This window comes from Cricetulus griseus (genome assembly GCF_003668045.3).
Source record: "Cricetulus griseus strain 17A/GY chromosome 1 unlocalized genomic scaffold, alternate assembly CriGri-PICRH-1.0 chr1_0, whole genome shotgun sequence".
Lineage (NCBI taxonomy): Eukaryota > Metazoa > Chordata > Mammalia > Rodentia > Cricetidae > Cricetulus > Cricetulus griseus.
The window spans coordinates 68,553,554-68,625,642 of NW_023276806.1; the positions used below are offsets into that span (position 1 = coordinate 68,553,554).

A 72,089-nucleotide genomic window follows, 5' to 3' on the forward strand; every position below is an offset into this window, starting at 1 on the left:
TCTCAATATCAAAAACAGTTGTTCTTTCTCTAGGCCAACTGGTTTATTTTTACCCTGTGGACACTGAATATTAGAGCAGATCACATTTGTGTTTGTGTGTAGACTGCAACAAAGCCCAGAGTTCCTCTCTTTTGTAATTCATTCCTTCAGCAGTCCCTCCTCCTGCCCTTTGTGGCTGCAGGTAGTGGTGGACATACCTTACCCTCTTACCCTCCGTTTTTAAAATCTGCTTGAAGACAGTGCTACTGCTATTTATATTCTTTGAAGCACTTTGCACATATTTGACACCATGACAATGGCTGAATGAGTGATGGTAAAGCTGTTTGGCTGGGGATTTAGCACACTGCCTCAAAAGGTCCTACCAGTGAAGCTTTTGAAGTATGCTGAGGGCCATAGGATTTATGTTGGTGAGAATATGGTATGGGGCTGGGGATAAAGCCCAGTTGGTAGAGTGCTCATGGAGCATGCATGAAGCCTTGGGGTTGAACCGAGCTCTGCAGAAGATCTGCAGCCAGGTGTGTGGCTCACACTTGTGGTCTCATTATGTGGGTGATAGAAGCAGGAGGATCAGAAGTTCATTGTCATCTTCAGTTACATTAGGAGTTAGAAGCTAGCCTGGGCTAGAGACCTTGGTTCACAATCTGCTTGCTCCTCCAAATAGACACCCCTAAAACACAAAAACAAAGCAAGCAATGAAACTATTAAAAGTGTTGACAATGAGAGCTAAGTTCAAGCACTGACAATGGAGTTGGCCCTCTTGGGGGGTGTGATTGTGGGGATGATTTGGGCAGGCACATGGTTCTAGATACAGACACAATTGCTAGGACTTTCTTATACAAGACAGAGCAGTCTACAATAGAGCTGTACAAGATGGAGCTGTTTTCTCAAACAGAACCTCAAGAGCTATAAGAAGAGGCTGCTGGAATCTGCTTCAAATGACCAGAATTTACTAATAAATTCCTAGCTTCTGCTAGTTTTTTCTGATATGCTTCCTATGTCATAGCAATTCCACTGGAGACTCCTTGTGGCTTCCACAGTCCAAGCTCCACAGCTGGTGTTTATTTAGTGGAACTTCCAGAGCTTTTCAGTTGGGTCTCATGCTAGCATCCTTTGCTAGTCTCCTAGCAAAGTGCCTCCGGAAGGGTTCTTTATCCTGCTTTTTGCTGTTTCCCTGTGCTGTTGTTCTGTCCTCCATTTTCAGACCCATCCTTCTTACGCAACGAAACAAAATTTTCATGCCTCACTTGCCTAACGCCTTCAGATCATGCCTGTGTGCTCCCAAACACTCCATTATTCTTAAGTATCTCATTTATTATTTATAATATTATTATATCATAATATTTATTGCTTTCCCAACTTAGGATTGCCTTTTGAGGGACAATGGAATAATGGGGATCAGTAAATGAGTCATAAATCATAGCTGAGATGAAACCAAATAAATTGTGCTACAAAACTGACCTGATGCAAGTGCCTTTCTGTCATGTCAAAAAAATTCAAGGGGTTTAGAAAATTCTGAGGTCAAGTCTTTCCTACTTTTGGGAGGTATTAAAATATCTTTTAAAACGTAATTGTTAAAATATCTAATAATAGTTTGGAAAAATAGGGATTGGCAATTCAGCTGATCAAGTATATGTGTACCTTTCACCTGCCCCAGTCTCCCACACTGGCATCATCAACTTTAGTTATCAGCTTGGCACACTTGGGAAGAGCGAACCTCAACTGAAGAATTGCCTCCATCAGATTAGCCTCTTGGGCCTATCTGTGAGGTGTTTTCTTAATTTCTAATTGGTGTAGGAGGGCCCAGCCCACTGTGGGCAGTTCCATTCCTGGGCAGGTGGCCCAACGTGTATAAGAAAGGTAGCTGAGAAGGCAAGCCAATAATCAGGCTTCTTCCTCTGGTTTTTGTTTCAAGCTCCTGCCTTGAGTTCCTGTCTTGGCTTCCTTCCATGATGAAACCTGTAAGTCACAGGAACCCTTTCCTCTCCCAGGCTGTTCTTGTTTTATCACAGCAGCAGGGAAGCAGACTAGAACACCCCTCACTTTCATACTTAAAAGTCATTCTCTGTTCTGTGAGATCAGAGACTGAGAGTCCTGGTGGCAGTCAGTCCCAGAAGCATACACCTCCATGTCTTCACTCTGCTCCGTCATCTTTCAGGGTCTGTTAGACATTGGCTCAAGATTCTTGGGCTATGGTTTGACTGTGCTTATCCAGCAGGAGATGAATGAATGTAACCTTTTCCATATGCAAAAGAGTCACCTTCCCTATATGCAAAAGAGTTCTTTTCCTTTTGTGAGCTTCAAAGAATATATTTTTTTTCTTGTTCAGTGCAGATTAATTCAGACAGTGGCATCCTGTGCCCTTTATAAGTAAATCAGATTTATGCAGGTCACCAGGAAAGAAATTTGTACAGCTTTCTAACTTCTCAGCTGATTAAAGAACTCCAGGGATACAGAAGACACTAATTTACTTCTTTTCTTTCTAAAGCTCAAACTATTTGTTCTCCTGTTCCCTTTTGTAAGGCAAGTTAACATTCTCCTTTTCCTAATTGTTCCACAATTTCACGTTTTCACTGAACATCTCATCAAATTCACTGTATATTTACTGTTGGATTTTGACATGCTAATTATTAGGAGTGTTTGATCACATAATTCTAATGATGTTCAACACTATCACACAGCTCATGTTTGTACAAAATGCTGTCAGAGTGACAGGCAGCAGGAGCCAAGATGGTGTGCTCACTGCACTGCTGCTTAGTGGAGGCTTTACAGGAGCTGTGTGTTGGTTGCGTGTTGTAGGATTCAGCCCTCAGACTCACTGGCACTAGTAGTCCCCACTAGGAACATGCAGAGGCTAGCAAGGCAGGAGTCCTCTTTCCTGCCATCTGGCTCATTCTTCATTGCTTCTTTGTTGGCTTCTTTCCCCATAGTCTTTTGGTTTCAGGCACTTATTAGAGCTTATGTTTTTCATATGTCAAATTCTTAAAACACAATTTGATGGATCCATTTCCTGGGTGGGGTAGCCTCCTTGGGTTCAGGGATTTTTTGGGGCTGGGACAGGGAAAGCTTTACAGAGTAGAAATTAGGCAGCTTTCAGTTGGATATTGTGGCTCCTGCCTGGGATCTTTTTTATTTTTATTTCTTAAATTTTTAAAATTTTATGTTTTTTGATGTTTTGCCTGCATGCATATCTGTGTGAGGGTGTCAGATAGTTGTGAGCTGCCATGTAGGTGCTGGGAATTGAACTCTGGTCCTCTGTAAGAACAGTCAGTTTTCTTAACTGCTGAGTCATCTTTCCAGCCCCCTGCCTGGGGGCTTTGTTATTAATCTGTTCTTTCATATGTCCTGTACTTTTTATGTTTTGGTTTCACATTTTGAGATCTTTCTTTACTATTATAGTACTATTTGCCCCAAGGATAAAGAAGGATTTATTCTGAGTTCCAAAATTCACATCAGAATCTATCTTCCAATCCCTGCTGCACAATTGTTTCAGTTTTTTTTTTTTTTTTTTTTTTTTAGATATGAATGCTGACATGTTTGGTCCTTTACAGCCCTGTGTCAGGCTGCTTGAAGGCTTTGTTTGGGAGAGAAGGGGGAGGGTGGTAGGAGTGTTAGTATGCATCACTTTAACCCTCTCTTCTATTCCATATCTTCTATTCCATATGGTTCTCCCTTCTTTAACTGCCTGCCTTAGTTAGGGCTTTTTATTGCTATGAAGAGATATCACAACCACAGCAACTCTTATAAAGAGAACATTAAATTGAGGGTGGCTCGATTGCAGTTTCAGAGGTTCAGTCCCTTATCATCATGACAGGGAGCGTGGTGGCACACAGGCAGATGTGGTGCTGGAGCATCTGAGAGTCCTACATTTTTCAGGTAATAGGAACTCAACTGACTCACTGGGAGGTATCCTGAGCACAGGAAACCTCAAAGCCCGCCCCCATAGTGACACACTTCCTCCAACAAGGGCATACCCACTCCAATAATAGTTCCTAATAGTTCCACTCCCTATGAGATTATGGGGGCCAATTACATTCAAATACCACACCATATAAACCTGTTAGTTGGCCTACAGCTCTCTGGGATCCTGCCAAGCCAGTTACTTCACCATGGCCTCTGGCAGTAGCTCTCTCCTGTTTCACCCTCAGCACATTCCCATCCTATCTTTTGTTTTTCAGAAATCTGCCGAAAACTTTTGTCCACTTACAATTCTTTTCTGGGCCAATGAGATGACTTAGTGGGTAAAGCTTTCTGCTGCCAAGCCTGACAACCTGAGTTCGATCACTAGGACCTACATGGTGGAAGGAAAGGGCATCTCCCTCAAGTTATTGTCTGACCTTCAGACATGAGCTTTGGCACAGGCTTCCCTGCATAAATAAATAAATAAATAAATAAATAAATAAATGTACTTAAAAACTTAAAATTCTCTTGCAATAACTTCAAACCTATGAGATTCTTCTGTTGTGATGATGCTTTTATTTCATTAGGAACTAGGGACAAGAAGCAGGCCACCAGGCGTACTTACTAGGTAGTTCCTTTGAAAAGTAGCACTTGATTTTGGATTTTAAGGTGTTTTACACTTAATTTGTGTGAATGTGAGTGTGTGTACACATGTGCCCGATGGTGTACTTGTGGAGGTCAGAGGACACCTTTTAGAAGCTGTTTCTCTCTTTCTACTGTGTAGGTTACAGGGATTGAACTCAGCCTCAGTAGCAAGTACCTTTACCTACTCAGCCACCTTGCCAACCCCATTTTGGTTTTGTAAACTGAGAAACATGCATATACATACACATAAATAAATGTAGAGGCTGGGTATGCTAGTGCATGCCTATTATCCTGGCACCTGGGAGGCAGAGGCAGAAGGATTGCTGTGAGTTAGAGGACAGCAGGGATATAGAGTGACCCTGCTGCAAAAGAGCTCCAAGCCGAACCAAAGCACCACCAAAACCCACAGATAAAGGTGCACATATAACTTATAGAAAATTAGTAAAGTGAACATCAGTCCTTACCCACTTAGCTTCGGAAATGGAGTTTTCTATTATCATACCCAGGTGCTCTTACATTTCCTCTTTTGGTTATCAGACACTTATCTATGTGCCTCCTGTGGTTACCATTACCCTTTTTAGCCATTCTAAAGTCATGCTCTGGACTTCTTTTTTCTTTCAGAAAATGGATTTGCCTCTTGTGTGTTTGCTTCCAAACAATATAATGTTTAATTTTAGCTGCTTTTTTCTATCTTTACAAATGGACTCATGTAAAACACATCTACTTCTCTATTTCACTGATTAGCTTAAGGTTATATTTTTTAAGTTCATCCATTTATTCATGAAGCTGTGTTTTTTCTACTTTTGCTACTATTTACTGTTGCACTGTAAGCATTTACCTATGCCGTTAAGTTTTTAAAATTTATTTTTTTGAGAATTTCATGTACGAGTACTATATATAAATCATTCTCCACTTCCATTCCTCCCTCATCCCTCCCATTCCTTCTCAAATTCATGGCTTCTTATTCTTTAATTATAATCAGATACGTATATAAGTTTATAAATGAACCTGCACAGATCATTTAGTTATGGTCTTCTGTATTTAGGGCTGACCTCTAGAGATTGCCTAACCTATCTGGGAGCTCATCCCTTGAGAAGACCGATTTCTTCCTCTCCAGCAACCAATTAGAGACTTTGACAGATATGATTGTATGTTTTTATGGGCTAAGGAGATGGCTCATTTGGTAAGATACTTGCCCTACGAGTGAGGACCCGAGTTTGATTCCTAGAACCCATATAAAAAATGCTGGATATTGTGGCAAGTATACCTATATAATTCCAGCTCTGGGAAGACAGGGACAGGCAGATACTTGGAGCTCCTTAGGCGGCCAGAGGCTCTGTCCCCCACAAAAAGGTAAAGTGTGGTAGAAACAGTGTCTGAGGAATGATTCCTGAGGCTGTCTCTGGACCCCACAGACATGCACACCTATGCATACACATGCACATGCATGAACATATAATGTGTGAAAACTCTTATGTATTTATATGTACAGCATGATATTTTGAAGTTTATGCATAGTATAGGATGACCAAATCTTTTTCATTTTCATATGCATTGCTCACATATATTTTTGTGAGAATGTACTCTGTTGGTATATTCCTTTTCAGTTTTCCTTTTGCAGTACTGGGGATGGGACCAAGGCCTCATGAATTCTAGGTAATCCCTCTTCACTGAGCTATCCCCTCAGTCCAGCATTTCTCAAGAACACGGTACTATACAGTAGATTTCTTGAACCTACATCCTAATTGAAAACTTATTCTTTGACCAAAATCTCCCTAATTATTTTTTAAAAGAGGATACATTTCCTCCCATAGTTAGTTCTGGGTACATGCCCAATAGTTTAACTCAGTTCCTAGACTAAGTGTCTGTTTTGCTCTCTCTTCAAATGCCAGTCGCAAGTAGTAGACCCCCGGGTTACTAACAACTTCTGTCCAACCTGGCTACAATCAGGGTTCTGTGAATACCTCCTCAGGTTCCCAGGGAAAGCTGACAGTTGCTGACTGTCTGTGAAGTGTGCAAACCAATATCCAGATGACACAGGTGAAGTCTGGAAGGGGCTGAGCTTGGGAGCAACTCTCTGTGATGTGGGAGTTGGGGCATTTGGACATGTTTTTGTTTACTTATAAGGAAACTCCTCAAAACTCTTACTGTTTAATGTTTTTATTATGTGTGCTTGATTAGCTCATTGATCATTGGTGATTTTTTTGTTATTATTTTTTTGCAGATTTTTTTTATTTGAATTAGAAACAAGATTGTTTTACAAGTCAATCCCATTTCCTTCTCCCTCCTCTTCTCCCCTACCCCCCCTCCCAACTAAAACCCTACCTATCACATATCCTTTCTGCTCCCCTGGGAGGGTGAGGCCTTCCATAGGGGGTATTGGTGATTTTTTTTTTTTTGAGACACAGTTTTGCTCTGTACATAGCCCAGATTGTCTTTGAACTCAAGATCCTGTTTCCCCAGCCTCTTGAGTACTGCCATGCCAACATGAAGTATGTCTCCAGCCTCTCTCCCCTCCTAAGAGGTTATGGGTTGGAGTATGGGAGGGTCAGGGTGGAGGAATGGGGAACAATTCTAACCTAGTAATCAGTCACATGGTAGCCATCCTCCATCTCCCAAGAGTCCCTCAGCTCATTACAAACTTATGAAAGATAACTCTGTCACCCCATCATTTAGAAAATTCCAAAGGATTTAGGAAATCTGTGCAAGGGAATCATGGAAGAAATCCTGCTTTATAAGATCAAAGCTGTGTACTATGGATGGCTATTGTGTTGGGGTGGCTTTTTGTTCTCATGAGGTAGATTGGTATGGGCACCTTTTCTGTTGCATATGGACCCCAGTTTCTTTAGTGTATCAACCTTGGAGTGTAAGTGTCAGGGCAAGGAGTCCATGCATATTTATTTTTATTACGTGATGGTAGCCATCTGATACTGTGATTATACCAGCTTATATGAAATTGTCTGCAGCTCCTCCTCATCTCATACAGCATGTGCTGTGATGAGACGTTACAAAGTTTACTAGCATTTCTAGTTTTCTTAATTTGCTGCGATAAACACCACAACTAAAAAAACAACTCGGGAGGAGAGGAAAGAGTTTATTTGGTTTGCAGGTTTTACTCCATCATTGAAGGAAGCCAAAGCAGGAAGTCAAAGCAGGAACCTGGAGGGAGGAACCAAACAGGGTCATGGAGAAATACTGCTTACTGCTCACTCTCAGGTTCACATTCAGCCACTTTTCTGATGTAGCCCAGGCCCACCTGCCTAGGAATGGTACCGCTTTCCTACATCAGTTAGCAACCAAGAAAATGAGGTAGGAAAGGTGGCTCAGAGGTTAAGAGCACTGGCTGCTCTTCCAGAGGACAAAATTTCAATTTCCAGCAACCACATGGCAGCTCACAACTGCAAATAATTGTAGTTATAGAGAATCCAATGTTCCCTTCTGTGCACACAAGTCACACATGTGGTGAACTGACATACATTTAGTCATAGCACCCATCTGTATATTCATATATATGAAAAAATTCCCTACAGATATGCCCACAGGCTGATAGTGGAAATTCTTCAACTGATAGTCTCTCTCCCTGGATGTATCAAGGAGATTGCAATACTAACCAGGATACCTATGGGTATAAAATAATTCTTTAGTGCACGTTTTTAAATTTAAGATGCAGTTTTTCTGTAGTAAAAAACCTACCCTTTTGGCACTTTAATTTTCATTTACCTGCTTGTTAATGAAGTTAAGAATATGCTTTCACGTGTCTCTTTTAACTTTTCTCCTTTCTCTTCCTTGAAATTTTGCCATGTATTCCCATTTAGCTTTCCATACATATTCTTAGTGCTATAGATTTTTAGTTTCAGTAGGCAGGATCTATTGCACCAGGGGAAAAAGTAGTGCTTATATCTCAGTTGGCTTTCTGCAAATGTGAACATGGCAACCTTCTGTTTCTTTTTCTGGTGGTTAATCTTAGACTCAATTAGGAAGTAACTTTTGGCAATGTTAAAACTGCAATCTTTTTTCTTTGACTCCTCCCACCTCCAGTCTTCTATCCTCTGTGTGAAGTAATTCTAGATGAGAAAGTGTCTTTGATATTTAGTAACTCAGAATGTCTTCTTCCTTGGCGTACATACTATTGGAAGTGTGATGAGGTTTTATTTTTACTAGTGTGTGTGTGTGTGTAGTCCAAAGGTGTCAGATCTCCTAGAACTGGAGTTGCAAATGGCTGTGAGCCACCTTACATGGGGGCAGGAAATTGAACTTGGGTCCCCAGGAGGAGTAGTATGTACTCTTATCTCCAAGCCACTCTCATGACTATATTTTAAAGAAGGTTCCTCAGGTATAGGCATGAGTTTGGACAGATGAATCCACTTGCTCAGGTTTAAATAAGTTAGTAAACGTTGGTGGTGACAGGTTAAAAACGTGTGTGTGCGTGCGATCACGCACATACCGACATGCACAGGTGTGGCATCACCTGGAGCTGGGAGCTGGGGCTGAAGGTGGTTGTAAGCCACAGAACATGGGTCCTGGGAACTGCACTTAGGTTCTCTCTCACAGGGCAGTGTCTATAAACTGCTGTGCCATCTGTCCAGCCTCTTGTGCTATCTCTCCAACCTCTGGAGGTGGCATCTTAGTATTCATTTATGTTCCCAAAGTTTGCACTTAAACACTTAGTGTTAGCTGTGGGCATGCTGTGTTCTTAGAGTGCATTGGCATGGTAAGTACTATGTTGCACACTTATTTTTGCTTCTGATGAAGTTACTGTCTATAAAAGTTGCTAATATTTTTTTTTTTTGAGACAAGATCTTGCTATTTAGCTTAGTTTGGTTTCAAATTCACTGGGCAGCTCAAGTTAGCCTCAGAGTCTCAACAGCCTCTGAAGAGCTAGGATTATAAGTGTGCACCACCATGCTTGCCCTATGATATATTTTTAAAATGTGTTTTTCTGTGATGATTTTTAAATATAGTTAGTCTTCGGTATTTGTGAATTTCACATCCTTGGGGTCAACCAGCCTCAGGCTGAATACACTGGAAGAAAAACAATTGTGTCTGTTCTGGGCATGTAGGGAACTTCTCTCCATTTCTCTAAACACTACACCATGAGAAGCACTCCTGAAGTATTCCATTGTGTTAGGTATTTATTGCCTGTAGTCTAGAGAGACTTACAGTGCACCAGAGGATGCATGTCACCTGTCACCTCACAGTGTCACACAAGGGGCCAGAGAGCATCAGCTGATTTGTATCTTCAGGGGGTTCTGGAACCACACCTTTTACTTAAAAATCCTTACAAATTTGGAGTTTTCTAAATTGGAAGTACTTTCATTGTGTTACTGGAATTACTACAAGCAGACATTTCATAAAAAGGTTTAAGTATGTTTGTTGACTGGTGATATAAAATCTATGAGTAGCCTTCTGAGATGTGTATGTGCATTTATTTTGTATGTAGCCCAGCCTAACCTGGGGACTTGCCATGTCGCCCAGGCTGCTTTAAACTTGTAATCCTTTTACTCCAGTCTCTTAGGTTCTGGGATAAAGGCATGAAACACTATGACTATAATTTAACAGCAATACCTGTACATTGTAAGAAGTCAAAACATATGGCTAAGTATAAAATGAAAATGAAACCTCATATCATACTTGTATTTAATAGTTTATATATATTATTTTATGTATATTTTTCATTTTACTCAGACAAGATTATATATGCTATTTTCTTTTTAGTGATGATTTTTCCCTATTTCTCCTAACTAGCACTCATAGGTCTAAGTATATTTGTGTGTGTGTGTGTGTGTGTGTGTGTGTGTGTGTGTGTGTGTGTGTGTAAGCACATGTATTAGTTATTTTCATGTATTTATTGGTTAATTGGATTTTGTACCATTTGCTCACTTTCCTTTATTCTTTCTTATCTTTTTCTTACTGATTTATAAGTGCTGGATTCCAGCTCAGTTTAGTGTTTAGCTGTGGGTGTCTGCTTCTACTTCTATCAGCTGCTAGATGAAGGCTCTAGGATGACATATAAGGTAGTTATCAATCTCATTATCAGGGGAGGGCATTTAAGGTAGCCTCTCCACTGTTGCTTAGATTGTTAGTTGGTGTCATCCTTGTAGATCTCCAGATTTTCCCTAGTGCCTGATTTCTCTTTAAATCTATAAGGCTCGCTGGGCGTTGGTGGCGCAAGCCTTTAATCCCAGCACTCGGGAGGCAGAGGTAGGTGGATCTCTGTGAGTTCGAGACCAGCCTGGTCTACAAGAGCTAGTTCCAGGACAGCCTCCAAAGCCACAGAGAAACCCTGTCTTGAAAAACAAAAAAAAAAAAACAAAAAACAAAAAAAAAACAAAAAAAAATCTAAGGCTCCCTCTATTATGGTATCTCTTTCCTTGCTCTCCTCTATTATTCCCCAAACTCAATGTTCCTGCCAAGCAGCTATCTTCTTCCTACTCACGTGTTGACCATCCTATAACTGGGTGGTTTTTTTCTTCTTCTGATGTTAGCAAGGCAGCTTTAATTTCAATAAAATTCAAGTGCATTAGATGACATTTTTATAAATTGAGTCATTTTCTTTCCAGTTAGATGTATTTTCAAGTTGAACCTCACAGGGATTCTTTTATTAGTGAGCTTCGTGGTAACCAGTGTACGGATCTGGTTAGCAGGGTTCTTAAGGGAGAGTTTATTAAACGTGAAACTTGAAGATGTTGCCTTATGTCAACACTCACTTGAAAAATGCCTTGGTTTTCAGTGTGGATGCTGCCAGACCATCGTGTATGAGCCTGGAAAGCATGAGCATATTAATGAGAGGAAATGTGGACTCATAGCCTGCGGGCCTTAAGCAAGCTTTTCAGTTTTTAAACACATTTTTTTTTCTGGTTATAAAAGTCATATATACATTCTAGAACATCTTGAATATTTAGAAAGTATAAAAAAAATCACCGTACTCTCATCAACTAGAGAAATTTCTGTGAATTTCTTTGTAGTGTTTATTTTTCTTTTGTGCCTGAAGGCATACACTGAAACACGTATATGCACACAAGCATGCATTGCTCTTTTATACAATCAGAGTGTAATTGAAGTTTTTCATCTGCGGTTATGGCATAAGTGTCTTTCCATGCCACTAAATATTCTTCCACACAAATCTGAAACATCACTGTGCAACTTCTGAGAGTCTCTTAACCTCTCTGTGTCTTATTGTAGCCATTTGTAACCAGGATAGTAATACTAATGACACCTACCTTGCAAGTTTGTAACCATGAAATTAATGTAATGCTTACAATGTATCTGTTAATGTATTTAAAGCATTCAGAACAGATTTGCCATATTTTCAGTGCTGGGGATTCCCCCTCCATTCCTTTCTTTTGTCTGAGGTAAGACCTTGTTGTGCAGCCCAAGTTGGTCTGAAATAACAATCCTCCTGGGGTTACAGGTGCATGTCACCATGCCCAGCAGGTTAGCGTTATCCTTATTTAATAACATGTGCTTAATTGTTCTGTAGTATTTCATCACGTGAATATACAGTAATATATTTAGCACCATATTTATTGGACACCTTTTAAAACTAACTATGTATTCGTTGTTACATCTAGAGCTGTGGTGAGACACTTTGTAGATAATTTTTTTTTTCTAGGACTGTATTTCTAGGGAATGATATAGAACTGGGGATCCACACTTTTGTAGTTCCCTTTTGATTTTGTTGTGGGTGGGTGATAAAATTTGGGCTTTGAATTGTTACCAGTCAAGCCAGTTGCTTCCCAGAGGGTTTACTGTGGCATTAGGTTGCCTCTTGATTCAGGCATTCGACCTTGAGGCATGTCAGGAGCCACTGGAGTTATGGATGGAGAAGATTGCCATCTCCTGCTTCCTCTCTGGGCTCAGGACTTTGTTCTAGAAGGTGACAGTGGGCCTGCAGGTGTCCAATAGGAGCCAGTAGGTGGGAATGTAGTGTTCTGCAGACTGCAGAGGCTTCTCTGAGACAAAGGAAGCTGGCTGACTGGCTGATTGCCTTTCCTCTCCTGTGTCACACTGCTGTGTTTGTGACTGTGTTTGTTTTAAACATTCATGAAGTTGAAAATTACAATCTAGGGAAGAAAACAGGACAAGGTTTAGGCAAATCAGACCTTAGGAATTTGAAGCAGAGTTTATAGTCAAACTCAAAGAAACCTGTAAGGCTCACGGTGTTTCCCTGAGAGCATTTATGAAATCACAGAGATCGACCTTGATGTTGCATTACAACTGTTTGAAGTTGAATTCGGAGTATGTCCTTCAACTTTTAGCCTGTGTGTGAACATGCAAAAGACTACATGGGTTTTTATTCTTTCTTTCTTTCTTTCTTTCTTTCTTTCTTTCTTTCTTTCTTTCTTTCTTCTTTCCTCCTCCTCCTCCTCCTCCTCCTCCTCCTCCTCCCCCTCCTCCTTCTCCTCCTCCTCCTCCTTCAAGACAGGGTTTCTCTGTACTGCTTTGGAGCCTGTCCTGGAACTAGCTCTTGTAGACCAGGCTGGCCTTGAACTCACAGAGATCTGCCTGCCCTTGCCTCCTGAGTGCTGGGATTAAAGACATGCACAACCAACACTCAGCTGGGTTTTTATTTCTTTTTTATTCACTTGTATGATTTACCCTCACCCCAACAGTAATTCTTCAGGATAAGACTGACAAACCACAAATCTTCCCTTTTCTATGGTTTAGAACAGAAAAAGCTGCTGAGTACCATTGGGAGGTCAAATCCCAGTCACCATGACTCCTCCCACCAGCCACTCAAAACTCCAGTTTGTACAGATGACAATTTGACCTTTAAGCCATTCAGTTTTCTAATTAGAAGTTCACTGTGTTAAGAAAACAACAGCGGTAGCATCACAGGATCTAGTAAAATTAATTTAACACACACAACTCATATTTTTCTTTATGTAATTTGTATGCCAACTGGTTTGAGGTTTTACAGAAATATAATTAGAGCTATTGAAGCCAAAGATGTTTCCCCTGTTATTAGGCAGTCTTCAGCATCATTGTGATAATAACATCTTGTCTAAGAAGATTGGAAGCCCTGCCAGTGCTTCATGGGTGCTGTAAACTGAGACAACCACCACTGTCATTAAAGGAGGGCAGGTCATCTCCTGGAAGGGTTAGCTACTCCTGCCTTGCAGTGTTTGCTGGCTGAATTCTTTTTGGAATAGTAAAACTGGGTGTTCCAGTTTCATTTCTTTTGCTATGATAAAGTACCCTGACAAAAACAACCAAGGGAAGAAAGGGTTTATTTTATTTAGCTCACAATTTCTGTTTATGGTCCACCATTGTGGGGAAGTCACCCAGAAGGAGCCTGAGACAGCTGCTTACATTGTGTCCACAGTCAGAAGCAAAGAGGTTGTGCATGCAACCTCTTGGCTTGCTTACTTGTGCTAAGTTGACTTTTCTACTCTGAAAACTTCAGAAACCCCCCCCCCCCCACTGATGCTACCTCGTAGGGAATGTCACGACATGATCTGCAGTGGGCTGGTTCTTTCTATGTCAGTTAATTAGGACAGTCCTTCAGAGACATACCCATAGTACAATCCAACTTAGACAATCCTTCACCAAGTCTCTCTTCTCCCTTGGGTGATTCTAGGTTGTGTCAATTTGAAGATCAAAGCTCACCATCACATAAACATTGCATACCAGACAATGGAGGGAGCAGGCATAAATTATATCATAGCCACAAAATGCCATGCTCTCAGATCCATGTGTCTTCACAGATGTAGTAAAAAAGAAAGTGCATTCTATTCCCATGCTATAGTGTGTTGGCTATATTGTATAAAATGTAGTGTTGCTTTTAACAGCAGAGAAACAGAGGACTGAACTGACTGTACTGTTCATTAATTGACTGGTGAGTTGTTTTGTTTATGTTTAACAAATGGATATCACAGTTCTACTGTGTGTTGAAAGCTAAGTTCTGTGGAGACAGGTAAAACAAACAGAAAACACAATTCCTGTTGAAAGCAACCTGGAAGTCTAGACAGAAGTGTTGAACGCCCACCTGGCAGCACAAAGGGCCACTGATACAGAGCTTAGTTTTTGGGAATGTGGGAACTGCCTTGGTCATGAAACTCCTCAGATGAGGAAGCAAGGCAAGCAGAGGACGATTACCAGGTAGAGGGCTACTTTCAGCTTACATGCTCTCAACTCCTTAATGCCCCCCACCCCTGGAAATGTACCCTAGTTCTGTACATTATTGTTTATAATGTATACATAAACATTTTCTATCTCATGAGGAAGTTACTACTTTCATGGAGCAGAGGACACAAAAGAAAGCAGGCCTGTAATCCAACAACAGGGAAGCTGAGGCTGGAGGATCCTAAGACTAAACCCTTTCTCTGACTGTAGGGTAACATAATGACACCTGTCTCAACATTAAAAGATAAAAATTAAAAAAAAAGAGGCTGAGGGTGGAGCTCAGAGGTAGAGTGTTTGAGAACTTAGGTCAAATCCCAGTACTGCCCAAATCAATAGATTAATAAGTAAACCATTTATAGTATGGCTACCTGGAAATAACCACCTTGCTCTTACTGATTTTTAGTATTTGGAAGTAAATGGCATTATTTATGTATTTTTATTTGTGACACTAGAGTTGGAAGCCAGGTGCTTGTCGAGGCTGGGCTGGCACCTCATCACTGAGTTTCACGTCCAGCGCTAGGTAATTCCACTTTAAAGAAAATGAGTTCAGGACTGAGGCAAAGGTTCATGCTGCACAAACTTAAGTTTGGATCACAGGATTGTTGGTCCTAGTAGTGTTGGTTTCCATATCCTCAGAATCCCTAGAAGATGCCATGTAGAGAAGGGAAAATGGGAGGCAGAGATAGAAAGGAAGGACAAATACTTAAGGTTGTCCTCTGATCTCCACACAGGTGCCTACACAGACACACACACAGACACACACACACACACACACACACACACACACACAGACACAGACACACACACACACACACACACACACACACACGGGGGGGGGGCGCGGCGGCGAGGGCAGCGGGGAGAATGCTTGTAATGGATAGATTTTTGAGAAACGATAGAAGAGATAGAGAAAATTTTTCTCCCTTTTTGGTTTTCTTCGTGATTATCTCATTATCTATATTCCAAGCTGCCTCCATCTCCCAAGATCTGGATTTACAGGTATACACCACCACCTCTGATACAAAATAGAGATTTTTTTCTAGTAAAGAAAGTTAATTTATGATGTGGATAAATGTCTGTAATAGGTAAGTATCTCAATAAGCTTGCTGATGTAACTTTTGGGTGCTTTCTGCATTTCTTTTTCAAGAAATGATAAATGTTAAATGGCATTTATGTGTTCCTTTTCTTCTGTTTGTTTCTTTTTTTTCTGTGTCAAACCAAAAGAAGAACTTTAGTAAGCTTTTACACCACTGAATACAGGAAAATTAATCTATAACATGCAATGCAAGTGATTTTTGTCTTTCCAACGTATTTAACAGATAAACTTGACATCAACAAGGAAAGAGCAACATAGTCTATAGAACAAATATGATTGTTTCAACTTTCAGATTAGAAAATTTATGTTCTTGCTGCAATCTCAAGTAGCATTTAGAAAGTTTAGTTTCCCCTTTCTACCTTCTCGAAGAAGGGATGTTTTTTAAATGTAATTGGACACAACCATTTTCACATTGGAAATAATCACAAGGAATCAACAAGTTTAGTTTAATTGACTGACTGATTTCATTGCCATTGTTAATTTTGAAAAGGGCTTCTGTAGTATTGTGGGTTTCAGATAGGGAAAATAACCAGGCTAAGAGTAAAGAGCCTTGGCCTTTAGAGTGGGGGAGGGAACATGAAGCAGCACACTGGGCAGGTGCCGGACTTCTGAAGCCACATGGACACACATGGCTTATGGAAATAGTGTTGGCACGGGAGCTCAGTTGCCACCTCCCCCTGCACATATTAACCGTAGCAGATGGGACAGCACATTTCCCAGCCCACTACACCATGATCTTCAGTGACCAGGATCTCAGGAAGTGCATCAATGCTCTCCTTGCTTGCTGGTGGGTTAGCCACCTTGACAGACTCCAGGTGCGCAAGAGCAGTCTCCATCGCCTGGGCCAGGCGCTCTTCGAGACCATGTAGGTGAGGAACTGAGGATCCACATAGGAGATGGCTTCTGCCACTCCCAACCCATCTGCAAAGCCATCAAATAGGCTCCAGTCCACTTCTAGGTCTTCGCTCACACTGGAGTCATCTTCCAGGTTGTTGTTTCCATCCAGCATGAACATCCCAGGCTGCATCATCTCATGGCCGGACTTGTTATCCCCTTCACTGCTGCTTTCGTTATCATTGTACCGGAGCCAAGGAATTTTTCCTTCTTGGGAGGCCTGCTCTTCTTCCTGAAGAGACGGATCTTGCACTTCTTCAGGATAACCACTGCCATTGCTGCCAACACTGGTACTGGCAAGGCTCCCAGCTCCGCTGGCGTTCACACTCTTGCGAGCTTGCTGAGGTTCCGGTTCTTCCTTTACTGGCAGAGGCTCCCAGCTTTCCCCACTGGAAGACTGGAGTTGTTCCCGTCTTCGATACTTCTGGCTCAGAGCAGCCATCCATTCTTTGTCACTGTCAGAGACTTCTTCATAGTATCTGTAGTAGTCATCAGTGTATGACCAGAAGTCAGAGTCAGCCATGGTGCATCGCCATCTTGACACTTTCTCTGGTTTCACCTGCCCATTCCTGTTATCCTTCTTGTCTTCAGAATACTTTGACTCAGAGGAGCTGCCTGCACACTCACCTTGGGCTCTTCTTGGTAGGCCCTCTGCATGGGCTTTGTCAGCATCAGCATCGGCAGCATCTCTCCACCTGGAAATACTCTGTGGTACATCATCATCATCAATATCAAAAAGTATTTTTGGTTTCATGCAGTTTGTAGTTGCCACATTCCGGACTTTTGGTCTTACCGCTGGTTCCTCTGCACTCTTTGGGGAGTTTTCCACACCCCCACACATACTCACAGGAGCCCTGCTAGGACGGGCTGATACATTCTGCCTCTCCCTCTCCAAGCTGTTGTTACCCTTTGCCACTGCCCTGCCTTCGGCAGAAGACATTTGAGAGGCCATACCACTTTGCTTCAAGAACTCAGCTCTGCTAGCAGAGCACCTTGCAGCAGGAGGGGGTTCTACCTTGCCAAGCTCCTCTTTCACATCATGGTTAACACTAGAGAAGCTGGGAGATCCTGCCCCTTTCTCTGGATCATCCTTAAACTTGCCGGTTTTCCCTCTTATTGGCAGTCTGTCAACAGGCCCAGCTCCCTTCTCCTCGCTATCCCATGCCCCCAGAGTGTCAATATGCCCATAAGCCAATCCTCTTCGGCTCCCGGAGGCCCTGTACTCTCTTGGAGGATACCTGGATAATCCTCATTCTCAACATTCAGGCTGGTTCCAGAGCTCTCTCTGTTATCCCAACGACCACGTGTGCTGGCAAATGGTGACCGGCTCCTCTTGGTTTGACTGGGGGCCAATCTGTGCATTGGGACTTTGGATGTTGTCCTTCTATGGCTGGCAATCCTTTTCTGGTGGCTCGTGGATGGCCTGAAACTTCCCAGCCAGTCGCGTGCTCGGAGCTGCAGCGCCGAGGGACCTTTGGTCGCCACCACTACCACCTCTGGTGCTGCGGGTCTCTGCTCCTCCCTGTTTGTTTGTTTCTTGAGATAGTGTTTTTCTGTGTAGCCCTAGCTGTCCTGGAAACTTTCTCTATAGACCAGGCTGGCCTGGAACTCACAGAGATCCTCCTGCCTCTGCCTCCCGAGTGCTGGGAGTGCACCACCTCTGACTGGATTTTTTTGTTGTTGTTTCATCTTATTATATTTTATTATTATTCCTTAGAAGCCTGTTTGTTTTTTAATGAGAGACAGGAGGGAGGTTGGGGGGATCTGAGAAGAGTAGAGGAGCAGAAATTGTAAAAACTATTTTCAATAAAAGAAAGAAATGTGAACATGGTATAAACAAACATTTGAAGAAATAAAAAAAAATTTAAAAGGTGCCAAAATGCCTGGCTTATGTGTGTTTCTTATTTTGTCTTTTCATCATTAATGGAAATCTGTATAGGCTAAATTAGTAAGAATAGACATATATTAAGGGCCAGGCAACTTAGTTTCCTGACATGGCCAAAGCTAGTGAGTTTAACACCTTGACTTTCTACAGGTGTCCTGGAACAGGACGCTCCCTGTGCAGTGGCTGGAAAATGAGAGGCAAAGACAGGAAAATTGTAGGGCAGCCATAGCAATGAATATAAATCGCAATGAATCATCTCAACATCTGTTTTGGGAAAGAAACAGAATCATGACCAGGTCTGATGTGGGGAGGTCAAGTTCTAGACAATTCATCACCAGTTGCTTTGGGAGGCAATACCCTTGGTAGGTAGGGGGTAAAGAAATCAATAGTTCCTGTGTGGTGTGGAAGAGGTGTGTGGGGTGTGAACAGCACATAGGAGGTGGAAAAGCAGACCAAAGCAAAGTTTTGAAGTAGCTTGTAATGTAGCTTCTGGCAGGTGTGAACATGGTTTATATGAATATTTTGGTTCCTTAACTGAGTATAAGGGACTATCTAGAGCTAGAGAATAAGAATCTAAAATGTATGGGGGTCTGAGATTTAATACAGGGCTTCCTGTTACAGTAAACTTTAAAACTAAATGAAGCTTTAGTCTGATGCAGGGACTGGCTTTTGTCTGGTCTGTCTCCTTGGCACCCACTCCACGCAGCAGAGTCACTTTTCTGGGGCATAGTGGATCTCTATCAGGAGCTGGCATTTCCCATGCAATTGAGGAGAAAGAACCCCAGGAAGAGCGTCTCTTCTCAAACCTTCAGATGTAGGACTCAGCAATGCCTCTGAAGCATTCTGCCATCAGTGTCGCGCCTTTAACAAATAGATGGCTGACTCGGGTATCGAAGTTCTCAAAGCCTCTCTGTCCCAGACTTCAACATGAGGAAATGGAAGGAAAAGTCAGACTGCTGCCAGCAGCTGGATGTGAACAAACCCCCTCAGAAATAGCTGCCTCTGTGACAGCCTTCTTCACAAACCTTACAGAGTTTTAAAAGAATCCAAAGGAAAAAAATGTATGTATGTACAGAGACACATATACACTCATCTATCTTGACTTTAAAAAAAAGTGATTTTACTCCAAAAGTATATGAGAAAGTAAAACTGCTGGTATTTACTTTCTGTTCTCTAAATGCTTTCACATAAGCAAGGAGGAGAGAGGAGGCAAATTTGGTTGCAAGAAACCTAATACTGTTAGAAGTAGCTGGTGAGGGTGGTGACAAAAATAGAAAGTGAGTGGCTTTAGGGAAGCCCTTCTGTTGATTGTTTCATTGGTTCGAATGATCACTTTCTCAGAAGCCACAAGACAAACTGGTCCAGTTTGTTTCAGAGCTGGAAGTAAATGCTTCTGTAACCAGCTCCCGGCTCTGCAGCATTTCCACCTGGAATATCATTTAAGAAGTTGGCTAGATCTCAGTGATTTATGTTTAGCAAATAAGATTATCTTCAGCTTCCTATTGTGAAAGAGCAAATGGTTTGGGGTTTAGTTGCTGCTTTTCTCCCTTTTTTAATTGCTTCTTCAAGGTAACACTGTGTTAATCTCTCTGATTTATCTCCAGTGTCGACTTGCAGCAATGGTTTCTAAAGCACAAAGTAGAACAGCATTGTAGCAGGGTGGCTTACAGTATTAATACCTTTGTTGTGGAGCGACCCCAAGCTACAGTCGTTCACTAATGCTGCTGGGGAGGGAGTAGGAAGAACTTTTTCATACACTTGGAATTAGTATCTTGTATCTTTTTGCATATTAAGACAGATTGTTATTTATTTTATGGATACCATGAAATAAAGGACTCTTTTTTTGTTGTTGTTTTTCTGTTTTTTCGAGACAGGGTTTCTCTGTGTAGCTTTGGAGCCCATCCTGGCACTCGCTCTGGAGACCAGGCTGACCTCAAACTCACAGAGATCCACCTGCCTCTGCCTCCTGAGTTCTGGGATTAAAGGCGTGTGCCACACTAATAAAGGGACTCTTAAGGTAGCTATTTTTAACTCAAATTTTTATATTTTAAGAGTTTAATTTTTTACCAATATAGGAGACTATTTATTTTTGAAATTGTATATTGTGAAAACTTACATTTCTTTTAAAAGTTGAGGATATATTTTATGACAGTATGATTGCTGACATTATTGAAATGTAGATACATTTAAAAATATATTCTACACTTGAATAGTTTGTAGAGGTCCTAGGTAAAGGTCTAAATTTGTGAGAGATAAACATTTTAGCAAAGAAATGATTATTCTCCTAGTTGAAAACAATTCTTTCAGAGCATACAATGCAGGAATACTATATATCTGGGCAGGTAAAATAGTTCCATCTAGTTAGTAAATCTTTGTTCCACTAGCAGCCCTGACCCCATTTTACTAAATGTTGAGTTGACAGTCTCTTTCTAAACTACCACAAATTTTACATTTCATACCTAGCATAGAGCATCAACAAAACAAAAGATAAACTACAGAGGTCACTCTGCCAGCTGTCAGCTATTTTGTATCTAGTTCTCAAACTGCTAGTGATAGCTTGGCAGCCAGCCATGCAGTTGTCATTTTGTCTCATTAGTTAAATCCAGTCCTGTCAAGGTTTTCTAGTTTTCTAAATTGCCTGTTTAAAAGTTTTCATTTACAGAATCAGCTGAAGAACTTAAGGTGGTGATAAGTGTGGACTAGGGGCAAGCACAGTAAAAGTTTGTGAACAGATAGGCACCCACTGAAGGAGGCAAATGGAGAAAGGATGGTTTCAAGGCTCTTGGGAGGAATGGAAGACTTCTGAAGCATTTCTAGCCAAGAAAATGGGACAGTTCATATGAAAATATGTTGAAGGTCATGTGACTGGTATAAACAGGTTTCTTTGTGCATTTTTGCATTTAAACATGCTACATCTTCTTCCAGTAAGTAGAGGCCAAGTCTTAGAATGTTGGAAGGTTGAATAGAACCAGATGGAGGTAGGATGATGAAATGGTGGAAGGACAGACAGAAGGGTCCTTACTTAACTGAAAATGATGGTGACATGGTAAAGGATAGACAGTGTTCATAGGTTAGGGCACTCTCACGATTGTGGATAATTCTGATTTCCCAGAAAAATAAAGTGAGATCTACCTAGAAGCTCCAACCTATTCTTTTGTCCGACACAGATGGTTTTGAATACTATCATTATGTGCGACTTATAAATTAAAGCTCCTAACATGCTCATCTGCCTCTCAACTCCTCATTATTTTTCCTTTCAATTGTAATGGTGTTGTGATGGTGATCTAATGATCCTGGTGCTTTATACTTAGCTTGGACATTAGAAAAACAAAAATCACAAACCAGCCCAGGGGGCTCATAGAGGGCTACACAGAGCAGAACAAGTGACAATCAGTCAAATCGCATGTGCTATAAAGAAAAGGTTTAGCTGTGTAGTAGGTGATGTTATTTGGCAATAAGCACCAGTATGTGACATCTTCTTTTGGGCAAAATATCACATGACTCTTATTGAGAAGTCCTTGGTTTCTAAAGGGTATCTGTATGACTGGACAAGATTAATTAAAGGTAATTACTCCTGGAGAGAGTCTGTTTTTCAAATCCCTTTACATGAGAGTTTAGTGGCTGCCTTCAGTGCATTTGGAAGTTCCTGTGATTGAAGTCTAGACACACATGTGATTTGACTGATTGTCACTTGTTCTGCTCTGTGTAGCCCTCTATGAGCCTCCTGGGCTGGTTTGTGATTTTTGTTTTTCTAATGTCTTATCAAATCTTTGTTTATTGGGTTTGCTTTCCACTGCTGCTAGAATTCTTGAGGAACTTCAGCTTCATGGAGGGAACATTTATTTTTCCTCATAGTTTCAGAGATTTCAGTCAATAGTTTCTTAACTGCATTTTTTTTTTTTTTTTCTAATAGTGGTAGTGCGGCATCATGGTGGAGGGGCATGGTGAAGCAAAGCTGCTTTACCTCATGGCAGCAGGGAAGTGAAGGGTCAGGGCAAGATACAATCCCCAAGGGAATGCCCCACAGTAACACCTTTCCTTTAATTAGGGTTCTGCCTCCCAAATTCTTATCACCTCACACTCTTCCATTAATATGGGAATCGATTACCTCCAGCCTGCAGCCCATTAGCTGCATGTGGCAAAGGATAGCTGTGAATGTGAACCTTAATGCAAAATTGTAAGCTTACTTATAATATTATGAGCTTTTTCTGTGTGTGATTTTATTTTAAACTTGATGGTGTGGTTTTCGGCCATGAACTCAGCAGATGATAACATCTTGTCACAGTATCAAGAAGATGAGGTCAGACTCCTCATGATCCAGGGATTTCCAGAAAGTTCTCTACTTCTGTCCATTGTTTTGTTGGGGAACAACCTTCCAACATGCAAGTCTTTGGGGGTACATTTCAGATCTTAAACCACATGAGCTGCAGTAGAGTCAGAAATGGAGGGACCCGGGTATAATTAAATTCAGTGGTTGTTTTAAAACCTTTTATTATTCCTACAAAAGAATGGCAGCATAATCAGTTGGGCTCTAGTTTTATAGGTTAGTGTAATGGTTAGTGTTAATTGACAACTTGACAGGATCTGAACTCAACTAGACAGCCTGATGTGGAATATTAAAGATGTGTTACATTCTTTTATTCTGTGGAATATTTGTGTAATGATGCAAAGAAGTGTTGCATTCTTTTATGTTGTGTTTGTCTAACTCTGTGAAGCTGTGTTACTTTGCTTGCCTAAAGCACCTGATTGATCTAATAAATAGCTGAAAGGCCAGTAGCTGGGCAGGAGAGGGATAGGTGGTGGTGGTGGGGCTACTAGGCAGAGAGAATAAATAGAAAGAGAAATAGAGAAGAAGGGGCAAGAAAATGAGAAGGAGAAGGACTCCAAGGGCTAGCCACCCAGCAACACAGCTAACCATGAAGTAAGAAGTAAAGAAAGGAATATAGAGTAGAGAAAGGTAAAAAGCCCAGAGGCAAAAGGTAGACAGAATAATTTAAGGAAAGAAAAGCTGGCTAGAAATAAGCCAAGCTAAGGCTGGGCATTTATAAAAAATAATAAGTCTCTCTGTGATTATTTGGGAGCTGTGGGTGGACCCCCAAAGAGTAAAAACAACTGCAACAGGCCTCTGGGTATGCCTGTGGGGTTATCTAGAAAGGTTTGGTCTTTCAGAATATCCATGAGGAATGGTCTTGATTGGGTTGATGATGTGGGAGGACCCATCTTCACTGTGGGCAGGGCCATTCCCACAGTAGGAATCCAGGACCATATAGAGTGGAGAGGCTGAACTGTGCCCTGGCATTCATTTCTCTATGCTTTCTGATTATGGATTTGGTGCCATCATCTGCCTCAAGGTCCTGCTGTTTTGAATCTCTGCCATGATGGACTATACCCTGAACTGTGAGCCGAAATAAACCCTTTCTTCTAGGAGTTGCTTTAGTTGAGATGCTTTATTGCAGCAACAGAAGCAGACTAAAGACATGGAAAAGGAATAGAAACTATGACATTTGATGGATCTCAGAGTATGATCTGGGACTACAAGCACCGGGTTCTCCTAGAGCCTGTCACAATGTAAATTTCCAGAACTACTAAATCAGAATCTTTGAGGATGGAGCCCCAAACTAGCAATTTGCACTTACTAAACTGGGTGATTCTGTTACAAAAGCTTGAGAACAACTGGTTTCAGAGAGCCCAGTGATGGTGCTAAGCGATGACCTCGGGTTCCTCATCCTGTTCCCCTTTCTCTAACATGCTTCATGGGTTACTGTGGAAATTCAGTATTTAAAAAAAATCATGTTAAGGTTCAAGCAACTTTATATTCAATACAAATCCACTAGCCTGGGCTTCTAGTTTGATAGTTACTCTTGGACCTCTGTTATATAGAGATGCTGAAGCAGCTACTGGTTGTGTATAAACATATGTTCCTAGATGATATCTTAGTTGGGGAGCCTGTTTTTCAAAGGAAATGACTTTCCTGTTTGGTGTATGAAGACCTGATTTGTTTGAAAACTGCCTAGGATCCCTAGAACTTTCAGCTTTATGTCTCCAGTGGGGTCTGATGAAGGATTTCCTCAGCACAGAACCTATGTGACCACAATTGTCTTAGCCAGGACACTTTTATAAGCCTATCTAATGAGCAAATTACCAATATGGAGTCAGGTGAAGATATTAGGGTATATTTATTTGGGAGATGCCTTACTTACAGAGAAACCTAGCTAGCTGGCAGGGAATGAAGTAAGTAGAGCAAGCCAAGGGAAGGAAGAAGGGGGTACCATGTGCATCGCCTCACTCTTAAACCTCCCTCACATCACCCTGACCATGCCTTAGGGGCCGTGGCCAGGTACACCTGAGCCAGCCCCGAGGAAGCATGGTTAATGTGTCCCCTACAGTTCCCCTTTTTGTCTAAAAGAGGATTAAAACTTAACAGTGTAAAGTATCCATAATTAACAATCATAAGGGTAAAATACAAGAAGATACAGTAATCTGCTTATGTCACATCCTAACTATGTCTATTTTAACTAAACCCTAAAGTCATCTGAAAGAGGTGTCCAAGCCTGAACACCCTCTTCCAATCCCAACCTTAAACAATAGGAAACTATCACTAACTAGGTGTACATTATCCTTAGTGACAACAATGGCGGGGAAGGGAGCATAGTATTCTCTAAGTTACTTCCTGCTGAATGTGCTAATAAAATGTCGTCCATGTAATGGTAAATAAGGGATTGTGGAAATTTCTTACGAATTGTTTCCAAAGGTTGTTGTACAAAGTGCTGGCACAAGGTAGGACTATTTAGCATTCCTTGTGTCAAAACCTTCCACTGGATATCTAAGTAACCATAAACACAAAATAAAAAAAGGATAGGTGTAGGGGACACATTAACCACATGGAATTCTTTATTTGTTATTAAAAAGAAGTCAGGAAAATGGAGAATGCTCACAGACCTGAGAGCCATCAATAAAGTGATTCAGCCGATGGGCTCTCTGCAGCCTGGTATGCCATTGCCTTCCTTGATACCTAAAGGATGGCCTATCATAGTCATTGATCTGAAAGATTGTTTCTTCACTATACTGTTACAAGAAAATGATAGGGAAAATTTGCATTTACAGTACCAACTCTTAATAATTCACAGCCAGTTAAGAGATTCCAGTGGAAGGTTCTTTTTAAAATCAAGCTCCATTGCCAGCGGGCTGTAACCCTAAGGGCATTCGGAGAAATGAGGTTTGGCAAATGGATGCTTTTTACTTTGTAGAATTTAGAAATTTAAAATATGTGCATCATACTATCGACACATTTTCAGGGTTTCAATGGGCTACTGCTCTGAAAAGGCTGATTCTATTATTACACACTTGCTAGAGGTGATGGCTATTATGGGTATACCTGCACAAATAAAAACTGACAATGCCCCAGCATATGTACCCACTATATTGGAACAGTTTTTCAAATATTATAACATAAAGCATGTGACTGGTATACCACATAATCCCACAGGACAAGCAGTGGTAGAGGAATCTAGTAGAACACTAAAAAAAAAAAAAAATGCTCCATAAACAGGCCAGGTGAACAAAAACCTCCAAACATAGGTTACATAATGTGTTATTAACACTAAGCTTTCTTAATGCTAAGGAGAAAGGACAAATGGCTGCAGAAAGACACTGGACTATGGAGAAAACTGAACTGAATAATCTAGTGTACTTCAAAGATGTATTGACCTCTGTTTGGAAACCAGGACATGTGTTACGTTGAGGAAGGGGTTTAGCATTTGTTTCCACAGGAGAAGAAAAGCTTTGGATACCATCAAAGTTGATCAAGATTCAAGTTGAAAAGGAAAAACCTCTTGACAAGGAGATATCTAGGTATTCTACCAAGGTATATCTCATAAATTGGATGGAAACCTCACAAAGGAAAGGGAAGTGTTTTGTTTTTATTTACACAGGAAAACTCATCTCCAGAAGTCAAAGGACACTACATGGGTAGAAGAGAAGGTAGCTATAGCCATCAAACAAAAAAAAATTGCCATATGTTCAAATTCCATAGATGCATCTACACCTATTTCTCTTTGTTTCCTAGTCCCCATTTGATTCAATCAGTGCTGGATTTAGAGTTGGATTTGTTTTTCCTCCTCTAAATCCAAGCACGTTGTTAAAATAAACTTCAGGGTTTCTGTATTATGTCATAAGCTGATAGGGCTGAGGGTGTAGCTCAGGGTTAGAGCATATATGGGATGTATTTGATTCCCATCACCATACAAACAGAAAAGCTTGAGCATGTGAGTGCATTGTGTATGTGTATGTGTGCGTGCCTGTGTGTGTGTTTGTGTGCATATGTGCATGTGTATGTATGCGTGCATGTGTGTGTGTGCGAATGTGCACATGTAGATGGTCTAGAATTTTCACCAGATTCTGAAAAGACCTACTACTCCTCTGTACTCACTAAGTCCCCTTCCCCACCAAAGAATTCAGATTATTTCTTCAGGATTGCTGTTTTAAGAAGTTTTCCAAAGCCTCCTTGGTTCAGAGTTGGCAGCCCTGTTTTTGTCCTGGCTACTCAAGAGTTGCTATATACATGAACTGGAACTAGACTGGTTCAACACTGGTGTGATCTTGGCTTTTGTGCTGTTGGTATCTGGGAAGAATGCACAGTTATTGCTACCATCTTCAATAATGCATTGGGTGGTGCTCCCTGATATACAGAGTCTTGTTTACATTAAAGTTTTAAAAACTTCTTGAGAATTTCATAGATGAGAACGCTATATTTACATCATTCTATACCTTCCTCTTCTCCCTGCAACTTCTCCTGTGTCCTGCCTCATTCTGGAATTCATGACTGCTTCTATAATTGTTGGTGTTACACATATGCAAAACCTACTGAGACCATTTAGTGTTTTCCATTTGTACTTGTGTTTTGGGTTGACCATTTGGGATTTGAAAACCTATCTGGGATTTCTTGTTCCTGGATGAAATGAATTTTCCTTCTCTTAGCAGCCATTGACTGTCTGTAACTCTTCATCTAGAAATGGAGCATTGTGAAATTTCCCCCATCCAACTGGCATGGTCATTATGCAGGTCTTGTTTAGATTTAATGGGTGTGGCATCCCTGTCATGTCTAGAAGGTACTGTAGGAGTCCTGCTCCTATAGCCCTTACAGTCTTTCCAGTTCTCTTGCATGTTTCCTGAGCCTTACATGTAGAGGTTGTATTGTAGATGTACCAATTGGGGGTGGGCTCACCATGGTTGTCACCTAAGACAACTGGAAAATGCAGATATTTACATTGTGATTCATAGCAGTAGCAAAATTACAGTTAGGAAGTAACAACAAAATAGTTTTATAGATGGGGATCACCACAATACAAAGAACTGTAGGAAGGTGTCTCAGCATTAGGAAGGTTGAGAACCACTGCTCTAAAGCAAGTAGATCATGTTACAATGTGGATTTCTTCCTGCTATTTCTTATTTAATTTTTTTAAAAGAGCAGAACACTGTAGATTTAATTTCCCTGTATCTCAGTCCAGTAAAAGCTGGTCCCAGCCCCTCTTCTTTTGTCCTCTTTGAAAATCCTGCTTATCCTGTTTTTTTTAGCATGTTAGGTCAGGAGAGGGCAAAGCACTGGCAGCTGGTATCATCACCTCATCCTCACTATTCTTCGGGTTTTGGAGACCAGTGCCCTCATGATGTGCATTACATGGCTTTAAAATTGCACATAAAAGTTTGCTTCGGAAGAGTGGCGAATGTAAGATAAATTGGGAAGGTTAAGGGGAAAACTGTTCTGAGAGCATCTCATAAATGAATTCTCATCATAAAAGTGCAGTGCTTTCTCCAAGTGACAAATTAACTGGAGCTTGCTTGTGCTTTGCATTTTTAAATAATGTGTGGCAGGGTAATTCCATTTGTGCTCAAGCCAGAGGTCAAAGCCTCTGCTTCTTCCACTTGTGCTTTTTGCTTAATAGTGCAGGAAATGGAGCTTTGTAGGTAGGATTTCATTTGCTTTTATTTTGTGAATTTGGACTGGTATTTGTGATGAGAGCATTTTCTAGAAGGAATATTGTGCTTAGTAGTTGTTCTGGCTTGAGTCACTTCCACTGAGAAAGGGTACCGAACAGGACACCAAGATGCCAGTCATTTGTTTTAGTTCCCTGTTAGCAGGTGGATAGGAAATTTATTTGTGGGTGTGGTCTCTTGCTGGCTGTCAAGGGGTTTGAGAATTCTGAGTTAGGTGACTGTATCAGGACTGTGCATATTAACACCATTTCTTTTTATAGCTGATATAGAATATTACTAATTTTTGAGTTTTTGCTATTGTTTGTTAACAGTAATGAAGGACAGGGTTTCCTGCTCTGCCTTATTACACTCCCTTTAGTCCAATCCAATGAATCCTGTGAGAGCTTCTGTATTTGTCTAGTCACTGGTGTCAGTATTCTGAATTTAGGCTGGGTAATTGATGGTGATATCTTTGCCCTCTGTGTTCCACTAAGTTTTTGCTTTCCTTTGTTTGGCCTGTGGCCATATTAAATTTCTGCTCTAGGAGTTTACTCTGTGGCACAGACACAGTGGGTATGATGTTAACTAATTGCTTCAAATGCTGGCTGTGTGGACTTGGCCTTTCTGGGCTAGTGCATGATGCCAACAACCACAGTTGCACTTGAATGAGGCTTTTTGTTCTAGACTAGTAGGGTAGGGGGTATAGTTTCTGGGGGTCTGTGAGTGCGTATGCAGAGGGGTCACTGAGGAAGGGCAGGCTTGGGTTCAGGGGCTACAAGGCTTTATGCAGTCAATCTCCCAACCTATGGTGGGGAATCTGTTTCTAGGGAGCAGCATCTGGCCAGGGATTATTTTAGGAAGGAGCCTGAAGTAAAGCAGGCTCTAATTTCCCTCAAGTTTTCCTTTCTGAACTGGGATTCACTCTGTACCCCCAGGGTTGACCTCAAAAGAAAGCCAAAGTCAGCAATTTTCCTGCCTCTACTTCCCCAGTTCTGGTATTACAGTTGTGAGCTGCCCTGACCATCTCTGAAGTTCCTGTTAACTCTGGGTCCTTCCTGGTAACTAACATTTTTTTTAAAAAAAATTTAATTTAATTTTTTTCCAATAAGAAAACAAACCCAAAATAGCCCTCTAAATCTCTGCTTTATGCAGTGGGAGCTGGTATGACAGAATGAATTTGCATCTAAATAGAAAAGGTAAATCCAGCTACTCTAGAGGCTATGACTGGAGGAGCTAGTGCTGGTTGTTTTTTTTTTTTGTCAGCTGATTCAAGCTAGAGTCATCTGAGAAGAGGAATCCTCAATTGAGAAAATGTTCCCATCAGATTGTTCTGTAGGCAAACTTGTGGGGGCATTTTCCTGATTAATAATGGAGGCGAAAAAGCTCAGCCTACTATGGATAAAGCCACCCATGGGTGGGGGTCTTGGGTTATATAACCCAGGAAACTGAGCAAGCCAGTAAAACAGCACTCCACCATGATCCCTACTTCAGTTCCTTCCTTACGTTTACTGCCTTGAGTTCCTTCTCTGATGACCTCTCTTACTGTAACAGTAAGATATGAAACACAGCCTTTCCTCCCCAAGTTGCTTTTGGTCACAGTGTTCATCACAGCAACAGAAAGCAAACTAAGACAATGTGTGCTTTTTTAAGATTTATTTTTATTTATTCACATGTATATGTGTCCAAGTGAGTACATGTTGTGTGTGGGCTAGAAGAGGGTATCAGGTTTCCTGAAGCTGGAGTTACCATCAGTTGTAAGATGCCTGCCTTAGGTCCTCTAGAAGAGCAGGGAGTTCTTAAACCACTGAAACATTTCACCAACACTCGATTTGTGTTTTATTTCTTTTGATAATTTCACACACGAATTCTGTGTTTATGTCACTTCCAATTCTCCCTCTCCCTTTTTCAGCTCTTTGGGTCTCCCTTCCTTTACACTCTCTCATGTTCATGACTGTTTTGTTTTGTAAAGCTTGTCTTCATTGTTTTAATGTTTTCTGTGTTAGAGATTGCATATGAAAGTTGGGATTTTCTCAGCTGTGAGCATCTCCTGCTTCCATGATTCAAAGGCACAAGTGGATGTGGTGATGTTGTTAGTGTGTTTGTTGGATTACAAAACAGCACATTCATAGGCTGATATGAACTTTTGAATGTTGGAGTGATTCTGCCAAGCCTATTTTTCCTGAAAGTCTGTGTGTAGGTGGACTTTCTTTCTCGCCAGGCAGTTCCTCAATAACAAACATAGAGACTTAATATTATTTATAAATGCCCAGCCCATAACTCAGACTTATTACTATCTCTTACAACTTAAACTAACCCATTTCTATTAATCAACTCATTTCTATTAATCTCCATTCTGCCATGTGGCATTACCTCTCTTTCATCTTGCACCCCCTGTTTCCTTTTTGTGTTGACTGGCGACTCCTCTGACTCCGTCCTTCTTCCTCCCAGTATCCTTAGTCTGGTTCTCCCACCTAATCCTATCCTGTCCAGTGACATGTATTTACACACTGAAAGGAATATTCCACATGGTTGCATGCATGGCCATAGCATAATAAACTCCAAATATGTTCAATTGCATGTGGTTCATTCTCATAGTGTGATTTACTTTTCTCCCTCTAAAAAGCCCAAGCCAAAGAAAGGATACACATCCTATTTCCTGTTCTTTGTCTTGAAACACAGATCCTCTCTATTTTTCTCGTTGCTAAAATCTCTTTCCTATTTGTCAATGATAATACAGTCCCTTTCCCTCTGATAATCATAGACAAGAGATGAACCGGATGATGTTTATAATCTCTAGAACCCCTAGATAAAGGACAAGATGATCATATTAATCAGATGGATAAACTACTTTCTTGTATTAAGCTCTGTTTTCCTTCTCCTTCTCTCTCACCTTCCCATCTCCTTCTTCTTATCCTCCCATTCTCTGCTATCTCTGTATTTCTTCAAGTCTCATGTAGCCCAGGCTGCCATTGAATGCCCTGTGGAGCTGACGATGACTTAACTCTTGATTCTCCTGCCTCTACTTTCTTTATTTTTTTTATTTTATTAGTTCAAATTAGGAACAAGCTTGCTTCAAATGTCAATCCTTTCTCCCTCTCCCTTCCCTCCCTCCCAACATCCCACCTGCCCCTAGCCATCCCCCCCTCCACTCCCCAGGCAGGGTAAGGCCCTCAAAAGGGGCTTCCCAAAGTCTACCACATCATCCTGGGCCAGGCCTAGGCCCTTCCCCATGTGTCCAGGCCAAGAGAGCATTCCTTCACATGGGATGGGCTCTCAAAATCCCTTCTTTTTTTTTTAAGACCTTACATATTTAATACAGTGCGTTACTCCTGTATAAATGGAAAAAAAATTAAGTTCAACATTTCTAGACCAGTATGGCTCTGCCTCTACTTTCTAAGTTCTGGGATTACAAGTGTGCACTCCCACAGTTGGTATATGTGGTGCTGGGAATCAAACCTAGGGCTTTGTGGGAGATAGGCTAGCGCTCTACCACCAGAGCTACACTGCCAGAGTCATAAGCTGAGTTTCATCAAGGTGAGTTTTTCTCAATTACTTGTTTTTTTTTTAATTTAAGACTAGCCTTCATTAAAAATAAATAGCAATTGCTGTTTAGATTCCCTACTTCCCAATGCTAAGCAGGCATTTCTGAATTGGTGTAACTGTCACACCCCCTAATTTAATGAAGTGTGATATCTTTAAAATGTTACTTTAAAAATTCTTTGGGCCATTAAATGTAACAAAAATTTCTTCAGTTCACTTCATTTCAATAATCTATTAAAATTTTGAAACATTTAAGTCAAGTGCTAGAATATGATTTTCATAGTAAAATTTAAAATCTTACTTAGATCTTAGTTTCCTGTTGTCACTCTGTATGCAGGCTTAAAGGACAAATATACTTGGTGGCACTTCACAGTTATACGGAAAGATCTTTCTTCCTCACCATCTTGATCGTTGAGAAAGTCAAGGGACGAGTCAACAGAGTGACTTGAGAAGATGGAAAGTTGCTGGGAGCCCTGAAATCTGACTTCTCCCCAGTGTGAAACTTTACATCTGTGGCATACTGAATGTAAAAGGCTAAGGGACAGGGCTTTACTCTGGCTTTGACCAAGGTGAGAATTTAAGGCTTTGCAAAGGAGGTGTTTTGTCACATGACTAATCCTCAATTCTGTTACCTGCCATTGGAATTGAAGATTAAGTGAAGGTGATGTAATCTCACAGCTCATAACACAGCTCTGAAACAGGTTTTCTTTTGGCTGATGCATTTTAAGTAATTGAATATATTTCCCATTAATTTTACTGCCTTTCATTTACCTTTGAATAGAAGCCAGTAAGGAGAAACTATTAGAGAAGTCTTTTTGTGGTGAGTGCTGGCAGAAAAACTACTCTAATTTGATAGTGAAATGTTGGAAAATGATATATTTACTGTTTAGAAATACCACAAATGGGCCATGTCTTTTAAATCCAGAGATTCAGACATTCAGCTGCACCTCACTGGGTCACTCTCCACTTATTATGCTTCACATCTATGGAATTATATGTGACATGTTGCCATGGTGCATCAACCCTGAAGTTCCTAAAATATATGGAGTTTGATTAAATTCTGAAAACAAATTAAAGATGCTGTTCAATATCATACATGGAAATTTGTGCAGTTTTTGATTTTAGCCTAAAGTTGCTTTGATGAAAGAATATAAGAAAAACAAAACAAAAACAAATACAAGACAAAAACAAACAACAACAACAACAAAAAAACTTATGAGGAGTACCTAATTCTAACTTGGCTGTTGAAACCAAAGCAAAGTCAACTTTGAAAATGTTAGTAGCTTATTAAAAGTTAGATCCTACTGTCATCATTGGCAATGATGTAGCTAGGTGAGTCTCCTGGGAGATAGAAGTTCTAGCATGTGTTTCACCAACATACTGGTGGCTTGGTCCTAAAATACCTAGTTTTATTTCTTAGCTGTTTAAGGACATGCACGGATGCTCTGAGCACTATGTTAGGAGGCTTGCTATGAAGACCATGGGTGTTAGGAAGAGAGATGCCTGTGATTTCCAAGAGGGCTTTGGGAAACATCAATTGACAGTCTTTCTTCCCCTGTACATGGTCTGTCTGCCCAGCTATGCTCTGACTTTCAGTGACATTTTGGTAGTTCTAAGATTGCACGACCATTTTCTGTGACCTCAAATTAAGCATCATTTGTTTTAATGGTTAAAAGAAAGAAATGGAAAGTTAGTCTAAAGCTGTGGTTGCAGCTCTGCCACTGTAGGATTTTACCTACCAGGCTCCCTAAGCTGGGATCTTCATTTGTTTTTTTCGTTGGCACATGTAACAAATCCTAAGATATTTGAAAGTGTTGGGCCTGTTCTTCATGCTGGGAATCTAAAACAAGGGGCAAAGCAGGTAAAATGTGTCTTTTCATGGGGCTTACTTTCTGCTGGGCACAGTGTGATCTGTTAAAGTATACATAGTCCACTTGGTAGATGGTGACAGGGCTGTAGACAAAAATAAGCCAGAGTCAGGGTAGAGTGTAACATGACTGGAAGGCATTTGTGTGGGGCAGGCAGGAAAGGCCTCTGTGCTGAGGTCACATATGAACAGAGACACGAAGATGAATGGTGTGGGGACATGTGGGGACAGACAGTCGAGGAACAGTGTGTATGCCAGATGCAGCTTATTGTTTGAGCCATGGCGTATGAGGAGGCCATTGCTGATGGAATAGAGTGACCGTGGGGCAGAGCATGTAGGGCAGGAAGACCCTGTCTAGAGAGCTGCTTAGAAAACTGAGTGAGGTAACACTTTACACTTGTACTTTGTGTACTTAAAAAAGGATAAAACAACATAGCAAGTGAAGTTTAATAATGGAAGAAAATGTAATACTATAAATTTTATTAATGGCATTATCTTATTTATTATAAATAGAAAAACTGATTATTTTTACAGTTGAGGCATTTGATAAAATTCAGTATTCATTATTGATTTTGTTAAAAAAGAAACACCTAAAACATAGTAAGGAATTATTCCAGGAATGTAAGTTATGTTCATTTTAATCCCTAAAGCTATTCAGACTTATAAAGAAGTTGATAACAGGACCATAGAAGGATAATCCAGAGTCTTCCCCATTTACCAGTAGTGTTTTGAAATCACAAGCCAATGCCTCTGTACAAGAAAAAAAATCATAAAGGTATAAAAACTAGGAAAAAGATAAATAATTGCCATTTGCAAATAATGGGATATAAAATTCTAATAGAATCAAGTGAAAAACTAATCATAAAGAATAAGAGCTTCTGGTCGGCTGGTGGTGGCTCATGCCTTTAATCCTAGCACTTGGGAGGCAGAGGCAGATGGATCTCTGTGAGTTCAAGGCCAGCCTGGTCTACAGAGCAAGTTCTAAGACAGGCTCCAAAGCTACAGAAAACCAAAAAAAAAAAAAAAAAAAGAACTTCTTAACTTCTGGGAAACACCAACAGTTTATACTCAGGTGCAGCGGGAGCATCTGGAGGACTGGGGGACCAGGATTAGGAGGCTACAATAGCTTCAGCAGTGAATTGGGCAATAGTTTTAGGAGCTACAGTCATGGTCAAGGCCACAGGGCTTGGGAGTTAAAGTCAAAGACAAGGAGTGGATCTTTGTCACCAAGTTGGGTTGCCTGGTCAAGGGCATGAAGATCAATCCCTGAAGGAGATCTACTTGTTCTCTCTGCCCATCAAGGAATCTGAAATAATTGTCCTTTGCCTGGCGAATCCCTAAAGGATGAGATTCTAAAAAATCATGGCAGTGCAGAAGCAGACTCAGGCTGGCCAGGGGACCAGGTTCAAGACTTTTGTCACTATAGGGGACTCTAATGATCATGTTTGTCTTGGTGTTAAGTTCTCCAAGGAGGTAGCCACTACCATTTGAGGAGCCATCATCTGGGCCAAGCTTGCCATCATTCCTATGAGGAGAGGCTACTGGGAGAACAAGATTGGCAAGCCTCACATTGTTCCATGCAAAGTGACAGACCACTGTGGCTCTGTGTTGGTCTCATGCCTGCTCCCAGAGGCGCTGGCATCATCTCTGATCCTGTGCCAAGAAGCTGCTGCTGCTGCTGATGGCTGTATTGATGACTGCTGCACATCAACCAGAGGCTGCATTGTCGCCCTGGGCAATGTTGATAAGGCCACCTTTGATGCCGTCTCTAAGACCCACAGCTATTCAACCCCTGACCTCTTGAAAGAGACTGTGTTCACTGTAGCGGTTTAGCCCCAAATGAGCACACAGAGACATTAAATATTAAACTGTTGGCCAATGGCTAGGGCTTCTACTCTCTAGCTCTCTCTTAATTACTAACCCATTTCTATTTATCTAAGTATTTCTACATGGCTTTATATTACCAGAGAAGGGTCTGGACCTTCCTCAGCTACATGGCGTCTCTCCTCAGTCTCTCTTTGCCTACCTTTCCCAGAATTATCCTTGTCTCCTAGTCCTGCCTATCTTCCTGCATCTATTGGCCAAACAGTGTTTATTAATCACCCAATAAGAGAAACACATATACAGAAGGACATCTCCCATCAGTTCTCCAACTCTCCTTATCAGGAATTCACTGGCCATCATGTGAAAACCCATACCAGAGTGTCCATCCAGAGGACACAGGTGCAAGCTATGGCCACCATGTAAGGGTTTTTATACAAGAAAAAGGAAGTGAATTTAGTCTGAAAAAAAAAGAGTAAGATAATAAAAGTACTCTGTTGGCAAATATATTAACAATAGCCAGTTAGAAGACTGAAGACCTGAAGACTGCTATTATTAAAAAGAGTAAAATGCTAAAGAATAAACTTAAGGGGACCAATGAGATATGCCCCCCCTTCCAGGTTAAGGTGCCTGCCATGGAAACCTGACCACTTGAGTTCAATATCTGGAACCCACATAAGGATGGAAGGAAAGAACTGACTCCACAAAGTTGTCTTCCACCTCCACATATATATTGTGGCATATGCAGCCATATAGATAGGCACACACACATCAAAAATTAAAGAATACGCTTAAGCAATATTTATGCTGTATATGAAGGCATTAGTAATGCACCCGAGTGATACAGAGCTATGAAAAGTCAGGAGAGTTATCATATTCTTGGATAAGAAGATGTCAATTTTCCTTTAAAAGTTGTGTGTTTTGTGTCAGTTTAGTGAAAAACAGTAAGAAGGTTTCCTTGGAGTGTCCGACAGCTGATTCTTGGGGAAATAAGCACAAATAGCTAGAACAATCTGAGAGATGGAAATATATTAAGGCTATAATAATTGAAATACTGATATCACCACATGATTTATTTGGCATAGATAAGGGTCGTATTGCAAATGTGGGAGAATGATATTCTAGTGAATAAATGGTAGTAGGATAATCAGGTTTATTGTCTGTGGGGGTCGGGGAGGAGTACTGTTTGTAGTAGTAACCTCACATGTTAAGCCCAAATCAATCTATATTCAATAGAAAATTGAAAAACTAACTAGGTTAAAGAAGAAGATTGGGAGATTATTTTATAATCTTAGAGTACATATAACCTTTTCATAAAGCTGAAACATGGAAGAGGTTTGTAACTTTGGTTAAAGTTTCAAAAATCCACAACAATTCTAAACCAGTTTTGCTTCAGTCAGGAGTGAGAGAGCTGGAGGTAATGTTTGCTTTTTACTTGTTATCTGAAGGTGCCCATTTTCATAGTAAAGAGCTCCTATAGGTATGTAAGAAAAGTACAAAAGTCTGGTGGGAAAATGGACAGAGGACACAAAAGTAGTCTATAAGAAGGGAAGCAACAGTGCTTTTGAACACATGGAGAGATGAATAGCTTTATTCATTCTAGAAGATGTGCACGCCACAATTTTTTGGAGGAACTGCTCATTGTATTTAGATGAACAGTCATTAAAGTTTTATAATCTTGGAAGAGAGAGAGAGAGACAGAGACAGACAGACAGACAGACAGACAGACAGACAGACAGACAGACACACACACACACACAGAGAGAGAGGGAGAGAGAGAGAGAGAGAGAGAGAAGAGAGAGAGAGAGAGAGAGAGAGAGAGAGAGAGAGAGCAAACTAGTACCAGTGGGCTTGTTTGTCAATTTTACAATATGGAAAGAACCATATTCCTTAGACCAGGCATTTCCATTTTAGAAATTCATTCTTGATACAAATTGTCCTAGATATGCCTACATTAATATATTCTGTCAAAATCATTCAAATATATACATATTACATGCATGAGAAAATGATTTATATAAGGAGATACCCACTGTAGTAGTCTTGACAGTGGCTAAAGATTGGAAACAGCTCAGGTGTTCAGCTGTGGGATACCCAGTAAATTCATTGTATTACAGATGAAATACCATTGAACATCTTTAGGTAGTAATTTGTAAGCATTGCTAATACATGTTGTTAGGTAAAGATGTGAGGTATATGTATAGTACTTTTATTTGTGTAAAGTATATATACAAGATTTGTTTGTTGGAGACAAGATCTCACTGTGAGCAAGACTAACCACAAAGCTGGGTTAAGGTGTGTACCATCATAACCTGGATCCAGCCAATATGTTTTGTTTACATAAGGCCAGTGACCACTTCTGGGGAGAATAATTGTTAGCTGAAGACAGTCCTATTCTTGCTAAGGGAAAAAGATGGGTAGTTTTCATTTTAACCACAGGTTCCTTTGCCTCACGAGTAGAAGAGGGAGGCTGTTTGACTGTAAATACTCCCTAATAGGAGTTCATACCCAGGTTAGTCATCCAGGAATACACTTCCTGATGTGTGTCTCCTGGTGGATGACAATACAAGTTCTGCAAATGAAGGCTGCCCAAAAGCATTGGAACACTGGGTTGAACCAAACTAAGCTGTTTTCTTGCACGGTTCAAGGAAGCATATACAGAACATAGTATTTTAAAATTCATTTAACTTAAGAGAAAAATTATATGTATGGGTGTTTTCCCTGCATGTCTGTTTATACACTATGTGCCTATGTGGTATTCAAGGAGGCCAAAAGAGGGCATCAGATCCCTGGAACTGGAATTATAGGCAGTTGTGAGTGGCCATGTGGGTGTTGGAAGTTGAACCCAGGTCCTCTGGAAGAACAGCCAGTCAGTCAGCCAGTGCTCTTAACTGTAGAGCCAGCTCTCTAGCCCTAAACAGTAACTTTTTTTTTTTTTTTGAGACAGGGTTTCTCTGTGTAGTTGTGGAGCCTATCCTGGCACTTGCTCTGGAGACCAGGCTGGCCTCGAACTCACAGAGATCCTCCTGCCTCTGCCTCCAGAGTGCTGGGATTAAAGGCATGTGCCACCAATGCCCGGCCTAAACAGTAACTTTTAAAAAGGAACATGAATTGCTATAGCATTGGAAATATTACATTAATGCTTGAATTTTGCTTTGTTTTTATTTTTATTTTTAATGAGTAAGTATGCTTATACTGGCTAGTTTTTTTTTTTTTTTTTTTTGGAAATTTGACTCAAGCTGGGGTCATCTGTGAAGAGGGGACCCCAACAGAGAAAAAGCCCCTGTCAGACTGGCTAGTAGACAAATTTGTGGGGGCATTTTCTTGGTTAATGATTGATGTGATACAAGGTGGCAAAGGGTGTTAAAGTAAAGCAAGCTGAATGAGCCATAGAGAGCAAGCCAGTAAGTAGTGTTTCTTTGCAGTGTTTGCTTTAGTTTTTGCCTCTGGGTTCCTGCTTTACCTGAGTTCCTGCCTTGCCTTCCTTCAATGATAGACTGTGATGGGGACATGTAAACCAAGCAAACTCTTACCTTCCCAAGTTACTTTGGTCATGATGTTTTTTGTTTTGTTTTTCACATCATTAGGAAGCAAACTAGTAAAATTATTTTTATTGTAATTAATCATCAATGGAATATAAACTAGTTTAAATGAATAAATGGTGCACAGAGCTCTATTTACTCTGTAGAAACAACATTTTATAAGTGACTTATAAATCAGTGTTCTTGATTCATTTTTCTTTTAGTTTATTTTTTTTATTTGAATTAGAAACAGGATTGTTTTACATGACAATCCCAGTTCCCTTCTCCCACCCATCCTCCCCTACCCACCCAAATAAAACCTTATCTGTCACATATCTTTTCTGCTCCCCCTGGATGGTGAGGCCTTCCATAGGGTGTCATCAGAGTCTTTCGTGTCCTTTGGGGTAGGGCCTAGGCCCACTCCTGTGTGTCTTGGCTCAGGGAGTATTCCTCTATATGGCATGGGCTCCCAAAGTCCACACCTATGCTAGGAATAAATACTGGGCTTCTACAGGAGGTCCCATAGATTTCTGAGGTTTCCTCACAGAAACCCATGTTCCTGGGGTCTGGATCAGTGCCATGCTGGTAGCCCAGCTATCAGACTGGGGAGCAAGAGTTCCTGGATGTTCAGGTCAGCTGTTTCTGTGTGTTTCACCAGCCTGGTCTGGACCTCTGTGCTCTTCACTGGTCCTTCTCTGCATCTGGGTTCCAGTTCAGATCGGTGATTAGTTATGGGTGTCTGCTTCTACTTTTACCAGCTGCTGGATGAAGGCATATAAGTCAGTCATCAATCTCATAATCAGGGTAGGGCATTTAAGGTAGCCTTTCTTCTGTTGCTGAGATAGTTGGCTGCTGTCATCTTTGTAGATCTCCAGACATTTTCCTAGTGCCTGATTTCTCTGTAAACCAAAAATGTCTCCCTTTATTATGATATCTCCATTCTTGTTATCGTGTATTCTTCCCCTGAGTCATACTTTCTGCTCCCTCATGTCCTCGGCATCCCTCTTCTTCTCCCCTTCTCATTCTCCTAGCTCCCTCCCCCCCTCTTCCCGAACTCCCAATTTGCTCAGCAGATCTTGAACCCCTCCCCTTCTCCAGGGGACCATGTATGTCTCTCCTAGAGACCTCCTTGTTTATTAGGGTCTTTGGCAGTGTGGATTGTAGGCTGGTAATCCTTACTCTATGTCTAAAATCCGAATATGAGTGAGTACATATCATGTTTGTCTTTTTGTGATTGGGTTACCTCGCTCAGAATGGTTTCTTCTAGATTCATCCATTTTCCTGCAAATTTCAAGATTCCATTGTTTTTTTCCGCTGAGTAGTACTCCATTGTGTAAATGTATCACATTTTCTCTATCGATTCTTCGGTTGAGGGGCGTCTAGGCTGCTTCCAGTTTCAGGCTATTACAAATAATGCTGCTATGAACATGGTTGAACAGATATTCTTATTATAAGAATGTGCTTCTTTTGGGTATATGCCTAAGAGTGGAATTGCTGGATCTTGTGGTAGACTGATTCCCATTTTCTTGAAGAGTCACCATACTGATTTCCAAAGTGGCTGTACAAGTTGGCACTCCCACCAGCAGTGGAGAAGTGTTTCCCTTTCTCCACATCCTCTCCAACATGAACTGTCATTGGTGTTTTTGATTTTGGTCAATCTGACAGGAGTAAGATGGTATCTCAGAGTTGTTTTGATTTGTATTTCCTTGATGGCTAAGGATGTTGAACACTTTCTTATGTGTCTTTCAGCTATTTTAGATTCCTCTATTGAGAATTGTCTATTTAGTTCTGTACTCCACTTTTTAATTGGGTTGCTTGGTGTTTGGGGGACTAGCTTCTTGAGTTCTCTGTATATTTTGGAGATCAGCCCTCTATCAGATGTGGGGTTGGTGAATATCTTTCCCAGTCTGTTGGCTGCCATTTTGTCTTGCTGACTGTCTCCTTTGCTTTACAGAAGCTTCTTAGTTTCAGGAGTTCCCATTTATTAATTGTTGACCTCAGTGTCTGTGCTACTGGTGTAATGTTCAGGAAGCAGTCTCCTGTACCAATTAATTCAAGGGTATTTCCTACTTTGTCTTCTAATAGGTTCAGTGGAGCAGGATTTATGTTGAGATCTTTGATCCATTTTGACTTAAGTTTTGTGCAAGGCGATAGGCTTGGGTCTAACTGCAGTCTTCTACGTGTCTGCAACCAGTTATGCCAGCACCATTTGTTGAAGATGTTCTCTTTGTTCTATCGTATAAATTTGGATTGTTTGCCAAAAATCAGGTGTTCATAGTTGTGTGGGTTAATATCAGGGTTTTCAATTCTATTCTATTGGTCTACCAGTCTATTTTTGTGCCAATACCAAGCTGTTTTCAGGACTATAGCTCTGTAATAGAGCTTGAAGTCAGGGATGGTGTTGCCTCCAGAAGTTCCTTTATTGTACAGGGTTGTTTTGGCTATCTTTGTTCTTTTGTTTCTCCATATAAAGTTGAGAATTGTTCTTTCAAGGTCAGTGAAGAAATGTGTTGGGATTTTGATGGGTATTGCATTGAATCTTTAAATTGCTTTTGGCAGGATTACCATTTTTACTATGTTGATCCTACCTATCCAAGAGCATGGGAGATCTTTCCATTTTCTGGTATCTTCTTTAATTTCTTTCTTTAGAGACTCAAAATTCTTATGGTACAGATCTTTCACATTTTTGGTTAGTGTTACCCCAAGGTATTTTATGTTGTTTGTGGCAATTGTAAAGGGTGATGTTTCTCTGATTTCTTTCTCCACGAATGTGTCATCGATATATAGTAGGTCTACGGATTTTTTTGAGTTAATCTTGTATCCTGCCACTTTGCTGAAGGTGTTTATCAGCTGTAGGAGTTCCCTGGTAGAGCTTTTCGGATCTCTAATGTAGACTATCATATCGTCTGAAATACTGAGAATTTGACTTCTTCCTTTCTGATTTGTATTCCCTTGATCCTTTTGTTGTCTTATTGCTCTAGCTAGGACTTCAAGGACAATATTGAAGAGGTATGGAGAGAGTGGACAGTCTTGTCTTGTCCCCGATTTTAGAGGAATTGGATCGAATTTCTCTCCATTTAATTTGATGTTGGCTGTCGGCTTGCTGTATATTGCTTTTATTATGTTTAGGTATGTTCCTGTTATCCCTGATTTCCCCAAGACCTTTATCATGAAGGGGTGTTGGATTTTGTCAAAGGCTTTTTTGGCATCCAGTGAGATGATCATGTGGTTTTTTTCCTCAGTCTGTTTATATGGTGGATTACATTGATGGATTTTCGTATGTTGAACCATCCTGGCATCCCTGGGATGAAACTTTCTTGATCATGGTGGATGATTTCTCTGATATGATCTTGTATTCGATTTGCCAGTATTTATTGAGAATTTTTGCATCAATGTTCATGAGGGATATTGGTCTGTAGTTCTCTTTCTTAGTCGTGTCTTTGTGTGCCTTGGGTACCAAGGTTATTGTAGACTCATAAAAAGAGTTTGGCAATGCCCCTTCTGCTTCTATTTTGTGGAACAATTTGAGGAGTATTGGTATTAGCACTTCTTTGAATTTCTGGTAGAATTCTGCAGTGAATCCATTGGGCCCTGGGCTTTTTTTGGTTGGGAGACTTTTGATGACTGCTTCTATTTCCTTAGAGGTTATAGGTCTGTTTAAGTTGCTTATCTGCTCTTGATTCAGTTTTGGTAAGCGATAACTGTCCAGAAAATTGTCCATTTCCTTTAAATTTTCAAATTTTGTGGAGTACAGGTTTTTAAAGTATGACCTGAAGATTCTCTGGATTTCCTCAGTGTCTGTTGTTATGTCCCCCTTTTCATTTCTGATTTTGTTAATTTGCATGATCTCTCTCTGCCTTTTGGTTAGTTTGGATAACGGTTTGTCTATCTTGTTGATTTTCTCAACCAACCAACTTTGATTTTCTCAAAGAGAACCAACTCTTTGTTATATTGATTCTTTGAATTGTTTTCTTTGTTTCGACTTTATTGATTTCCGCCCCCAGTTTGATTATTTCTTGGTGTCTGCTCCTCCAGGGTGAATTTGCTTCAATTTTTTCTAGAGCTTTCAGCTGTGATGTCAAATCTCTGGTGTGGCTATTCTCTAGTTTCTTCATGTGAGCACTTAGAGCTATGAACTTTCCTCTTAGTACTGCTTTCAAAGTGTCCCATAAGTTTGGGTATGTTGTGTCAACATTTTCATTGAATTCTAGCAAGTCTTTAATTTCTTTCTTTATTTCTTCCTTGACCCAGGAATGTTGCAATTGCGTGTTGTTCAATTTCCATGAGTTGGTAGGTTTTTTGCACTTTGATTTGTTTTTGATTTCTAACTTTAAAGCATGGTGGTCTGATATGACACAGGGGATTATTCCAATTTTTTTGTACCTGTTGAGGTTTGCTATGTTGCTGAGAATTTGGTCGACTTTTGAGAAGGTTCCATGTGATGCTGAAAAGAAGGTTTTTTCTTTTGTGTTTAGATAGAAAGTTCTATAAATGTCTGTTAATCCCAATTGGGCCATAACTTTTGTTAGTTCCTTTGTCTCTTTGTTAAGTTTCTGTCTGGTGGTCCTGTCCAGTGGTGAGAGTGGGGTGTTGAAGTCTCCCACTATAACTGTGTGAGGCCTTATTTGTGATTTGAGTTTTAATAATGTTTCTTTTACAAATGTTGGTGCCTTTGTATTTGTTTAGAATTTAGACTTCTTCCTGATGGATTTTTCCTGTGATGAATATGAAATGACCTTCTTCATCTCTTTTGATTGATTTTAGTTTGAAGTCTATCTTGTTAGATACTAGGATAGCTACCCCAGCTCGTTTCTTGGGTCCATTTGATTGGAGTATCTTATCCCAACCCTTTACTCTGAGGTAATGTCTGTCTTTGAATTCGAGGTGTGTTTTTTGTATGCAGCAGAAGGATGGATTCTGTCTTCATATCCAATCTGTTAGCCTGTGTCTTTTTATAGGCGAGTTAAGACCATTAATATTGAGGGAAATTAAGGTCCATTGAGTGTTTATTCTTGTTTGTTTTTGGTTTGTTGTTGGTACTGGTATTGTATGTGGAGTTACCCTGCCTTTTATTTTGTGTTTTTGTAGAGTGGGATTATCTATTGCCTATGTTTATGCGAGTGTAGTTATTTTCCTTAGGTTGGAGTTTTCCTTCCAGTACTTTCTGTAGGGCTGGATTAGTGGTTACATATTGTTTAAATCTGGTTTTGTTGTGGAATATCTTGTTTTCTCCATTTATAGTGATTGAAAGCTTTGCTGGGTATAGTAGTCTGGCTGGCATCCATGTTCTCTCAGGGTTGGTAGAATATCTATCCAGGTCCTTCTAGCTTTCAGAGTTTCCATGGAGAAGTCTGGTGTAATTCTGATAGGTTTGCCTTTATATGTTACTTGGTCTTTTTCCCTTGCTGCTCGTAATATTTTTTCTTTATTCTGTATGTTTGGAGTTTTAATTATTATGTGACAAGGGGACTTTCTTTTGTGGTTCACTCTATTTGGTGTTCTGTAGACTTCTTGTACTTTCATTGGCATGTTTTTCTTTAGGTTGAGAAAGTTTTCTATGATTTTGTTGAATATGTTTTCTGCACCTTTGAGTTGGGTTTCTTCACCTTCTTCTATACCTATTATCCTTAGGTTTGGTCTTTTCACGGTGTCCCATATTCCTGGATATTTTGTGATATGGATTTGTTAGACTTCAGATTTCTTTGCTTGACGAGTTTATTTCCTCTAGTTTGTCTTCAGCATCTGAGATTCTGTCTTCCATCTCTTGTATTCTATTGGTTATGCTTGCATCTGTGGTTCCTGATTGTTTACTCAGCTTTTCCCCTTCCAGCATTCCCTCAGTTTGTGCTTTTTTTATTGTCTCTAATTCAGTTTTCAGGTCCTGAACTGTTTTCTTCAGCTGTTTAATTGTATTTTCTTGGCTTTTTTGGCTTTCCTCGATTTCTTGCATCTTTTGGTTCGTCTTTTCTTCCATTTCTCTGAAGGATTTTCTGATTTCCTCTCTTAGGTTCTCTATCATCTGCATGAAGTTGTTTTTAAGGTTGCTCTCTTCTGCTTCTTCTGTGTTGGATGTTCATTTCTTGCTGGTATAGAGTCCCTAGACTCTGGTGGTGTCATATTGGTTTTCCTGTTGTTGGATGTGTTCTTATATTGTCGTCTTCCATCTCTTGTTCCAGTGGGTACAGTAGGTGTCACTTCCTTTCCTGGTGTGTATGGGTCCGGTGTTCTCTTCAGGTGTGTGCAATTGACTTTGATACTCTGATGGGTTTCAAGTCGGGTGCAGGCAGGTCTGAGGCACTCGCTCTCCAGGTGGGTGAGAGCAGCACTGGTGCAGAGATGTCAGCAGACTCTGGGTTGCTGACTCTGCTTTGACAGGGGTCAAGTCACCCTGTCAAAGATCCCTGGGCAGGGTTTGCCAGGGTGGGCAGATGGAAGTTGAGCCCAAGCAGGGGCTGAAGCAGCTCCCCTCTGCACTCTCTGCACTCTGTGGGGGCCGGAATAGCCCAGTGATCTCAGCAGAGTAAGGATCCCAGAGTCCTCAGGGACTGATTCAGTCTGCCTGCAGATCCTGGGGCGGGATTTGCCAGGGCGGGCAGGCAGGAGTTGAGCCCAAGATAGGGGCCAAATCAGTTCACCTCTGCACTAGCTGCCCTCGGTGGGGACCGGAACAGCCCAGCGATCTTGATTCATTTTTTTAAAGATACTGTGGTCTTTCCTTTTTCTCACATGTAATTCCCTTCAACTTACTAGGTGTTTGTATAATTGAGACTTCCTCAGAGTCAAAACATTTGCAGTAACAAGATGTTACATCTTGTGGGGCTAGAGCTACAGGTGGTTGTAAGGGCCCAATGTGAGTTCTGGAAACAAAACTAGGCCAAATTTTACTAAGATTCCTTGATTGCAAAAGAGAATTCTATTATTAATAGGATGTTTCAGGGATTGATTATATGAAGTTGAAGACCAAATCGCTATTCAATTAAGCTTTTCTGAAAGCATAAAAAGGGGTTGCTGGTCATGGGAAGAGTAAAAGGAAATCAACAGGTTCTGTTGAGGAACCCTCAACTTGCTTAGGAGGTAGTGTCAGTATGGGAGGTGAAAAATCCTAGCCTTTCTTCATTTCCCAACCGTTTACATTTGAATGTTTGAACAGGCTGTGTAGCTGCCCAGGCTTCAGCTTTATCACATGCAAACTCAGGGATTAGATTTTGGAGACCAATATGGGCGCATCTATTTAAGACTTGAGGGTATAATTAGGGTATTGAATGGAGTCAGTGAAGATTGTGTGTCTCTATAGGTTTCCACATGTGAATATCATCTATCACCTGCCTCAGTGAAACCATTTTAGAGAAAGAAATTATTCAATAATTACCTCATAGTCCGCTTCAGTTAATGAGAACTTGTTGAATTTTTTGACAATTTTCTCTGTGTTGGTTGGTTTCTTAATCACCCTTTGGGAAAGCACGGGTTTTTGTCACAGGTCTATTGAGACAGTGCTACAAATGAACCCATGTCACCTGAGTAAATACCCTGTCTTCCTGTTTCTCTTATGTAGGGGAAATGCATGATGTGGGTTAGCCAGCACCAGTGTTCGTTTGGTGATTTTCCGGTCTTTTTGTGAATCCCTGCCTATCAGCAGAGTCCTAAACAGCACAGTTGAGGTCTCAATTCACGGGATTTATGCCATCTGGAAATGAGCTTTAAATTTTGTTCCTGTGTTGAAATTAAGGGTGTGACATAGCTATTACAAGGGACGCTGTGAGCCTGAATTTGATTTTGTTATGTGGAGGTAGGATGCTTTGTTAGAAGTAAAGTGCTTGCCTGGGGAGAGAGCTGAGTGTGACTGAACTGTTAACTGCCCTCTTCCTCCCTTTTTAGCAGGAGACATATTTTGTTTTTAAATGAGATGACAAGCGAGAGAATTATCAAGACACAGTGAATTTTAAGAATCTCCTTTCAATTTTCTCAAGTTCCATTTAACCTTGCCTCTGATATCATTCTGTGCATTACTGTCAAAAGAACAGCTGCCTTTGAAGTCGGGAAGCCCTGCTGCTGGCAGAGTCATGATGGTAAAATATAAGCAGGGCTTTCGGTAAAGTCCTTGCTGACACTCGGCAATGCCTTATTATGTGCATAAAAGCGCGCTTGTGTGTGTGTGTGTGTGTGTGTGTGTGTGTGTGTGTGTGTGTGTACCTAAAGACCCAGAGTGCGTGGGCAGATAGATGATAATGGACACTGAGAGGGAGAACTGATCTCATGAATTAGGGATGGCCTTTCATAATTCATGAATTGCAGGCTGAGGGAAGACATGAAATCACCTGAAAAGCATCTGGAAGCAATCTGTAATTTTTAAGAGGCAGCCAAAGAGCCCGTGTCTCTCCAGTACATGATGATAAAATTGTTTGTGTGGAATTATGGAGGGAGTTACTTGTTACTGGCAAAACTTCTCACCATTAAATAAATGCTCCAAGATTGGATTGTGAGATGTTTCTGTCTATTCCTGTGTACTTAGTAGGCAATTAATGGATTAAAGTGAAGAAGGTGGCTTAGGATTTGTTTCTTTGCAGGTGAAATGTCTTTTCACTCTAGTCTTCACACAGGAGTGCTACTGGTTTCTATCAGAGTGTGTCCAGTTGTGAAGATTAAAGTCATGTTAACCTGACTTTCCTTTTGTTATAACCAAAGATACTACATTTCAAACTTTGAAGCTATCTGCATATAGGTCAAACACACAATCTCTTCTAATAAGTTCTTGGAAGTCATCTTTATATTGTACTATTGCAGAAAAATTGTGATATCCATGAGTGATTTTACCATCTGGTTCTTGGAAAATCCTTAGTATACAGAGCCATGGAAAGGATGCATTTGTTCTCTGACTTGAATTAGCTTAATCTGTCTAGAGATGGGAAGTATAATACCCAATACTAAGAAAGATTTCCTTCCTCCCCTGCCTTGTTTTTGAGTAGCTATGGTGATGTGTAATTAGCCAGGCTGACTTCCCTTTGCTGAGCCTCCTGTGTTGGCCTCACTAGTGCAAGGATTAAAGGTGTGTGCCACAGGACTGGCACTTCTTTATTCTCTATAATATGAATGACATTCACTCATCTTACTATCAACTCAGAAGACTTACTAATAGCTGGCAGAATTATGTAAAATAAATTATTGTAGTAACAAATTTAGATGACTGTTTGTCACCAGACATTTTTAATGTTTTCATTATTAAAATTACAGTACTTTCTGTTTTCGTAAAAAAATTTCCTTGCATATGTTCTCCAGCTTTTCTTCCATTGTGGTGTTTGTGGTTTTGTCTCATATTTATACTAGCTTTTATCTTTCATGCCTCTAAACATTTGGGGTTAGTCATTTTAGATATTCTTATTTCTGTCTGTATGCCTTCAGCTTATTCTGTTGTGCAGTAGGGATAGTCATGTGTCCATGTTGTAAAACTCATCTTTTTGTTAGGCCTGATGAGAGGAAACACATGTCTAACCACAAAGTAGATTTGGCCAGGGGAGAACAAAAGCAAAAGAAAACAAGAAAAAATCTTTTAATTTTTCCAATCTAAATAGGTACTAGGGTTCATTTTTATTATGTTGCTTCCATGAGGTGGTCATGTCATGTTTAGGAGACAGCATTTCATAGCACCTCCCCCCATCCTCAGTCTCTTACAGTTTCTTTGCATTCTCCGCCAAGATGTTCCCTGAGCCTCCGATGGGGGTGATATAAATGTCTCATTTAGGGTGAAGCACTCAACACTCATTCTCAGCTGTTTTTACCAGTTACAAGTCTCTGTATTAACCATTGACCACTACAAAAATAAGCTGCTCTGACCTACAGATGTAATGGTTAATCTTAGTTATCAGCTCGGCCTAGAACCACCTGAAAGAGATAGCTCTGGGCTTGTCTGTGTACATTATCTTGACTGGGTTAATTGCAATGAAAGACCCACCCACTATGGGTAGCATCATTCCTTGGGCTGGGAATTCTAGACCCTGTGAAGAGAGTGAGCTGAGCACAAGCAATCATTGCTTTCTGCTTCTCAACTATGGATGCAGTGTGACCAGTTGGCCTCTTGATACTGCTCTCTGACTTCCTTGCCATAATAGACTTTGCCCTGAAACTCTGACCCAAAATAAACACTTTCTCCCTTAGGTTGCTTTTGTCAGAGTATTTTATCATAGCAACAGGAAAAAGTAAGAAAGACTGGTATAAACATAAATATTTGAAGACCATTTGACAACATGTCCATTTAGTAAAACAACAATAGTATGTTCCCCTACTAAGCCTATTACCTGCCCAGCCATGGGCTTTTGACTGGGTTTACAGTAACAGGCATGATCTTCTTACTATGGAGTGGGTCTCTAATCTAATTAGAAAGCAGTTGGTTAACCTCATAACTATCACACCACTATTGTACTGCTGGGCACATCTTATTGGCAGGTCAATATTGTAGTACCATTGGGTCAGACTATTGATGACTTTTTACTCCAGAGGCCTGCACAGCATCTTCAGGCACTGTGAAAGATAGCCACCAGGGAGGAAGCTTGAAGCTCACTTCCAGCTTAATTTCCCCATGCCCCACAATCAAAGTGTATGGTGTCTTCAGCAACAGATTCTTACCATCTAGTTCAGGTGGGCCACCAATGGCAATGCCCCTGAGACTTCCCCATACTTTTTATGATAAAGACAAATGTGATCTGAAGATAATCCATTCAGCACACAAGTGGGAGAAATGTAGATTGGGATTTGTAATTTACTAGTGTTGGTGAGGAGGCATTATTCATTCCTTTCTATAGATTTTGAGTCTTCTGTGGGTTTCCTGACAGATCCAAATGTTAGCAAAATCCTTGCATTCCTCTGAAAGGTAAAGTGGACAAAGACATGTGCTAGTGAGGAAAGCATTCACAGGTATTGTCCTTCATAATGTGCTTGTTAGTTTGTGTCAGTTGGGAGTCACCTGGGAAGAGGGACCCTCAATTGAGGAATTGCTTTAATAAAACAAGACTGGCCTGTGGGTCATTTTCTTAATTAATGGTGTGACAGGGTTCAGCCCACTGTAGGTGGTGCCATCCCCTTGTAGGTGGTCCTTTATTATATAAAAAAAAGCAAACCATGGAGCAGACCTGTAAGCAATGTTTTTCTGTGGTTTCTGCCTTTAGGTTCTTTTCCTCAATTGATGGATTATAAACTGTAAGGTGAAATAAAACCTTTTCTCCCCAAGTGGCCTTTTGTTTATGGATTTTATCATATCAACACAAAGCAAACTAGGATATTTATTTATTTATTACTATTGGTATGTATCCAGTAATATTTAATAAACCATTTTTAAAGTCAAGTCTACTTGAACATCTGCATATCTAGGTGAACATTATCTTGTTCAAAACAGAGTTGTTTCTTTTTTTTTTTTTGAGAATTTATACTCTGTTTTCTACTCAAAGTATTTACAAAACATTCCTTTGGAAGTTGCATCCAGACCCCCAGTGGCATTTAAGCATCCTGGATCCTGAAGGGGCCTCTGTCAGCACTGTGACATTGTGTTTGAGAAACAAGGTAAATGCCTTTAGAGTAGGATGGTAAGTAGAAACACTGTTATTTTGACCAAAACCAAAAAGAAAAAATAATATAAGGCAACTACTTTTCCTTTTGTTGTCTCTGTGTGTAGTTGAATCCTAAGAAGGAAGTGTGTATCTAAACAATGATAGTATTGTTAAAATAAGTGATTAGATTTTGTAGTTTATAGAGAAACATTATTTATTTGGCTTATAAATATTGTTGTTCCTTCTTATTAAGATCAATCAATCTGTCATAATTCTAGAAATGTTTCTGTATTAATCAGTTTACATAAAGTGATATCTAAACTCTCTTACACTGTATACCTCTCAGGCTTTTTAATTTGCCTCTTATAAATGACTCCCTGCAGGTGTTTTGGAATGTTTCTCAAAGTGTTATCAGACTGCTTGTTAAAATATGCATTAAAAGTTTCAAATTACAGAGGGGGGCGCAGTGGAGAACATGCTTGGCATGAATGAGGCCCTGCTTCATTCCTTTACTCACTCACAATTCAGATTACCAGCTTCCTGTCACATCAGTGTCAGGATGGTATGGACAGGACTGGGAATCTGCATTTTATTAGTGTCACCAAAGAGTGACACCTCTTGAAGAATAAAACCAAACTTCTACTCAATATTTGTTTGTATGTATGTATATATATGAGTGTATATACATATATATATATGGACATACACCCAGACATACATATATACCCATACACATCTGTTTTACAGTTATTTACTTGATTTTTGCTTTGAATGCAGTAATTTATTTTGCTATTTTGACAAAGAATTATATTTCCAAGTAGCTCATAAGATCAAGTTGAAGATATAATTAGATATAAAATTGAATAAAATATTTGAATTTTATAGCTGCATTTGAAAGGGATGTGTTTTTCCTTGGATGTAAATGTGGGACATCTAGTTTTCCTCATCTGGATGCTGCACACTAAGTTTGCATTAACATCTGCTTTTCAAGTGTCCCAGTAAATCTAGGGCAAAGAATAACAGGGTGTCTGCAGAGGTCCCTGGAATCATGCTGCACCACTCTGAGCATTCAGTGCAGCATTTCTCAGTAAGCATTGTCTGAAGGTTGTGCTATGCTTATGCTTTGGAAAGACAAAATGCTTTCTTTCTGTTGCCCTGAGATCTTGTGAATGCTTCAAACCCTCCAAATGAAAGGAGATACTCACATGAACTGAAGTGGCTGCTTTGATAGGAAGCTATTTCCATTACACTCTCGTAATTCTAGGTCCCATTAGCCTCTGATGTTTTAGGAAGCACTAGTTTCCAGGGCCTAAGTGGAGTAAGCATTGTGATGGTAAAGAATGGCCACTAAGAAATCCTGCCAAAGATCTGTAGCCATCTCCAACTGTTCACCCTTATAGAAGTGTTTGGCCTGTTCTCACCTCTTACCTCTTAGCTTCAGCAGACAATGGTTGTTGAAAGAATGATTCTTAATAGTGTTTTTGTTTTTTGTTTTTTAACAGTAACACCCTAAATATTGTACTTTTAGAAATGAAGTTGCCCTCCCCACCCCCAAGGGCAGGAGGACATTGGAAGGGGCAAAGAGAATATGAAAGCAAATATGACGCCGAATATATGTATAAAAGGCTGAAGTCTGGTTGGGGGAACCTAGGAGTCAGAGGGAGCAGTGTGTGTAGGAGTAAGAATGACTTAGGCAATGAAGGGATCTAACATTCAGATGTATCACTGTCCTGGAAGGAAAAGATAACAGATACTAAAGGAGCACAGCAGGAACCACAAGCGGTAATGGATTTGAAAATGGACTTGAAAACATCTGCTGCAGAGCGGCATAAAGCTTTCGTGATCATCCGGAGGAGATGCTGTTGGCAGAATTCATCTGGTATGAATTTTGAATGTTCTCAGAACAGTAAGACAGATAGCAAGTAGACAGAGGCAATTACAGTTTTCTGAGCTGTTGAGAGAGAATTATATATTTGAATATACTATTTCAGGGTTAAGAGCTGTCTACATAAGACAGTAGCAGTTAGAGCAGCATTAGAATGCAGCCTTGGCAGTAGAATGATGAGTCACGAAGAGTGGCATGGTGATGAAAATTCCTCTGGCTTCTCAGGCTCTGTGTAGAACCAGTGAGAGGCCATTTTAAAAGATGATTTTAAACAAAAATCTGTCCTCAATAGTTGTTTTGGACTAGGTTTTCTAAGTATGTTAACACCAAAAAGTCTTCCAATATTATGAGTTATGGTTGGGTAGTCATGAAGGGACCAGTTCCCTGCTCTGGCAGCTATGACAGGCTGCAGGAAAACATGTAGGCGTCTGACTCAGCACATGTCTGACCTTGCTGGGCCTGCCCTAGTCACTAGGAGGTCAGGTACCCTCCTCCTGGCAAAAAACCAATCAGAAGTTAGCTGGAGGGGCTGTGTGCTTTATGGCTCTGGGCGTGCTTTATGGTACAAGTGATACAACAGTAACGTGTGGAGCATAGCAACTGCCCTGGGAGGGCCTATAGGCCATAACAACCAGTTGACCAATCAACATGGGACAGGTCTTCCAAGCCAGGAAGCACACCAATCCTAAGACTGTTGTGAAACTAGATACTTCCCATAAGCATCCCAATAAGTTCCCGACCTGGAGGTTCCTTGGGGTCCTTCTCCAGCTATCCGCAGCAATGAATGGACAAAGGGCCCGAGTTAATGCAGTTAGCTTGTTAAACAACAATAAAAGATTCTTTGCTTTTGCATGGGAAGGGGTCTTGGTGATTTGGGTGTTCAGAATCTGGGCACAACAGTCAAATAGCTACATAAATACCAGAAGTCTGAAGTTTTAAAATGTGTATTTGTATATACCTTTTCATAATCTCATATGTTTGAATCTATATCTATGTTCTTTTGTGCATGTAGTGTTTTTGTTTAGCCACTCTTGTCTCTTCACATGGTTCATGATGTTCACAATTTCCTTCCACTGTAGTTTGGTTTGTTTCCAGCATTTTATGTCTCTTCTAATAGACTTGAATGACATAGAATATTTATGTTTGATCACATGTCCTGTTTACTTTTATGTTTATGTTTTTTCTTTGTTTTGAGATAGGATTTTACTCAGTAGCTCAGTGTAACCTTGAATTCATGGAAGTCCTCTTGCTTCAGCCTCCCAAATACTGGGATTACAGACAGGTGTGAGCCACCATACAGGGCTCTTGTTTTATTTTTGGCATAGCTTTTGAAATACTTTAGCTTTTTTGTGTTTAAGTGCTCAGGTCACACTCAGAAAATGACTCTAACAACTCTACAACAGTTCTCTGGATGTGGGCCTCAGATGAGCCCTGACATCCTTACCTGGGAACTTGTTAAAATACACATTTGGGTTAAATCGGAAACTCCTAGGACAGAACCTGGAAGTTGGTGTTTAAGAAGCTGTCCTGTTAATTCCAGGGCTGGTTAGATCCTGACACCTACTCTAGACATAGTTGATGGTTATGTGCTATTGTTGAAGTCACTCATTTTCCATTGCCCTTGGTCCCCTGAGCAGGTAGCTTAGGTGTTTTTAACCTTTCTGAGATTGTTCTCAAACTTAACCAAATCACCCCCTCTAACAAAAGCAAAACACCAAAACCAGCAAACAAAACAAAAACAAGAACTTCCCCTCCCACAGCCTAGAGGATCAACAACCCTGACCTTATGCTCTGCCAGTGGTTTGGTTGGTTTCAGATGACCCAGTTATCTGCAGTTCAGTCAGCTCTCCAAATAGTTCTCATAGCTGTGGTCTAGAGGAGATGTATATCTACTCTGCTCCTCTAGCTCCAAAGCCAATGTGATTTAAATGGCTTCTTTGGGTTTGGTAACCGAAACCTGGAGGCCAGAACTTTTATTTGCAAACTGCAATTTGGATTATTTTTCACAAAAACCAAATGTGTTCTGATTTCTTCCCTTGAAAAGTCAGATTTTTTTTTCTTATCTGCCCAGCTTACTCTGTTTTTCTCTGAGACTTATCCTCTGTGGTAAGGTGGCTCGCTACAAAAAACTTTTTAATTCTTATAAACTTAGTTTCCTAAGCATTTGTTGGAGATAGTTCCTACAAATTGTCAGTTTAAACAGAGGTTCTATGGAATGCCACACCTCACTGCCTAGCTCTTTGTGTGGGTCTCCACAATAGTTCCTTATGAATGATACTTCCTTCATCTCAATAGTATTCATCTTTTATTCCTTTAGTTTTAAAGTATATTCTCATTTGCATTGATGTTTGCATGTGTTTCTCTTGACTTCTTGGTCCTTTCCCTCTGTCCATCCCTTTCCAAGTTGTTTTCTTTACTGCAGTTTTTTTTTCCCCTGGGTATTGTATAAGCTAAGCATGTATCCACCACTGACCTATCTTCCCAGCCCCCAGTTGTCTTTTCTCCATATTTCACCTGCAGGAACCTACATGTTCTTCTGTAGTGCCTATTTCTTTGTGTCTGCCAGGTCTTCCCTCAGATGCCACCTTAGCACTAGTCTTTATCAAGGTGCGTCCCATTCCCACAACCCTTTCCTTACTGACCCTTTGTCAGCTGCCTACTAGATGTTCTAGTCTAAGAGTACATCTAAAACTGAAGCCATTGTTCTTCTGAGTCTGTGCCCCTTTTAGTTTCCCTGTCTCAACAAGTGGCATCACCATCTATCAGCCAGATGTTTCTATCATTTTGCTGGCATTTCCCATGTTACAGTCAGTGTTCAGGAGTTTGGGGTAATTCTTCCAGAAACCAGAGATGTATTCTGTGATTTTTGCCATTTCTCTACAGGGGAAGAAACCAAAGCATATACGGTCAAGTTGTTTTCCAGAGGCCACAAACTATTAAGTGGAGATATACTGTCTTTTTTGCAGAGCACATGGTCCTAACTGCTTGTTGTGTTCTCCTACTTTCCTGTCTTAGGTGCTGTCCTACTTAGAGTTGTTATTGCTGTGATGAAGCACCATAATAAGAAGAAATTGGGGAGGAAAGGGTTTGTTTGGCTCACACTTTCACATCATAGGAAGTCAGGATAGGACCTCAAATAGGGCAGGAATCTGGAGGCAGAAGCTGATGCAGGGCCATGGAGGGTTGCTGTTCACTGGTTTGCTCCTTGTGGCTTGCTCAGCCTATACTCTCTCCATGTCCCTGTCCCTCTCCCTATTTATTTATTTATTTATTTATTTATTTATTTATTTATTTATTTATTTGTGTGCGTGTGTGTGTGTGTGTGTGTGTGTGTGTGTGTGTGTGTGTGTGTGGGTGTGGGTGTGTGTGTTTGAGACAGGGTTTCTCTCTGTAGCCCTGCCTGTCTCAGAACTAGCTCTGCAGACCAGGCTGGCCTTGAACTCAAAAGAGATCTGCCTGCCTCTGCTTCCTGAGTGCTGAGATTAAAGGTATGTGCCACCTCTACCCAGTCAGCTTGCTTTCTTACACAACCCTGGACTAACAGGGGATGGCCCCACCTATATTGGACTGGGTCCTCTCCCATCAATTATTAATTAAGAAAATGCCCTACAGGCTTGTCTGCAGCCCAGTCTTATGGAGGCAGTTTTCTCAGTTGAAGTTCTCTCTTCCTAGATGACTATAGCTTGTGTCAAGTTGACATAAAATTAGCCAGCACAGGTGACAAGGCCAGACATCTAGGTTTAGTCTTTACTCTTCTCATTCCTGTTTGTCTGGTTTAGCCTTTTGACCTCATCTTTCTTAAAATGTGTTTGCCATCTCTGCATTCCATTGTAAGGATTCTAGATTGGGTCTCTGTTATCTCTTCCCTTTACCACTCTAATTAACTGCTCTTCCCATTCATATCATTCATACTCCACCCTCTTTTTTAATAACCAGAATGTTATTTTTCCTAGTGGATACTTAAAAAAAAAAGTCAGCCCAGTTCTTGTGTATCAGTTACCCATTAGGTGGCTCCTTTTTAGAGTCTACCTCATTGTTGAGAAAACCCTACCAATTCTGGGGACTATGCTTCAGACAGTTAAGAACCATACCATAAGGCAGAGAGCTGCAAGAGAGTCAGTCATCCCTTAGTGATACCTGACACTTTTGAGGGGTATACAATTATAGAGAAATAATGGGTTTTGATTACTTTAGTTCTCAATTTCTTATGATAAAAATCATAATAAAGAAACCCATTATCTAATCTAGCCGAGGGAAACATAGTCTATACTTTTTTTGTATCTTTTTTTAAAGATTTTTATTTTTTTCTTATTTTTTATATATTTGAATTACAAACAAGATTGAATTACATGACAATCCCAGTTCCCTTCTCCCTCCCTTCCTCCCCTACCACCCTCCCCAACTAAAATCCTACCTATCATATGTCCTTTCTTCTAATCTACCATAGTCTATACTTTTTGTGGGTCCTCAGAAGAAGGATGCTCCACCCCCCACACACACTGCCATGCTGTGTTTTGGCCTCTGTAATCAACTTTGCCTTCCTGAAGTACATCACCCTCCTTTTTCTCCCTCTGAGCCTTTGCATGTACATTTCTGTGTAGTGGATACTCCTCTTTCAGAAGCCTACTAAGCACCACTGCCTCATTGTTCAGGTTCCAAACTAAATTTCCCATCACCCAGAAAGCATTCTCAAATCCCTTTGACATCTTCACATTTTGGTGAACCATTTTTCTGACCTGCTGTCAGAGGACCCCGTTATTCCCCCATTCCTACTAGTTGTTAAACTTTGTTTTAATTGTCTAGTTGTCTCTCTTGGACATGGTGCTAGGTCTAATTTATTTCTGTGTTTCTGTCACCCAGTATAGATACTCAATAGGTATCGATTGTATGAAAGAGTCAGTGAGTATTTAAAGGAGGTAAATAATGACTGCCACTTGCATATGCTTTTATCTTACTAAAATACCTAGCAGGTGATATGGCAGGTTAAGATTAGGTTCACCTTTAAGTAACTATCAGAGTCAATGACCAAACAAATTAAGGAATTATTTTTCTTCTAAGCAAAATAAATATGGACCCAGACTCTCCAAATATGGACCCAGACTCTCCGTGGAGTTGAGGGCTTGCTTCTTTAACTACCAGGCTCCACTGCTCCCAGCTCTCTGCTTTACTGTGTGTGAGTGTGATCTTGTCCTCATACAGTGTCCTGGAGATGGACAGCAGAACTGTGGCTGGCTATAGGCCCTCCCAAAATGCCAGCACTTGCCGGCTTCTGTCTCTGCCTGTGCACACCCTCTCTTGGGATGTTCTTCAAAGGTCTTCAGGAGACCTGCCATGGTGTCCCTTGTAGCTGCCAGAGGAACCAGGAGATTGAGATTTTGCCTGACCTCTTGCTGCTTGTGATTTGATTGGCGTTGTGTTAATAAGAATAGATGGTAACCAGCTGTCTCTGTTACATAGGTTAATATGATTTCTTCTTAAGTGATCATAGGCAGATGTAGTAATTTGTAGGGCTAGCCTTCTCCTTTCTCCTCCTCCCTCTTCTACCTACTGCCTCCCCTCTTCCCTTTCCTCCCCTTCCTGTCCTCTTCCTTCCCTCAGGTATACCCACTCTCCCTCCTTTGTGTCCTTCTTCCCTTTCTTTTGCAATGCAGGGGATTGAGCAGGACCTTTTTCATGGTAGGCAAGCATTCTCCCACAGAAGCCACATCCCTTTCCTCTTTCAATGCCTGCACACTATGTGTAATGATCAGCTTTGGTAATTGGCATGTCTATCATCTTAGACACTGTAATGGCTATTCTTCATTGTCAACTTGACTACGTCTGGAATTAACTTAAACCCAAGCAGCTGGGTACACCTGTGAAGGATTTTTTTTTCTCAATGAAATAATTTGAAGTGGGAAGACCCACATTTAATTTGGATCTTTTGAGGTGGTTAGATACACCATTAGTCCAGATCTTTTGAGGTTTGAAGATCCATCTTTAGTCTGGACCACACTGGCTGGCAGCCTATATAAAAGACATGGAAGAAGGAAGCTTTCTTTCTTTGTCTGCTTGCTTTTCCTCTGGCTGGCAAGTCCATTCCTTTACTGACTTTAGATTCAGGATTCTGTCAGATACTGAAGACCAACTGAGACATTCAGCCTCTGGGACTGAACAACTACTGGGTTCTCAGACCTTTCTTTGGTAGATGGCCATTGTTGGACTAGCTGGACTAGCCAATTAGCCATTCTAATTTTATTTTTTTAGATTTATTTTTACTATTTTATATGTACAAGTGTTTTGCCTGCATTTATATCTGTTTACCACATTCTTGCTTGGTGCCTGAGGAGGTGGTGAACCTTCATATGGGTGCTGGGAATTGAACCCAGGTCCTACACAACAACAAGAATCACTCTTAACCATTGAGCCAACTCTCAGCCCCTCTAAACCATTCTAATATATCCCCCTCTCTTTATTCTATAAGTTCAGTTCCTCTACAGAACTCTGACTAATACAAACATCTATCTTTTTATTGGGTTGAGAACATTAAATAACCTCTCAGCTATTTAGAAATAATTCCTGGAATTGTTTGTCAGCAATATTTATCCTACTGTCTACATACAGAATACAAGTTCTTTCTACTATCCAACTATGCCAGTGTTCCTCTTTTCCCACATCCTTCATACCCTTGTCAGGCTCTGGTAAATACTATTCTATTCTCTACTACTCTGAGGTCACCTTTTAGTTTTGATCTTTAACCATTTTGTGTAAAATTAAGTATTTAACAGTTTTATAGGCACCTAGAAAATCTAAATGATCACATCAATTTTTTCAATTTTTCAACTTTTTTAAATCAATTTTTTCTAGGATTCACTTGTTTATTTTATCATATACCTTCACAGGGCTTATTGAAATGTACCCTTTACCACACTGTTAGAAGAATATTGATAGAATTGGCAGAAAATTTGGCAATAGGTATTAAGAAATAAGCAATCTATAGTATCTCCCATTTATTCTATATCTACAAAGCTATCATGAAAAGTCAGAAATCCAACAAAATTATACTCAGTTCTTAAAGTGTATTTCCAGTAGTCACAAACTGGAGTAAACTAACAGTTTAATAATAAGAGAAGGGCTATGTAAATGAGTGATATTTGTGTAGGAAAAACACTGTGAAAGCTGGATTATCTTTTGTTGGGGGTGCTGCTTCGTGACTTAAAATAATGCTCAGGATATAGTATTAATTGGAATATACAAGAATCAAGATGGAGTGTATATACACGCATGTGTTATGCTCCTAATTTTAAAACTGGTGCAGTTATTAGAAAGCACACTAAAGACTGCAAAGAGTTATTGTAACCTTAAACTGAAAAGAAATATGAAATCTTAAGAGGCTAGTCTTTTGTGGTCTTGAGTATATACTTTCTCTGCTGTGCTGATCACTATTTTAGTGATCACTGTTGCTTTATATTTTTTAAATTTTTATTATTTTTAATTACTCATATTTATATATCCATCCCCCTATTCCCTCGCCCTCCCCTCCTCCCATGTTCCCCATCCAGCCCACCCCAACTTCCTCCCCCCACCGACTCTTCTCCAGGGATAGTGAGGCTCTCTACCAAGGACCTTCAAAGTCTGTCATATTGTTTGGGGGAGGGTCTAGACCCTCCTTGCGGTATCTGGGCTGCAATAGTATCCCTCTATAGGGAATGGGCTCCCAAATGTGAAAGGTTTGTTTGTTTGTTTTTTTGAGATAAAGCTGTCTTCTGTCACTCAGGCTAGTGAAGAGCTCATTATCTAGCTCAGGGTTACAGTGTTCATCTTGCTTCAGTCTGCCTAATACTTGGTATTACAAGTAGGAGTTCTTAGCTGGATCTGCTCAGCTTTAATTCTAGCAGTTGGGAGGCAGAGGCAAATGGATCTCTGTGAGTTTGAGACCGGGTTGCTCTACGTAGATCTAGGCCATCCAGGCCTACATAGTGATCATAGTATATATATGTATATATGTATATGTATGTATATATATACATATATATACTATGTATAATATATATTATATATAAAATCTATATAATTTTTATATACTATATATAATATATAGTATAATATATATTATATATAATCTATATAATTTTTTCTCTCTCTTGTACACACATATACAGAGAGGAGAGAGAGAGAGAGAGAGAGAGAGAGAGAGAGAGAGAGAGAGAGGGAGAGAGAAAGAGAATGAGGATGCAGCCCTTCTTGTGTTGCTCATTCTAGCCTTGAACTCCTGGTCTTAAGTGTACTTGTCTTCCTGCCTCAGCCTCCTGAGTAGCTGGGACTGTAGATATAAACCTTTGTATTGAAATTTTGATGTTGATATTTTAATCAAAATAGACAACATGCATGGCAGGAAAAGTCCATATGGCTTGTGATTTACATATTAGACATTTCCCCCTACATTTTTAAATTGATCCTTCTCTTAATAATTTAGATATGTTACCTTAAGGAACCCAGTAACTTGAAATGAAAAAGAAAATGTCTGGGACCTTTTTTTACTTTGTTTTTGGGGTATTTCTTGAAGCTATTGGACATAAATGCACCATGAAGTTTAAAATTTCACATCCAGCAGTGGTGTCTTGTGTACTCTTTACCAGGCTTACCATGTCATAATTTCTAGGGTAATCCTATTACTATATGCATATATAATTGCCTTAGAGGCAAAGCTGAGGGATTGTGGTGTGTGGCGAGTTTCATCTGAGTCTGTGAAAGAAGATATGGTATTCCAGTGACCTACTTCATGCAGTCTGTTGTCAGGGATAGAAAAAATTGAGAGATATATTATAGAATGTGAGATAAGGAAAAAGTATGAAAATTCTAAATATAACCCCAAATACTGTCAGTTAGTAAGAAACCAGATTCCATGCCAACAAGATTTATCTGGGAATTTAGGGAACTAGAGATAAAAATACAAGGTTTGGGGTGTATCCAGGGGAAAAGGGAAGATTTGTGGGCACATGTTAGAGCCCTTTCCCACAGGCTGTTTGAGAAAGGGACACTGTTGTGTTGAATTATTGCCCTGGAGCCAAATCCAGCCAGCCACCTATTTTATTTTTCAGTGACATAGCAACTAAGAAGAAGAAGACATGGAAAATGTACATTCCAGAAACAGATACTTCCTGTCTGTCTCTTTATGGAGAAAGTCTGTTAATCCCTATCTAAAGTAGCCATCATCTTCCATGGGAGACTGTACACCTAGAGGGTATTTGGCAATGTGTTCAGACATTTTTCCTTGTCATAATGTGTATGCAAGTGTGTGTGTGTCTACATGTGTGCTAGTAAAAGAGGCCATTGTACCATGAACAAAATGACCCCTCCCACAGCAAATAATTACAGTGGCTAATCTCTCTCATCTTGTCTTCAGCCCAGCCAAGTTCTAGCAAGAATCTTGCTGAATCAGTTTAGTGAAACTCCTTCTCCTCCTTGATATTTGATCAAATTTCTTATTTATTTATTTATTTATTTATTTATTTATTTATTTATTTATTGCCCTTGATATCTGATCACTCTGATCTGTTTTCAATAAAAAATCCTATTAGTTCCTTTCATCAGGAACTCCCTACCCTCAATGCTGGTTCTTAAGTCATTTTCCATCTACTAGCCCCTCATTCTCTTTCTCTCTCTTTCCTTCTCCTCTTCTCCCCTCTTCCTTTTCCCTTTCACGTTCTCTATTCCCTCTCTCCTCTCACCTTCTACTTTGCTTTAATAAATAATCTTGACACAATATTTTGTTTTTCCCAAGAAATAGTTTCCCTACCATTTAAGAACAATTTTTCTTGCTAGACATAGGGATGTGTGCTTGTACCTCCAGCATGTGGAGATTGACACGAAAACGTTTTTCCCCTTCTCAATATCAATGGTTCAAACTAAATGTGCTCAGTCCAAATCCAGCCATTGGACCACCACGGCTGCTGATTCTGCATCTGTGCTTTTCTTCAGTGTCCTAATTTTGACTTCATAAAGTAAAAACAATTATTGATGGCCAGTGTCATGTGCATGCTATGTAGAATGTCACTCTGCATTCCCTTCCAATTTCCACAGAATTCCATTTTCTTCATTTTGATTGATTGGAAGTCATTAGAACAGCCCCTGCTACTGTGTGTATGCTTTCAGCTATTTCAGGTGGCAGAAGGACTTTATGGTCACTAGGAGGCCATTATGAGAGGCAGTTTTAATGACTTGTAATTGCCAGTGTAGAAAATGGCCAGAGGACATGGAGAAATTTAAAAATTTATACAGAGAAAGGAAAGGACCACACGGAAAATTTTAATTAGCAACAATGGGAACCTGGTGGCTAGTTTTTATTTATTGATTTATTTTCTGGGCCTCCAAAAGACCATTTTGGCTTGGCAGCAACTAAATAAAACAACTGCTAAGAAATGGGTAGAGCCTACTAATTTATATTTGTTATTAGGTTAATAGACATACAAAAATATATTTCTCCCTGTCTAGAATTGGATTGAAGCCAACCATTTCACTCAAGTAAAAGCCTTCCATTTTAAGCAAAAATTGAAGTGTTTAGGTATCCTGTACAATATTGTAAAATCAAGGCTCACTTGGACATGGTCTGCTGTGTTTAAATCTTAGTTCCTTTCTTTGTCATTTGGAGCAAGTTATGCCTCAGTCTCCTGAACTATAGAGTGGGAATAATAGTATACCTATCTCAGAGGGTTATTGTGAGGCATGTGTTAGTTTAGCTGGGGAGTATTTAACCTGCAGTAATTACTGCAGGAGCCCCATCTATTATTACATATTTTATTGTTTATTGTGGTCCTGGTGTAAAGGACCTAATCTTGCTTATGATACTATCAAGGTATTCAAGGCAGTACATGCAAACATTTCCAGAAAGAGAAATTTAGGCCTGGTTCTGTGAGGTTAGTCACAAGATGACTGAAATTGTAGGTGACAACTACATATTTTTTAGCAGATTGCCTACCATGGATACACCACCACTGTGTGCCTTATATTTAAAGTCTTTTCAGCTGACAGATTGTCATGGTCCTGGAAAGTACAGCTGCCTCTGCCCCAAGTATCCCAGGGATGTGGGCTGAAATGACAGTCAGTTAAAGTTTATTTGTAGAATAAACTGCCCAGTTATGGGAGTGGCACTTTCTTAATTTAGGTTGGTAGAATGTGAGTTGAGAAGCTTAAACATTTGTAAGGAGTATATTTTTGTTGTTTTGATATATAGAACATTTCCAAATGAAATGTGCTTACTTAAAACACTAAAGGCAACTCCTAAAGCTTTATCTTCAAATTAGCCTGTATGTTTGTATGTGTCTTATAGTCTAATGTGCTACTATGCACATGCATAAAAGAATGTAAGAGTGCTAAAATCAAACTGTGGAAAGAGACTACGGATTTCTCTGGTTTTTCTTTATTTTTATTTTATGTGTATGAATGTTTTCTGCATGTCTGTCTGTCTGTCTGTCTGAATCACATACATGCCTGGTACCCATGGAAGCCAGAAGAGGACATCAGATCTCCTGGAACTGGAGTTCCAAATGATTGTGAATACCCGTATGGCTTCTGAGAATAGAACCCAGGTCCTCACCCACTGAGCCATCTTTCCAGCCCTGAATTTCTATTTATTAAATAAAAATGAAGCTCCTTTCTTTAAAAGTCACTTTTAAACATCCACAAACCTGAGCCACATTGTGCAGTTGATGTTTTGTTTTATTTTGTGTGTTTTGATCCTGGCAATCAAACCTCTGGCCTTATACATGCTGGGCAAGTGCTCTGTCACTGGGCTACACCTCCAGCCTTTACTAATCGATTTTTCAGAAAGGAGAAACAAATACTCCATTGATCCTTAATGCCATCATTTGTGTAGCTGGTTTTCTACATCAGCATAAAAAAATTGATTTATTTCTATTAACTGTGCCAAATCCCATGGGTAATGAATTCTTTTGGTCTATCTATTTTCACTGCCTTATTCAAACACATTGATAAAACAGTCTTCCAGAAGACTGTAGAAAATAGTGTTCTACAATTACACAGGACCTCAGACTCTGTCCATTGCTTACTTGGGATCTAGAGATGCAGTGTCCTGTGCTGTTGGCAGGGTCAGAATCCTGAAGTCCTTTCCCCTGTGAGCTTGTATTAGACTCTTGTACTTTATTGAGATATTTACTACCTCAGACCTGCAGTCTATCAACATTAGCACTGAAGCCAATCCAAAACTAAACCTTTTACTTTGATTTTGATAACTCTTGGCTTTGTAGTTTTTAGGATATTGGTATTAAATTGCTGCTTCTTAAATTGAGGTAGCAAAAGAATTTGATGTATAATACCATAGTTTTCTCAAGTGATTTAGTGCTGTATGAACAGACAGTTGTCAGTTATCAAGCTAAATAATTGCAGTGTATTAAATAGGACATGACCCAACAAACCCCAGCCCATGCCTTCCAAATTCAAGCACATTCTCTCTCTCTCTCTCTCTCTCTCTCTCTCTCTCTAGGGTGGTGGTGGTAGTAGATTGAGACAGTTTCTCTGTGTAGCCCTTGGCTATCCTGGAATTCATTGTGTAGACCAGCCTAGTCTTGAACTCATATATTTGCTTTCCTCTGACTCTGAGGTCAGCACTTGGGAGGATTAAAGACATGTGCTATTATACCTGGCTTCCAAATACATTTCCTATCACTTTACACTACATGCTTTCTTTTGCTTGTAGGCTGGCCTCAAAACTGGGTCACAATATGCCTTCGGCTTCCAAATAGTTGTAATGCCTCCCACTCTGTACCATTACAGCTACCACCACACACTGTTGTCTACACTGTTGGGTTCTGTTTGCTATATTTTTCTTGAGGATTTTGTATTTATGTTCATAAAAAGATACTCGTATGCAATTTTCCTGTCTTTGTTTGGTAAGGTAGCACTAAGTTCATAGAAAATTGGGTATATTCTCTCTGCTGTTTTCTGGGAGAGACTATAGAGAAGTGGTGTGACTTCTTCCTCCAGTGTCTAGTAAAATTCACCAATGAACCTGTCTGTACATTTCTTTACTATGTATGGGCCTACTCAAATCATCTTTCTTCTTTATGTGAGCTTTGGTAGAATTTCTTACAAGGACTTAGTTCATTTCATTCAGGTTATTAAATCTACAGAAATAAAGTTGTTCAAAACGTCCCTTCATTGTTTTCTAGGGGTTTGAGGGATCAGCAGTGATGGCCCAACCTTGATGTTATCAATTTGTGTTCTTACTTTTTGTCTTTTTTGCCTAATGGGGCTGAACTAAGGATTATCAGTTTTATTGATTATGTCAGAAAAGCAGCTGCTGGCTTAGTTGACTTTATTGTTTTTCGATGTTCAGTTTCATTGATTTCTGTTGAGTTTTTATAGTGTCTCCTCTGCTGCTTATGTACCTCATCAGTCTTAGGTATTTCTTCTGCACTGATGTGCCCATTCAATGCTGTCAGTGCTACAATTTCCTCCTAACCACTGCTTCTGCATCTCACAGATTTTGTATATTTTTGTTTAGTTTAAAATCTTTTAAAAATTTCTCTTGTGTTTTTTTCCTTTGGCTCGTGTGATTTTAGAACTGTGTCATTTAAACTTATCATTTGCTTTTGTGCCCTTACAGTCATACATTTTCCCAAAGTGCAATTAGAGAATTGTTTCTTGTGATAAAAATTGTATACATTAGGCCTTTAATGGCAAGGAAAGCTGGAAAATGAGAAAGGAAGCAAAAGTTATTGAGTCATTTTAAAAGTCTGGTCAACCGTGCTTGTTTAAACAATGAACTTATGCCAACATTAAAATACCCATATAATTGAACCAGTATTGAGATGATAAAATTATGTGATAAAATGGAGAGAATAACTATATTAGAGGCTAGTCCTGACAAGCAATATTATCTTTCCGTGGGACAGGAAAGAGGGACAGGAGAGTTGGCTCAATGGTTAAAAATACTTTTTCTTGCAGAGGGCCCAGTTTGGATTCCCAGAACAACATGGCAGCTCACAACCATGTGTAACCCCAGTCTTGGGGGCTCCAATGCCTCTCTCTGACCTCTGTGGGCACCAAACATGCATGTAGTATACAAACATACATGTAGGCAAAGCACTTACAAACATAAGAGCATCTTAAACAATTAAATAAAAATAGATGCTAAAACAGGGAAAGTATCTAGACAGGAGATAAATTCAGATTAAGGCTTATGACAAATACTGTAATCATGTATAGGAAATTGAGCCAATGTTTTGTAAAGGAAAATTAAAGAATTTGTTTTTAATATCATTACATAAATGGTAGGCCATCTTAGCATTGCCCAGAGGTGGCCTGCAGTTAAACCTGGAGAGAGGATTTTTGCTTCCAGTTAGAATCAGTCATACAACATTCATTTTTATTTCTATGTTGTTTCTATTTCCCCTTGTAACACTCTCCCCTTGAGAAAGTGGTGAAATAGGGTGGATAGGTTTCCTGCTATGGGCTGTGCTATGGACATAAACTCGTATCTCAGTGCTATGGTGCAGATGTTGGAACTGCACATGAATCAGAGATCAGTGATCCTGAGGGGAGGCAGCTCCTGGGTCTTTACAAATCTCAGCTCCCAGTGTTTTAAGATTTACTCCAGCTTGCTGCAACTGGCTGACTTAGTGTGTTCTTTTTATTCTGATTCTTCTCTTTCCTTTCCAGTTCAAACACATTAGAAGGAAGTCATCATCGAAATTCATTCTTTCTAACTCAGGCCATATGAGTCACAGATGGCTGGGTGTCCTGTGAGTGTTTTCCTAGTAAGATCAGATGCTCAGCTCTCGAAGGTGCCAGGTCCAAGGTCTTGATGCTCACTCTAGAGATTGGAGAAAAGTGATTGAGCAGAAGATCTTCCAAAGATACCTGCAATGTGACCATTTACATGCCATACAGAGCCCTTCCAACATAGTGGTCTTCAAGGAAGTCTTTTAGGAATTGAGACCTGAGAGAAATTTATCACTACAATTGTCTGGCAGTGGTGATCAGAGTGGTGCTCCAGTCATTGCAATAATGGTTTACACATAGCTGGTATTTGTAATGTCCTTGAGTTCAAGCCAAGCACATGTAGAATGAAATTCAGTAGAATTGATCCTATCTGAATGTGCAACACTGAGGTTATCTGAAGTGCTGGGATGCTTAGGACTGATTTAGAGATACACTTTGAGTGACAGAAATGTTCTTCCTTTTAGATACAGATAGATTTCACACACACAGTTCAGTTAACCACTTCAAATGGAAAACTCAGTGTCACTGAGTGTGTTTATAATGGTGTGTAACCACTGCCTTTCTAATTTCAAAACTTTCTATTACTCCTTAAGAATCCTCTGTACTCATCAAATGGCTACTCTCTTATTTTTTTCGTCTCCCGCCCTCTGACAACTGCAAATCTGCTTTCTCTGTGATTATAATGGTCTATTTGGGATGTTTCATATAAAATACTCTTAAGTGACCATTTGTATGTGCTTCTCTTATTTAGCACCATGTTTTGAAGTTTATTCAGAAGTTCACTCAGTATTTTACTTCTGTTTATGGCTGGATAATATTTTACTGTATACATATGTCACAATCTAATTAATCTGTTGATGGAACTTTGGTTTTTTCTGTCTTTTGGTTATTATGAATTATGATTCTATGAACATCCATATGTTTGGATACCTGTATATAGCTAGGATTGCTGACTTATTATATACTGTATTATATACTACAGTATATAATAATTCCATTAGCTTATTAAATCACCAAACTTTTCATGGTAGCTATACCATGTTACATTCCCACTTATCATGTATGATTGTTTCATTTTTCTTTATCCTTACCAGCAGTTGTTATATGCTAGTATTTTAAATTATTGTTCTTTTATAGTAGACTTTCTTGTAGGTGTGGAGTGGTGTCCCATTGTGGTTTTCATTTATGTTTTGTTGATCAATAATGTAGATAAAATTGCTTTTATAATTTATTTTTTTCTTATTTTATATACATTGGCATTTTGCCTGCATGTATGTCTGTGTGAGGGTGTCAGATCTTGGAGTTACAGACAGTTGTTAGCTGCCATGTGGGTACTGGGAATTGAACTGAGGTCCTCTGGAAGAACAGTCAGTGCCCTTAACCACCAAGCCATCTCTCCAGCCCAGATGAAGTTTTTACATGTTCATTGGTTACTTGTCTAGCTACTTTGGAGAAAATTCTATTGAGTTCTTTGGCCATTTTGAATTGGATGAATATTTATTGTTGAATTTTAAGACTTCTGTATATATTTTAGATGCTAATCCAGTCCTCAAGAACAAAATTCACAGCATATAAAAAATAGTACATTATGACCCATTTCACAGGAAAGGAGGAAAATGATAGAAACAAAAGAAACAGTAAGTTGGAATTCATAATAGTTAAACACTTTAGTGTATCAAAAGGAGCTGAGAGAAGGGAACATGATTGGACTATATTGTATGAAAGCAAAAAAATCTATTTTTAATAAAAAAATCAAGTCAGGGATAAAAGAAGAATGAAGAGGTCATATGAGGGATTAGATCCTCTTGAACTGGAGTTACAGAGAGTTGTGAGTTGCCATGTGAATGCTGGGAGCTGAATCCTGGTCCCTCTGGGAGAGCAGCCAGTGCTCTTAACTTTGGAGCCATTTTCTAGCCCCCTAGCCAATTGCCTTAACCACTAAAATCTTTTAGATAACCACTGTATAAGCAACTATGATTTTTAAGTTCTTTTAGCATTTTTAGCACTTAGTACATCTGTGACTAGAAATGTGAAGATCAGTGTTTCTGAAAAAAATTTTAGCGGGCAGGTACTTTTGAGGGTAAGGCTCATGAAGTGCTGCCAATGGAAGTCATAGCTTTATATCCATTAGTCAAGTACTATGATTTGAGTTACATCCGAAGTTCCTATGTCTGGACATTGTGGAAGAGTACGTAGAGATAAAAGCATGAAAGCATAATATATACAAAGTGACAAATAGGTGTTTTTTTTTGTGTACAGTGGACATTGCATCTAGACTTTTAACATACAAATTGGGCAATAAAATTATTTTGATATTTCTAAAGAAAAACTTTAGTGTCTATTGCTGTGAAGAGACACCATGACCACAGCCACTCTTATAAAAGAAAACATTTAACTAGGACATGCTTACAGTTCAGAGGTTTAGTGCATTTTTGTCATGGCAGAGAACGAGGCATCATGCAGGCAGACATGGGCTGAAGAGGGAACTGAGAGTTCTACATCTTGTTCAGAAGGGGGTGGGGGGAGGTAAGGGAGAGAACTCCTGGGCCTAGCTTGGGCTTTTGAATCCTCAAAGTCCACCCCCTGTGACATACTTCCTCCAAAAGGGCCACACATACTTCAGCAAGGCCACCTCCTAATATTGCCACTCCCTAGTGACCAAACATTCAAATCTATGAGCCTATGAGGGCCATTCTTAGTCAAACCACCACAGTGTAGCAAAAGACATCAAGAAAGTGAGAAAACAACCTATAGAACGAGAGAGAATATTTATAAATCATGTCTGTCTTGTCTGGGCTGACAGTGCACCCCCCAGGATCCCTAGACTATCTAATAAAAACCCTAATACCAGGCATGAGAAGCCCCCTGTCACATTATTAGTCAGGGGAGCCCAAGAGACTCCCTAAACATTATAGACTGTTGCAGTTACTGTTGGCTGCTTACCAGAGGTTGAAGATAAAACACTATTGCTGAAGGCACCATGCACTTCTGACCCAGGATACAGAGGATCTGAACTCGATTTGATCTGAAAGCCTCCTCCCCTAGTGACTAGCTTTCATGATACTAGAAGATGCCATGCAAGCTTGCAGGGAAGGAAGCATCCAACAGTCCTACCCACCTGTCATGCCTATGAACTACACAACCACCAACATGGCAGGATAATTCTAAGGGTTCAATGGTGATACGCATGTCTTGGCAGTAACCAAACAATTGTCTAACCAGACTTAAGGTTCACTGAAGAAGAGAGAAATCATACCTGATACTAGAAACATGGCCAACTATCCAGGGCTATTGATGTCATGGATCTTGGAGGAGAGCTTACAACTACCACTTTACTAAGCTAGCATAATTCCTAACTGCCTTCTAAACATTCATCCTTATATCTATGATAAGTGTAGCTCTAATTTCTCATTAATAATAAGCCTGTTTTCGAGAATGGAGAGCATTACAGAAAAGCACAACTGAAGAGAACAAGTGGTCATGTGGTTCTCAGACTCAACTGATGCATCTGTAACTACTCTTGCACTGACAGCTCAGGGGAATTATGGAAAAAGGGCTAGCAAATTTTAACAGCCAGAGAAAAGGAAGTCAGATGTGAGATTGTGTCTCCTAGAAATGTCAGGGAAGCAATACTTATGAAATGTCAATAACATGACAACCTAAACGAGATCCTGATCAAGGGCCGTACAGCATGTAAGGTCCATACTAATATGGACAGGAAGGCTCTTCCCCAGGACCAACCCCAGAGAAAGAACTACAGACAACTAAGAAATGCTGATAGTGGGAGAAATAGAACCTGCAGTTGGTTATCCAATACCAAGCGGTCAGTCACACATGTAAGACTGAATGGATATTTACATATTTAGGAATATGTGTACACACACACACACACACACACACACACACACAGAGAGAGAGAGAGAGAGAGAGAGAGAGAGAGAGAGAGAGAGAGAGAGAGAGAGAGAGGCCATGAGTTTGAAAGAAAGCAAGGAGTGCATGGATGGAGTGGAGGGAGGAAAGGAAGGGTGGCATCATGTAATTATGTTTAAAAATAAAACTAATAAAAATGGAAAATACTATTTATTGAGAATTTTATATAGTTACTAATTTATGTCATATCCCCTACCCTTCTCCTCCTTCCTCCATCTCCCCCTGTGTCCCCCGACTCTCAAATTCATGGACTTTTATTCAATTATTATTGTTATACACACACACACACACACACACACACACACACACACACACACACACAATTTTATAAACACAGTCAGCTGAGTTCATTTTGTGTTGCTCATATGTACATCTGTTTAAGATTGACCACTTGAGATTGGATCACTTATCAGGGGCTCATCCCTGGAGAAGACTGATTCTTCCTCCCTCATCAATCTTTCATTGTCTATAGCACTTCATCTAGGGATGGGGCCTCGTGGGATTTCCCCCATCCACGTTGATGTGTCAGTTAGTGTTAACCATTTTACACGTCTTGTTTAAGTAACTGTATTATTGAGATTTCATAGGTGCTGCTTCCCTGTCATCTATAGAAGACACTATTCTTGCAGCACAGTCTTTCACATCCCCTCCCACAATGTACCTTAGGTTTAGGGGTCAGATTGTAGATGAATCAATTAGTGTTAGGCAGCCTGTGGTCAGCTGTCCTCTGCATTTTGTCCAGTTGTGTCTTCTTGC

At 40.1% G+C, this 72,089-nt stretch overlaps 2 pseudogenes; one reads left to right on the forward strand and one right to left on the reverse strand.

Annotated features, from left to right (window-relative positions):
* Positions 1-16,261: 16,261 nt before the first annotated feature.
* On the reverse strand, positions 16,262-18,034 carry LOC100764065 (annotated as a pseudogene).
* A 4,760-nt stretch (positions 18,035-22,794) lies between these two features.
* Positions 22,795-36,168, forward strand: LOC100763781 (annotated as a pseudogene).
* The last annotated feature ends 35,921 nt before the right edge of the window (positions 36,169-72,089 follow it).